Source organism: Ovis aries, chromosome 24 (assembly GCF_016772045.2).
Source record: "Ovis aries strain OAR_USU_Benz2616 breed Rambouillet chromosome 24, ARS-UI_Ramb_v3.0, whole genome shotgun sequence".
Lineage (NCBI taxonomy): Eukaryota > Metazoa > Chordata > Mammalia > Artiodactyla > Bovidae > Ovis > Ovis aries.
In genome coordinates this window covers 20,650,105-20,701,439 of record NC_056077.1, presented here as the reverse complement: position 1 = coordinate 20,701,439, position 51,335 = coordinate 20,650,105, and the positions used below count along the sequence as shown (strand labels likewise).

The 51,335-nt window shown below is 40.6% G+C and overlaps 2 protein-coding genes across 7 annotated transcripts; one reads left to right on the top strand and one right to left on the bottom strand.

The window, feature by feature from the left end:
* Positions 1-350: 350 nt before the first annotated feature.
* On the bottom strand, positions 351-51,062 carry METTL9 (methyltransferase 9, His-X-His N1(pi)-histidine). Of its 6 annotated transcripts, none has more exons than XM_015104122.3 (5): positions 50,966-51,062; positions 36,444-36,634; positions 32,218-32,427; positions 24,450-24,634; positions 351-1,052 (listed from the first exon to the last, which is right to left on the bottom strand). In XM_015104122.3, exons 1-5 carry the CDS (start codon positions 51,008-51,010, stop codon positions 847-849), a joined length of 837 nt encoding a protein of 278 aa, XP_014959608.1. In that variant the 5' UTR covers positions 51,011-51,062; the 3' UTR covers positions 351-846. The 6 variants fall into 6 exon arrangements, with proteins under 6 accessions (XP_014959608.1, XP_042096337.1, XP_014959610.2 ...); XM_042240403.1 differs by having other exon boundaries at positions 351-1,049; XM_015104124.3 differs by lacking the exon at positions 50,966-51,062 and adding an exon at positions 48,695-48,992.
* IGSF6 (immunoglobulin superfamily member 6) lies at positions 3,546-15,121 on the top strand. The gene is made up of 6 exons (XM_004020836.6): positions 3,546-3,622; positions 7,319-7,675; positions 10,179-10,285; positions 11,110-11,157; positions 11,507-11,587; positions 12,733-15,121. The coding sequence occupies exons 1-6, from the start codon at positions 3,556-3,558 to the stop codon at positions 12,787-12,789; spliced, it is 717 nt and encodes a 238-aa protein (XP_004020885.1). The 5' UTR covers positions 3,546-3,555; the 3' UTR covers positions 12,790-15,121.
* Positions 51,063-51,335: the final 273 nt, after the last annotated feature.

Genomic DNA, 51,335 nt, shown 5'->3' with positions numbered 1-51,335 from the left:
CAAGTTACCACAAAGTCAGAACCCACTGCTCTGCGTTTCGAAAAAAAAATATATATATATATATATATGTATACATATACATATATATATATATATATATGAGTTGGGGAGTGAGGGTAGTCCCGGAAGTACATCTGAACGAGGTTGTTCTTTTGAGAGTTAGTCTGGGTTGCTTGCGTTCACCACAATTTGCAATAATCACCCCCACCCCAAGTCTAAAGCCTTCCTTTACCATATATTCTAGTCTACTTCATCTTTCTTTCATATATGCTACTACTTCAGGCACACCTGAAGCAAAGCAATTAAAGATACTCGGGAAGCCTTATAGTAACTCCAACATGATGCCAAAGTCACCTCCAAAAACAGTTTATTAGCATGATTAAAAACATTTTCCGGAATAATGACAGAATTTCTAAACATGAAAGAGGATCAGTGGCTATACTTTATAACCAATATTTGCAACTGGAAAGACAGCTTTATTACCCAGTCTTTATTTTATTACAAACAACCCACATTTACTGGTTCCCTGTGAAGTCATGACTATTGCTTTGGGAATGAATTCCTACTGCAATTAAGTATAAAAAATATCTTCCATAACTGGAGTGTGACCTGCATTATTGAGTAAAGAGTTGATAAAAATCGTCAAAGAGTTGGTTTTTTGTTTTTTAAAAAACATTCCTTTTACACACTACAAAGCAATAATTAGTAATTTGGCTTTTAAAATTCCTACATGATATTTAGAATGGCAGTCCCCAAAGGTCCTCCCTTCACATAACTGAACTTGCAGATCCTCTTCTGGAGTGTACATTCTTGGGGTGGACTCTGAAGACCTCAACCTCCATGTGTTTATACGGGTTTGAGAACAAAGACAGCGTCATCCAGAACGTAGTAGTCATTATACATGTCACCTTCACACAGGTATGGCAGTCTGGTGAAAGCTTCGATAACAAAACCAGCTTTTCTGAAAACTTCAGGCAGACTATTCACTTGTTCTTCCCAATTCTGTCCCTTGATTTCCAAAATTTCCGATGGTTTATCCCACTTGCCACCTACTAAAACAAAAACATGAAGTTAAATTCTTGAACAAATTATTCAAAAGAGGGAAGAGGGGAAGAACAATATCGGCTAAGGACTTGGTGTGTGCCAAGCACTGGGTGCTTTGATGAATGATCTCCCGGGTGACCCAGCGGTAGGACAAAGAGGAAGCAGAGACTTAGGAAGACTGAAGAACGTGGCCCAGCTTGCAAGGTTAATGAACACTGGAGCAGAAATGTAATCCCTCATTAAACCAGACCCAAAGCCCACACTACTACTTGCTCTGACAGCTTCTTGATATCACCCTCCCTTAGACTGACAGGTGTGTAATGGTTAATAGGTTTGGAAAACTGCTTATTAAACACTGGGACATTGAGGCAGAGTAGAACAAAGTTTGAAAGTGCTTTGGATAAACGTAAGAAAACGCCACTACTGTAGTAAAATTATGCCACATATTAACTAGAGAGGTTTATCAGGCTGAAAGTAAAAATAGGTTAACGGAGACTTTTAATTTCTAAAAACAGACCATTTGGTGTGCTTTTCAAGAGAGGTCAATCCATTCTCTAACTTTTCAGAAGAATTTCATACAAGTTAACCTCCAGAACCAGAGAAAGGATATAACACACTAGAATGGATGAATCAACCTAGCATTTCTTGGAACAGTGACTCAAGTCTGTGTTACGTTAGTCATTTCCAAACCCATGAGCGTCAGATGCCCAGGTACTAGGGGGCTAGAAAAAGTCTTCAGTTCACATACATACCAAGCACTGACTACAGACGCACACGCACGCACGCACGCACACACACACACACACACACACACACACACACACACACAGTGGTATATATAAAATCTGGGGGGTGCTTTCTGACACAGCAATGATGTAAAAAAAAATACACAGTAATGTTAAAAGTATTACTAAATACAGATTGAGAATAACTTTCTGTAAATGACAAAATATATAATCAACAAGTGCCAAGCATACAAACAGTACAGTGGAGAGGGCTTCATTCTTTCTGGCAGTGAGCACCCCTCTTCCCCGTGGAAGGCAAAGCCTGGGGAAGCAGCTTCTCCCCCCTCTTTCTTGCAGCTCAGGCACTGGCTCATGACCTAAGCTCAGAAACACTCGCCGCGACCTGAAATGAGGAGCAAGTGGCCCAGAGGTGGGGACGTGAGGCTCCTTCTCTGGGAAGGCAGAGTAGTGGTGTGAGTCCAAGCAGCCCGGGCAACACGGAGTGGGGTACTACTGACAGGCTGTGGCCCACGCCAAGGCAGCAATGCTTGCCGGGGGCAGTGTGCTCTTCACATCAGCTTTATAGCAGATTTCGGGGCATGTGTCTTGCATGTAGACCCCAACACATGATTCTCCAGTCCTCCCAGGGACTCACTGTGCTACCCTCAAATCCTTTCAATAAACTCCCTTTTGCTTATTAAGTCAGCCCAAGTCACTTTCTGCTTTTTACAAAGAACCTGACTGATGAAGCCCCCGAGGGACTAGGATGGGGTTCTGGATGACAAAGATTCCAGACATTTATTTCACAATAAATGCAGTCACACGAAACTGGGGCACAAGGGCTCCCCAGGTGACTTAGTGGTAAAGAATCTCCTGCCGATGCAGGAGATGTAGATTCGAACCCTGGGTTGGGAAGATCCGCTAGAGAAAGAAATGGTAACCCACTCCTGTATTCTTGCCTGGGAAATTCCAGGGACAGAGGAGCCTGGCAGGTTATAGTCCATGGGGTCGCAAAGAGTTGGACATGACTTAGTGACTAAACAAAACTGGGATACAATTAGTTAATGGCACCCAACTTATTTATTCATCGTTCACTGATTTTTCTCTTGTCTCTACATGAAGATGGACTTTCCAGGTGGTGCTAGTGGTAAAGAGCCCATCTGCCAATGCAGAAGATGGAAGAGATGTGAGTTCGATCCCTGGGTTGGGAAGAGCCCCTGGAGGAGGGCATGACGACCCACTCCAGTAGTCTTGCCTGGAGAATCCCATGGACAGAGGACCCTGGTGGGCTACAGTGCATAGGGTCGCAGAGAGTTGGACACAACTGAAGCGACTTAGCACACTACACGAAGGTATCTCCTTCTGCTTCTCCTCGATTTCCAGCAGTTATCAGCCCAGCACCAAGAACAAATTAGATGCCCAAGAGCACAGACTGAACTGCTCTAGAAAATTTAAGTATGAGTTATCTGTCAAACAATACTTTCTAGGAATATGCACCAAGGTAAATCAAAATCTCACCCAAAACATCTAACATCTTTGAGGCTTTGTAAAACCCAAGAAAAACGTGACCATATGAACATTTAGAAGTGTGCTCTAAGCTAAAATCTCAACTTTAAATGGTGAAACTGCATTACAAACAATCTTTACACAATTTCAAAAAGTTCCCAATTATGGTTCCTCAATAGGAGTTCCTCTCTTTGGTTCTTCCTTTCTTAGAGAAAAAAAAAAAAAAAAGCCAAAACTCTCCTCAAATACACACTCCCACACCTCACACATACACACAGAAATGGAGACTGTGAACAGAGGAAAGATCATTCTCGGTCTGGAACTCAATCTGATTCTGTTTTATGTCGGTAAGGTTCTTTTTTTTCCCTCCATTTTATTTAAATCAATTGCTACTTTTCATCTAAAAATTCATTTATATTTTAACCCCCTACAGATTTTTAAATGTATAACATTATGGAAACTGTCTAAGGTGACAAATTTCCTTTTTTCTCAGAGAAATAGGTAATAAAAAAACAGCTGAGAAAAAAAATTAATATTAACATTGAAAATTTCCTTTGCTATCATGCTGCTTTAGAGAAGAGTACCTCTCCAAACAAAGGCTTGAAAATATTCATAAAATCACATTAATCATTAACAATTCAGTTCCCATACAGCAAACTGACTCTGCACTAAATAATTGAATATTTTTTAAAGAACAGTGTTTCAGAAAAAGCTGAATTTCTATAAATTGAAGTACCTGTCATTTAAAAAAACTGCTATGGCTCCTTCCTTGAAAAACAACCATATCACAAATATATGGATACTTTTGCCTGTTTTTTCCTCTAGGAAAGAGTTTCCTATATCACAGTTCTAATAATTTCATCATCGTTCTAAAAAATCTCATAATCTCAGATTTGCTCACAAAGTTTGGGTCATAGGCCAGGAAAGGGAACAAAAGCTCTTATTTTTTTCTCATCTGTAAAGAAATATTTTTAAATGTTAACCGTGATTTCGTAGGGGCAGAGTGGTAAAAGGACTATGGGTGACTTTTTTGTTTCTACTTTCAGTAATAAGTCTATTAACTCCCTAATAAGTATATATATTACTTTTATAGAGCAGTCTAATTAGCATTATTTTTTTAAAGAATTATCTTTCAAAGATATATACTGAAAGATGTGCAGACAAATTATCTGGAATTTGCCCTAAAATAACGAGAGAGTAAAGGCACAAGTAGGGAGAAGAGCTGAAACAAGACTGGGCTGAAGTCAGGTGATGGTGGAGAAGTTACTGTGCTGGTCAACTACTTCTGCGTATGTTCGAAATTTTCCATAAAGGCGTTTTTTAGAAAGTTCAGAAATTACTTCTCTATGTATCTTCTAGCTTGGTCTTCAAAAACAGTGATCTTTTTTCATTCCCTTCACTAAGAAGATAAACTTTCAACCTTTTTCAGAGGGTACTGTGTTTAAAAAGAAACCCTATAGAATGCGAGTCCTTCAAGCGCAGCTCTTGAGAGGAGTGGGCTGCAGGCTGACACATTATCCACACTTCCCTTTCGCACTAAGCTGCCGCGGGCGGGGGCGGGCGGGGGCGGGCGGGGGCGGCTGGGGGAGCAGCCGTCTCCTCACAGCCTGGGCTCTCACAGGAAACCACCACACCGGGCTTTCTCCCTTCCAAGGCGGTCATGAGCAGAGATATGAAACTCCAAAGTTGCAAGTATTTATTTTACCCTGGAACACTAGTTCTCCAGGAAAAATGTTAAAAGATAGCTTCCCTTTGAAAAACTACCTCATGGAGGAGTTGACACTGGGACCTTGCTGCTTAACTTCATGACTCTGGCAGGCCCATTTCCACTTCAAGTTCCCACACTTTAACGATTACTATACCTCATAAGGCCGCTTCTCTACTTCTAAGGTAAGTCTGGGTAGGAGACCTGCGGCCGCAGTTACCAGACTTAGGAGTGAGGCTAAACCCCTCGGCTGAAGACGCAGGAAGCCTGGTCTTCTCCAGTGATTTGACTTTACCCACTCCTCTGGTTTACCTTTACCAGGTTGCTAAAAAGCTCCCAGCTCATCTCCAATTGTACAAGTAACAAAAATTACAACATGGTGAGAAGAGATTTGGGTCACAAATACCATGATTCTAGTTTTAATTCTTCTGCTCTGGATCAGGACCTATAAGAAAAATGTTAAGTGACAAAAAGCCCATATGAAACTTGTATCAGACATCTTGGATTATTTTTTAATTTTGTGTACAGTAGCAAAGGGAAAAGTCAGACAAATAAGACCATGTGGAAACACAGAACCACACAAAGTCAGAGTGAAAACATGCACAAACTCCAGTTTGCCTCAACCAATAATAGCATTTCACATAGAGCCTCCCTTGCCCTCAAAATGGCTGAGGGCAGGTCTTCCCAGTGATAAATAACTGAGCAGCTTTCCAGTTTCACGAACCTGGGATTAGATAGGCAGCCACATAGGGACCCAACCCCATGACACGGAAGCAGCATGATGTGGCGGCGGTGAGAGCACTAGATGGGGTGTCTAGTCTCGACCCTGCTGACATGATGGTGTGAAGTGAAGTGAAAGTCGCTCAGTTGTGTCCGACTTTTTGTGACCCCATGGACTATACAGGCCATGGAATTCTCCAGGCCAGAATACTGGAGTGGGTAGTCTTTCCCTTCTCCAGGGGGTCTTCCCAACCCAGAGATCAAACCCAGGTCTCCCACATGGCAGGTGGATTCTTAACCAGCTAAGCCACAAGGGAAGCTCAAGAATTCTGGAGTGGGTAGCCTATCCCTTCTTCAGCAGATTTTCCCAACCCAGGAATTGAACCAGGGTCTCTTGCATTGCAGGCGGATTCTTTACCAGCTAGCTATCTCTCTTTACAGCTCTATTTAGAGCTCTCTCTAAAATGGGCATATGATACTGTGGGGACAGGAGTGGCCATCGCAGCAGAAATAGCTCCTTTCATTAAATACTTACTTAGACCCAGGTAAGTAAATACTCCTTGTGCACTGATGGCCTCAAGGAAACTTCCTGCTAACCTCACGATACTCACAACACTATCTCCCTTTTGCTAATGAGGAAACAGACCAGAGAGCTAGGAACTAGCAAGAGCTAGGATCTGAATTCAAATCTCTGCTCCTAATCACAATACCGCTCAAGTAAATTAAAGCTACAAGAGGCTACAAAGCAATGCACAAGAGCCAGGGAAGAAACTAACCTGCTGGGCAGTGGCATGGCCAGCTCATCAGGCCTCTGCTCACCAATGAAAGGCTGACTAAGCCAGGGCTACAATTTCCCAGATGTACATCTTGCCTTTTATAATGTTTCCCTTTGGAACAACTAGACTCCCTGAAGAACAACTGTAAACTGTCATGAATTTCTAGCAATCACAACCTTAAACGGCAGAAAAAAAAAATCCCTGCTGCTCATGTGCTCAGTCATTTGCATAAGGGGCTTTGATACCTATTGCTACACTGAATGCAATATTCATGTGAGGCCAGCAGTGCAGATAAGGGAACAGGCTCCTAGAGAGCAATTGATTTGCACAGGGAGATAAACGGACAGCTCGTAAGCACACCACGAGTGTACACGTGGAGCCTGAACTTCTGACTCCGGATCTGCTGTCACCTCCAGCAAAGGAGATCCCCACCCCACCCCCAGGGCTGCCCCTCAAGTACCAGACATCACTGTGCTCCAGCAAGCCTGAGGTCAGGAAACTCAGAGGGTCAAGAAAAGTGAGGAACACCAGTGTCTGCCTTTAAGTTTCAATTTTTTGGACTGATAGTAAAGTTAATGTACAAGTTTAAAAAAAAGTTATGGGTGTGTTGTAACTTTATAATAGTGATTCACAATTTTAAAGGTTATACTCCATTTATAGTTATCATAAAATATTGGCACCAGTGTCTACTTTTATAGTCTTGACCGTGCTGAGAGTGAGGTAAGAACAAGAAAGCCATGGTTTTCAGTGGATTCTTCACCCCAAAATATCAATAAAACAGGAGCACAGGACAAAGGGAGGTGAGAAGCCCAGTGAACAAGCTCATCTGCTTCCTCCTACAGGGGTTGCAGACAACTGCATCGTCTCAGTGTCTCAACTACCTGAACTTGAAGTGGACTACACGCAAAAGGCCGTAACCTTGTCCTGCTCCTTTTCCACAGTGGGGTGCCCTGCAGAGCAACCCACAAGCCTGTGGTTTCGCTATGGGACTCACAAGTCTGAGAACCTGTGCTCTAATGGATGCAAAAGTGAGACAGACAAATACACACTTAAGAATCTGGCACACAACCGGGTTTCCCTCACTGTGAACAGGCTGACTTTCAATGACAGTGCAATCTACGTCTGTGGAATAGCCTTTCCCAACTCAAAGCAACCAAGAGCTAAGCAAACGGGAAGAGGGACTGTGCTTGTGGTGAGAGGTCAGTCAAAGCTTTATTCCCATACAGTGGGTTCTGCTTGGCCCCTTAAATGCATCACTTACTTCTATGCAGAGATTAGGAGATACATCTGATAACTTAATAGCTGAGCCAGTGAAAAGTATGACATTCACACTAGCCAACATGCAGTTTGGACTGAAGAACTACTCCAATTCCATCTCTCAGCCTCTGCACACACAGTCAGGGCTATGTCAGGTCGTATATTCTCTATGTCCAGACTTTACTGGCAAAGGCTGACCAACTATGCCCTTCTTTCTCCATGTTACACGGACTGAAATATGATGTTTAACTGACAGCCTTGTTAGGATATGGTCTGGTATTGCACCATCTAGAACAAAACACTGGAGAAGCATAAGCAATCAATAAATTGAACCTATAAAAACATATGCATTATGGAGAATAAACACAAAATTTAGGTAAAGCCACTGGGGGACCCCTGACCTTACCCCCTTGTGCATAGATAATGAACAGAAAGAAAAAGGGTCGGTGTGGTTTCCTTAGATTTACTAAAATCCATGACAATTTCCTCATGCAAGTGAGGACACTGAGCCTAGCTAAGACCTATAAATTATGAAATTGTGAGGAAAAGCTTCACATGATTCTGGGGAAAGGAAGAGATTAACAGTAACTCCATGCTTTTCTCAGACCTCTCCCCTTTAAAGAAACTCTAGTATGATGAGCTCTGAGATCATTAAAACATAAACTCAAATTGATCAGGCTTTTGGTTTTAAAACAGACTTCGAGGAGCCCAGATTGTCCTATATTACAAGCCTTACTTTGGTGTTCTAATGAATTTTTGCTATTTCACTATTATTTAATGTTAGTTTATGCTCACCTGTAGGGGTAAATTATAAATGAGTTAATGCACATAAAGCACTTTTAATGGTGCCTGTGAAGTGAAGTGAAGTTGCTCAGTCATGTCCGACTCTTTGTGACCCCGTGGACTATAGCCTACCGGGCTTCCCAGTCCATGGGATTTTCCAGGCAACAGTACTGGAGTGGGTTGCCATTCCCTTCTCCAGGGGATCTTCCGGACCCAGGGAATGAACCCGGGTTTCTTGCATTGCAGACAGATGCTTTACCCTCTGAGCCACCAGGGAAGCCCTTAATGGTGCCTGGTTTATATCAAATAATTAATGTCAGCTAAGAAAATCAACTCTGAATATTCACTGGAAGGACTGATGCAGAAGCTCCAATACTTTGGCCACCTGATGTGAAGAGCCGACTCACTGGAAATGACCCTGATGCGGAGAAAAGACTGAAGGCAGGAGGAGAAGGGGGCGAAAGAGAATGAGATGGCTGGATGGCATCCCGGACTCAATGGACTTGAGTTTGGGCAAACTCCGGGAGATAGTGAAGGACAGGGAAGCCAGGTGCACTGCAGTCTATGGGATCTGAAAGGGTCAGACATGACTCAACAACAGATATTAAAACAAACACACAACAGCTGTAGAAATTTGTATCTCTCACTGCATGCATTTGTCTTCTATAGAAAATAACAGCCAGAAGAAAAATGGTTTGTAAAGAGAAGGAGGTCTCAAACCTGCAAGTTTATGTGATGAAACACCCTTCTGTAGGAGTAGGAATGAAAATACCATTAAGACAGAAACAGCAATTTCCTACCTTTTAACACAGCCGCTAATTTCACACTTGAAACTTTTAAGTTTTACAAATATGGTTGATTTATTAAGTTTCACAAGAAAAATGTATGTTGTATAAACTGAGTTCACAGGATAAGCATCTACGGGCTTATTTAGTTGAAAAGTACAAGTTATTCAGATAACAATTACAAATTTAACTGGATTCTGTACTTCAAATAATTGCATACTTCAAATAATTGTGGTGTGTTATTTCATCACTACCTAGAGAACAGGACACTTCCTACAGGGAGGGAGAAATTCAGAATGTACAAATGGATTCAATAATTCTACTTCCAGCTTTATTAGAAAGAAGAGACACAACAACACTGCATATACAGGCGTGCGGTGAGCACCATCATCTCAACGCATGGCCTTCTCAGGGTCTTCAAAGACTGCACTGTTTACCTATGTATTCAGTTCAAGGTCATAAACATATGTGGGAAAGAATTTTAACTCCACAGACTCTTGGTACTAAAAGAAACTTAAAACACCCTTGAACAACCTGTCTTGAAATGTTTATCTCACTTTAGGCAACAATTTACATAAAAAGTGATTCTTAGCATCATGACAAATAATTAATTGAATTTATTAAAATTTTAAGTTTTAAAAATGAGTAACATTTTGGGCATAATACACTTAAAGAACTAATGAACTGGCTTTAACTATATTATATACTTGAGTGCCTTCTAAATTAAGAGCCCCTGAATAAATTTTTATATGAATAGCCAAATAGCATAAGCTCATGTGTCCCCCTTAACATTTAGTTTCAATTACACTTTATACATATATTTGCAATAATGTTTCAATAGTGACTGGCTCTCTTTCTCTGTCTATAATTAACAAAGAGATGAAGGTTCTCAGCAAGGAACTGCAGTCCACCCTGATAGCCCTCTTAGTCCTGTTCTCTATCTACATCACCAGTGTGCTCGTGATCTTCATCGTCTTCATCAAAGTAAGTCAAACGTCATGCATCAGATGTCCCTATGGACTTGAAAATTGTCTTAAGGAAATAACCTCCATCTCTCCACAGGTTGGGAGCCTCAGAAATAGCTCACCTAATTAACATCTCCCTTTGCATCTGCAGGAAATACCTACTGCAGAAGAGGTCTGCAGAAAAAAGCAAAAATTTTCATCACTGAAAATCACTAACCAGAGTACATAATTTATATGGTTTTCTTTCCATAAATGGGAATAAGAGATCCTTCTTTATAACCATCAGACACACGCTACTTTTCCACTGGTGGGGGAGGTATGAAAGGCCTAAGAACGATCTTTAAGAGTGAAAAAGGTTAACGAAAGAGACTGAAGGGACTTCCCCAGTGGTACAGTGGCTAGGACTCCATGTTCCCAATGCAGGGTGCTCGGATTCAATCTCTGATCAGGGAACTAGATCCCACACGATACTTCTAAAAGTCCTGCATGATGCAATTAAGACCCGGAACAGCTAAATAAATATTTTAAAAAGAGAGAGAGAGATTAGACACTGCCTTAAAATATCTTTAAGAGGCCTAAAGTTTTTGAGAAAGACTATACTTCTCATTGTTCACATGCTATAAGAGGGGATATGTATGCGTTATATTAAGATTACCATAAATCCTATTATCAGTATCAGCTTGAGCTATTAATAAAAACACCTCAGAAGTGACACGAAAATTACTCTTACTGCATATTACTTAAATATCAAGCTCGTTTAACTTTATTATGGTATGAGATATCTGCCATGATTGTTCTGAGTACATAACATGTCTTGTAAGACTTTCCTTTTCTTCCTGACAGTCAAAATCTAACACTCGAAGAAAGAAAGAAACAGAAGAGTCACAAAAGGTACACACCAATGCTGGTAAAACATCTTCAGAATTGTGGTTATTAACTATTTTACAATGAAAATAATTTAAGAAACACAGAACATCACCACAGAACAACTTTCATACTGTTTCCTATTGTTGAGAAAAATGATATTCAAGTGACAGAATATGTGGCAAATTGATAGTTCTCAATCATAAATTCTACTTAATATACTCAAAATACAAGAGTTAGCTGTGGGTACAGATGTGTTGGGTGGGGTAGTTTCTAAGACTGGTGGCCAATAAAGAAAGAAAAGGCTCAGATAACGTGCAATAATCACTGCTTTTAATTATAAGACAACATTTTTTTTTCTTATTTGTATTTATAGAAAAAGAGTGCTCGGCGTATTTTTCAGGAAATTGCTCAAGAGCTATATAATAAGAGACATGTGGAAACACACCAACAAACTGTAAGTGTAAAATATCAAAAAGATGTAAAGTTAAAAAGCATGTTTAACTAAAAAAACTTAGCTGCCAACAAGCTATCAATAATCAAGTTTTTCTTTAAAAAGAGTCTGAAAGAGGACTTTCATAAAATGCATTTGTTTTGATAAATACATAACAAAGGACATCTGATACAATATCAAATAGACACCAACCAGGCTGGCATCTTAGTGACATGAAATCTTTCTGAAACACACTGGATACAGGTAATGTTTTCAATACAGACAAGGATGCTTTTGTGGGTTGAAAGCTTCTTTGGACTGTATCTTGCATCAGTAGTAACCATTAAGCAAATGTTGCAAACATCTGTGGATCAAATATATAGAAAATTTACTTGTTCACATTAGAAAAGACAGATAATAAGAATAAAAAGTGAGTTATTTCTTCAGCCTTTGATGTTTAGTGATAGGAAGAATGTATGTTGACTACAATACATTCTGATAGTCCTTCTACAGTCTTAAAGTCCTATAAAAACAGGTGTTTTCAAACAAGACATTGTTTTAGAGATAACAGAGCAGACAGTTTCCACGATACCTGATCAAACTGCCCAGATTTAAATTAAAATGTATACAAAATAAAGAACTTATACACTAACAGAGATATTTTCCTCTTAAACAGCAGCCATGAGGGCAAATGAAACAGAATTCTGATATGAGATGTGGTTTTTCTAAATCTAATTTCTAAAAAGGATTTTCATCCAGGAAATAGTATCATCTAAGTAGTCACTTCATCCTTCAGTGTATATAGAAGTACATAAAGAAGTGGTTTAATTATAAATACCTAAGATGCCACTCTAAATAATTACAAATGTGTGTCCACACTCTTCTTTTATTGACACAGGCACCTTTTCAGCAAAGAGGCAAAATTAAATGACTAGAAGACAAGCCTGGAAGTAGAAATTTTAAAGCCCTCAGTCAGGGCTTTGACAATGGCATGTAAACAATAAAGTTATTCTTCAGTTCCCACATCCTACTCCACACAAAGGGAAAGTGGAAACTGGACCTTTATGGTTACTGGAGAATGCAAGACAGCACTGTAATTAATATGTCGCTCTTAGTGTGGTGTTATTGGTTACAAAACTTAAAATGTGGCCTGTTCTTTACTATTGCAGGAAAAAGACAACACTTATGAAAATAGAGCAGCGCTTTCTAACTATGAAAGACCATAGAAGTCTTCTGACTTTCAATGAAGTCACTGAAAATTCAACTCCAGATGCTATGAAAGTATTAGTGGATATACACCCATCAGGTTTTTTTTAGAAAACAATTTAAGGTAAATGAAAAAGTCAACTAGCTATAAGAAGGACGCCAGAGAATATAAGGAAACTATTACTAATGGAAATTACCAAAATACTAAAACCTAACAAAATGCAGCTGAAAAATACTTTCCTAATTTGCTAGGTAGGAGAATTCTAAGCAGTCAAGCATCTTCAAAAACTTCCAATTAAAGCATATGTCCTGTACTTGCTCCATTCAACATAACCACACGATGACTGATACCCTAAAGATGATCTGAAGTCACACCAAGTGCCTCGGTCTTGCCTAGAAGAACCGTCTTTACGGTTTCTAGACATGGTGGGCCAACTAGACCAAGCTGGCAGGGAAAGAGGAACTGAGGGAGGAAGGAATATGTCAAAATCTGAATTAGAGAAAAATCATTTTGAACAGCATTTCGCAAATATCATTCTCTCTAGTGTTGCAATGGGCCAGTGGTATAGTACACATTTTCCTGCCAGGGTATGCAAAATAACTTACATCATGCTACCAACAAAAAGTGAGAGCGCAATAAATACAGTAACATTTTAGTTATTTTAACAAAAAAATCCAAAGCAGAAGGTTCAGTCAGAGAAAACCTCAGAATAAATAAGCTACGATGGACTCTAGGTGTCAGTCTTGTGCCAAATAACAGCAACAGGGAAGGCTTTTGGCAAAGCACTGGAACTGATCGAGCCTTTGCAATATTTTTTTTTCTTTTAGTAAGTCACTGTATTACACACACACAAACATTTATACAAACCTACACTTTATACATAGTTGGGGCCATACAGAGTATACAGTTTTGTATTATGCATTGCAGTGTGATTTTTAACCAACTAAGGAGGGAAATGGTAGACAAGGGGCAGTGTGTAGCAAGGAGGCTTATGGCACTTACTACCATCTCACTAAGAAAACATGTTACAGAATTGCTCTCTGAAAGTTACTTCTGTGTAACAAAAAGTCTACTTAAAGTACCTGCAAGTATGTATCTGCTATTAAACCTGAATTACAACCTATTATTAAACCTGAATTACAACCTATTATGTTTATTTAAAGTGTTTCTCTTAAACTGGTATAAAATGAGATGGATTCTTATTTTTATACCCCAGATTAAATTTTCAAATATTTTTTTTCAAATCTAAATATTTTATTATATAGTTACACCCAATTGTGTTTTTTGCTATATACTTTTAACTTGAGGATGTCTGTAAAACCAGTACATTAGATAAATCCTGAAATTCCACTAGCTATAAGCTATTTAAATATTGCTTATACAAAATATTTGGGGGCGGGGGGGAGGTGGACAAAAGCTTATTTACAAAACAGAAATCAGATGCAGAAATCTTATGATTACCAGGGGATATGGGGGAGAAGGATACATTGGGAGACTGACACTGGCATGTATACACTACTATACATAAAACAGATGACAGTAGGAAATGGCAACCCACTCCAGTATTCTTGCCTGGAGAATCCCATGGACAGAGGAGACTGGCGGGCTACAGTCCATGGATTTGCAGAGAACTGGACACAACTGAAGCAACTTAGCATACATAAAACATGTAACTAAAAAACTGCTGTTATAGCACAGGGAACTGTACTCAATACTCTGTAATGGTCTATATGACAAAAGAATGAGTGGATATATAACTCATTCACTTTGCTATATACCTGAAACTAACACAACACTGTAAATCAACTACATTCCAATAAAATTATAAAAAAGTATTAAAGGAAAAGCAGCACCATATGAACAGCATACACTTAAATAAAAGATGAATGTTTAACATACAGAGTAATTTTTTTATTCACTGATAGCCTAAAGGTCCATTTTAAGATGTTTCTTTTGTATGCTTAATTGGTTTTGTTAGCAAGCAAAGCCCTATGAAGGATGGCGTCATCTAGTCCTCAGACTCAGATTCATCTTCATCTTGACTAATCTGGAAGTAACGAAGCTCGTAAGTCTCCTTGTCAGATGCAACCACACAAAGCCAATCACGAAGATTGTTCTTTTTAAGGTATTTCTTGGTAAGGTACTTCAAATACCTTTTAGAGAACTGTTTCTCAGAAACGACTATGATTTTATTCTTGAAGCGTTCAATGTGAACGACATTCCCAAGATTTCCAGTTTTTCCATTCACTTTAACCTTTTCCCGCAGAAATTGTTCAAAATTTCCAGAATCAAAAATTCCATCTTCTACTGGATGAGTAAGATCCAAATTAAACTTCCAGGTTGACTTCTTAGGCTTCTTGTCTTTCTTCGGCGCCATCTTGAAAGCTTGCCGTGCGATCTCAAATATTTTAAGATCCCTTTAAAAGCATTTTGTACTGATGGCTTAAGTCAGGGACCTCTAACCTCTCCATCTGGGTTGGGGGGGCACATAACCTCATTTTGCATGTAAATGTATGTGAAAACACATGTGAGTGCACATGTGCTTTCTGTAGTTTATGCATATACATGTACGCATATATATGTGTATACACAAAAACAGAAATTAAACAATGGGCGTGAAAAGCAATATAAACAAAAATGTTAACATTTCCCTCCTGTACCCCAACATAAAAAGTCTTGCATACTCCCCCAACTTTGAGACCACTGGCCTGACTGAAATAAATGAACTTCTAAACCAGATGGCAGAAAAGGTTAAGTACTACCACCATCTAGGTGAATAGAAGGGATCTGATCATTTCCTTTTGATTTCTGAAAGTCATTACCTTTTGGTCCTTTGAGGAATGAAAACATACCATTCTTCATGTAACTAACGAGGAAACAAAATCCCTAAGACAAACCTGTATTTGATTCAGAATAAACTTTTCAATACAAGCAAGGACTGTGTTTAAGAGACTAATTTTTAAGCTAAATTTTGGAACATATTTTCCCAAGTAGTTATTTTCCTTGAGGTCATATATGAATGCCTGATATATATAATTCATTCTTTCATTCATCCAACTAGCCAACAATACTGATTGACCGCTATACTGTTATACAACCAAGGGCTTCGTCTGCATGCTATCCTTGGGTCTCACTGAACTGGGAACCCCACCTCGTTCCCATCTTATTGCTGTTGCATGTGCATATGGTAAAACACTCCACAGACGCAAACACACGCCAAATGTTGCCCGCATGAAAACTTCCCTAACTCCTCCAGCAGTTAACGGAACTTTCCTTCTCTAAACTCATGGGACTTCATGTTTCTTTTCAGACTATCCTACCACCATCTGTTTACGTCTTCTGAACTATTCTCTAAGTATCTTAAAACTAGAAGCACACGCCTCATTTCTTTTTACTTCTACTGCTTAGCACTGCCTGGTACATAAAAGTCTTTTAAATACCCTTACATGAATGCAACTAAACAATATTTCTACAGAAAAATATTTTTTCGGCCCTTCAACGGAGTTATGAAGCACACTTCACTCCTTAGCCATTGACCCTCATGCCTTGTCATAAGGACCATTCACTGAATCCCTAACATTAATTTTCCTGCTATGTGAGCATCCAGAATTTCCACTGGAAAGGACTAAGCAAGCTATAGCTTTCTGTTTAAATTTACACTTCCCAGATAATCAGAAGAGAATAAAATGAAAACAACTTGGACACGAAGAAGAACAGACATGGTTCTAGTGTCTACACACTCTCCCCTCTAGTCTAGAGCAGTGACACCACATACCAACAGGTGTTAATGAAATTTTCAGAGTAAGTCATATCTTTCTCTCTACTATATTAGTGCTAAGAGAGTTTGAAACCCTCGGCTAACAGGCATACAGTTCAGTGTCTGTGGAGTCGAGTCACATCAGTTCAGTTCAGTTCAGTCGCTCAGTCTTGTCGGACTCTGCGACCCCATGAATTGCAGCACGCCAGGACTCCCTGTCCATCACCAACTCCCGGAGTTCACTCAGACTCACATCCATCGAGTCAGTGATGCCATCCAGCCATCTCATCCTCGGTCGTCCCCTTCTCCTCCTGCCCTCAATCCCGCCCAGAATCAGAGTCTTTTCCAATGAGTCAACTCTTTCCGTGAGGTGGCCAAAGTACTGGAGTTTCAGCTTTACCATCATTCCTTCCAAAGAAATCCCAGGGCTGATCTCCTTCAGAATGGACTGGTTGGATCTCCTTGCAGTCCAAGGGATTCTCAAGAGGCTTCTCCAACACCACAGTTCAAAAGCATCAATTCTTTGGCGCTCAGCCTTCTTCACAGTCCAACTCTCACCTCCATACATGACCACAGGAAAAACCATAGCTTTGACCAGACGGACCTTAGTCGGCAAAGTAATGTCTCTGCTTTTGAATATGCTATCTAGGTTGGTCATAACTTTTCTTCCAAGGAGTAAGCGTCTTTAAATTTCATGGCTGCAATCACCATCTGCAGTGATTTTGGAGCCCAAAAAAATAAAGTCTGACACTGTTTCCACTGTTTCCCCATCTATTTCCCATGAAGTGATGGGACCGGATGCCACAATCTTTGTTTTCTGAATGTTGAGCTTGAAGCCAACTTTTTCACTCTCCTCTTTCACTTTCATCAAGAGGCTTCTGAGTTCCTCTTCACTTTCTGCCATAAGGGTGGTGTCATCTGCATATCTGAGGTTATTGATATTTCTCCCGGCAATCTTGATTGCAGCTTGTGTTTCTTCCAGCTCAGCGTTTCTCATGATGTACTCTGCATAGAAGTTAAATAAGCAGGGTGACAATATACAGCCTTGATGTAGTCCTTTTTCTGTTTGGAACCAGTCTGTTGTTCCATGTCCAGTTCTAACTGTTGCTTCCTGACCTGCATACAGATTTCTCAAGAGGCAGGTCAGGTGGTCTGTATTCCCATCTCTTGAAGAATTTTCCACAGTTTATTGTGATCCACACAGTCAAAGGCTTTGGCATAGTCAATGAAGCAGAAATAGATGTTTTTCTGGAACTCTCTTGATTTTTCGATGATCCAGCGGATGTTGGCAATTTGATCTCTGGTTCCTCTGCCTTTTCTAAAACCAGCCTGAACATCAGGAAGTTCACAGTTCACAGTTCACATATTGTTGAAGCCTGGCTTGGAGAATTTTGAGCATTACTTTACTAGCATGTGAGATGAGTGCAATTGTGTGGTAGTTTGATCATTCTTTGGCATTGCCTTTCTTTGGGATTGGAATGAAAACTGATCTTTCCAGTCTTGTGGCCACTGCTGAGTTTTCCAAATTTGCTGGCATATTGAGTGCAGCACTTTCACAGCATCATCTTTCAGAATTTGAAATAGCTCCACTGGAATTCCATCACCTCCACTAGCTTTGTTCGTAGTGATGCTTTCAAAGGCCCACTTGACTTCACATTCCAGGATGTCTGGCTCTAGATGAGTGATCACACCATTGTGATTATCTGGGTTGTGAAGATCTTTTTGTATAGTTCTTCTGTGTATTCTTGCCACCTTTTCTTAGTATCTTCTGCTTCTGTTAGGTCCATACCATTTCTGCCCTTTATCGAGCCTATCTTTGCATGAAATGTTCCCTTGGTATCTCTAATTTTCTTGAAGAGATCTCTAGTCTTTCCCATTCTGTTGTTTCCCTCTATTTCTTTGCACTGATTGCTGAGGAAGGCTTTCTTATCTCTTCTTGCTATTCTTTGGAACTCTGCATTCACATGCTTATATCTTTCCTTTTCTCCTTTGCTTTTTGCTTCTCTTCTTTTCACAGCTATTTGTAAGGCCTCCCCTCGAATCACATAAACTGATGCTTAAGGCACAGAATTTGAGACCAAGCTAAAATGCAAAAATATCGATAAACACTTCAAAGTGAAGGACTGTGAACAAATCTGATCTAAGAAGCCACAAATAAAAATAAAGGAACAGAACAGGATGGAATGAAACAGATCTAACATGTATCAAACACCAATACTGAGACAGACATGGTTGGACACTATCCTATACACTATATTATTCCATCTTCACAACAAACCTCAAGGTAAATGTCAGCCCCATTTTTACAGATGAAACACTAAGCTTCAGGAGAGGCTCAGGCAATAAGGGCTGACCCATATTTCAAAACAGGTTAGCCCTCAAAAGCCCATACCCTTTCCACAAAGCAGTCCTGACAGAGTCTTGCTTATTTCTATTAAGACTGATGGGAGCTTTAAGACTGAACATGTCTAGTTTAACCCAAACAATTACCCTGGAAGAAAGTGAGAAAGTTGCCAAGGGCTACCCCTCAATATGTACAGGTTTATTTAGGTGGTTTCAGAGAATTCTAACAAATCTTCAAAAACAATAATCACAATGCTATTTAAACTGTTCCAGAGCATTAGAAGGAATTCAGAAATTATTTTTTACAAAATCAGCAGAACATGAGAAAGACAACATCTTCCAAATGAAAGATTAGATCAGACCGTCATTTATCAATAATATTAATGCTAATAGCTTTAATTAGAGTTTTTACAAATACAATCTAGTGATACAGAGAAGAAGACTATCCTACATAAGCGCAGAGATGTATGAGTGGATATGTATTAGAAGATTTAATAAGACAACAGAGGAAAAAACCCTGTCACCGCAGAGGCTGAAAACAAAGGTGACAGAATCCAACACTGACCCCTGACTGTGTTACGCTCTTAATAAAACAGGATTTTTGAAAAATATTCTATCTCTAGCCAAACGGCCATCTCAGGCCGAAAGACAGAATCATATTTTTCATTAAAGTAAAAACCAAAGGTTTCCACCATTTTTTAAAACATTTTCTGGAAGTAACTACAAATGAACTTGGACCAAAAAAAAAAAAAAAAAAGGCTAAAAATAAGAAGTAGCAAAACCATTTGCAGATGTTATAACTGTCTTTTTTAAGAACCCCAAGAGAATCAGTGGAGGAAACTACTGGAAACACTAAAATAATCCAATAAGGTAAACAGTTACAAAACTGGTACAAACACAAACACACACAAAAAACTGCTCTTCTTGTGTTATGCATAATATCTGGAGGGCCATTTGAGACAACATGGATAAAACCACAGGACATTATGCTAGGTGAAGTAAACTAGATACAGAAAAAGAAATACTACATGATCTCATTTATACTTGAAACTGAAACAAGTCAAACTTGTAGAACCAGAGAACAAACTGTCAGGAGCTGGTGGGTGGGGGAGCTCAGATGTTGGTCAAAGGATACAAGTTTTTAGGTGTAAGAGGAACAAATTCTGAGGACCTAGTGTATTACCTGGTGGCTACAGTTAACAACGCTAAACTGTATACTTCAAATTAGCTAAAAGAATACATCTTAAGCATTCTGCAGACACATACACAAAAGGTAACTATGTGAGGTAATGCATGTGCTAACTGACTGCAGTCATCATTTCACAATGCATATGTATACCAAATCATCATGTTGAACATCTTAAGTACAAAAAAAACTTGTCAATTATATAAAGCCAGGAAGTTTTTATAGTTTAAACAACAAAGAAAAATCCTATTTAAAATATCACACACACGATTAGAATAAACCTAACAAAGCTTGTGTAGGATCTTTATGAAGAAAATTTTGTCATGAAAGAACATAACTGAACAAATTAAAAGACATACTATTATCAGCTAGTAGACTCGTTACTCCCTAAACTAACCCATAAATATAATACAGGGGAACTAGGCAAGCTAGTGCTAAAATTTATCTGCTAAATAAATAAGCCAAGAAAAATCTAAGAGGAACTGATTAGGAAAGACTAGTACTATGCTATTAACACGCATGATGTAGTTACAGCAATTAAAATAGATTGGTATTGGCACACATACAGAAGTATAAATTTTAAGAGAACAGAGACAAACATATCATAGGCCTTCACGATAAAAGGGCTTCCCAGGTGGCACTGTGGTAAAGCACCTACCTGCCAACAGAGCAGACATAAGAGGCCTGCAAATGCAGCAGATGGAAGAGATGTGGGTTCAGCCCCCAGGTCAGGAAGACCCCCTGGAGGAGGGCACAGCAACCCACTCCAGTATTCCTGCCTGGAGAATCCCACGGACAGAGGAGCATGGTGCGCTACAGTCCATAGGTCGCAAAGAGTCAGACACAACTGAAGTGACTTAACACACATGATACATGATAAGGGTGGCATGTCAAAGCATTAGGGAAAGATTATTCAATAAATGGTACTAGGGTCACAGAGTAGCTATTTGGAAAACTAACTCTTTAACAAGGAGTTCCACTCCTAGAAATGTATCATCCAGACAATCTTAAACATTACTTCCTTCAGCCTTTTCCCTACATCACCGTCTCAATGAGGTCTTTCCGTGAGCATCCTCTTTAAAATTACAGCACCTAAACCCAACTCCCAATCCCAAGAAGCCCCTTTTTTACCTTTATTGTTTATTTTTATTCGTAACACTTATCACCAACAACATGCCATTTGTTTACCATCTGTCTTCCTCACTAGAACCAAGCTCCATGAAGACAAAAGTTCTTTGAGACCCCATGGACTACACGGTCTGCCAGGCTCCTCTGTCCGTGGAATTTTCCAAGAAAGAATATTGGAGTGGGTTGCCATTTCCTACTCCAAGGGTTCTTCCTGGCCCAGGGATTGATGGGACCTAAAGTGTGATGTACCAGGGAGATTTCTGGAAAAGGTTTCCCTCACTTTAAAAAAAAAAAAGTATGGGAGAAAATGCTTCTTTCTTTCCCAGGCTCTGTCATGCCTACACATGATGCCTGGCGCCGCATCAGCCATTTTGTAACTTCGGGGGATGTCAACACACGGAAGATGAAGAAATGAAAGCAAGTTCTGAACTTCAGTGGGTGCTTTCATCACTGAATTAACCAACCCTGGAATCACTCTTCTAAGATAAACTCTTATTTTTCAGTTGCTTCTTCTGTTTCTTGAAACAGATAACATCCCGATACCTACTTACACATGTGTGGAAGACTTGCCTAAGAATATTCATTTCACTTGTCTTTACAAAGCAAACTGCCAGTATCCATAAGTACGTCAACAGAGGCCTCATCAAGTAAAAGTTACCAATGCCCAGCGGTGTACTGGTAAATGTTTACCAATGAGCTAGAAGAAGGGAGAGTCTATTTGTAGAGTTTGCCCGTTTCCATGGTGTAAGTACTCCCCTCGAGGTCAACTTCAATAATGGCCAAGTTTAACAACCAGCTCACTAAATTCCTGCCAATACAACAATCAGCTCTCCTGAGCCTATAAAACCAGCTCCAGCACACCAATGCTTACACGCAGACAAGGACATAGACACTTACGAATAATTTCCTAGATATACTTAAGCGAAAAAGGGCAACAAAAGTATTTATAATGGGCTTGGATTATAGAATCAATTTTTTTCATGTCCAAGCATAGTTGCATAGACTATCTTTAGAAAAATAGTCAAGAAACGTGAACAAGATTGTGGAACTGGAGTGGATAAGAAAATTCATTATATACTCTCTAGGAAGCTGCTTAACACTTTTTTTTTTTAACCATGAATTACCTTTTTACAAAAATCACAATTTAAAAAAATTAAACTTTACTAAATTTTCAATATAAATTTTTGCAATATAAGTCTCCTTTTCTTGATTACATACTTTCCCCCTTTTTGATGCTTGAAACAATTCTAGTGAGATTTAACCCCTAACCAGAACTGGGTCAGTACACCAAACAAACTGAAATTAAAAAGATATATCTTGCATTTTTCCCCTAAATTGATCTAAGCAATAAAATTGCTGTTGTTCAACTTTAAGACCAATCAAAAAAACTATACCAGTAATTACTTCATCTACAATTGCTTTTGTTAAAATAAATTGATTCAGAATGCAAAGTACACTCAGATATTCTTAAACCAGTCCTGTATTCATGAACTCACACAGCAAGATCACTTTGTACCTCATAAGTCTTCACATGGGGTCACATGGAAATCATCAGGATCTAACTCAGAGAAAGGAAGCAATAACGGAGTACCACAAGCAGTCTACAAAACTTATAGGTCACTAAAGGTCACCCACAGCAACAAGGCTCTGCATCTCAGGTTTGCTCTATGTCACACACCAGACCACTTGAATTGAACAGGCAATTCGGCACATCCACAAGCAAGGAGTCTGTTTTCAGACCTTTACTAGAGTCTGCCCTCTTGTCCAGTTTAATGTCCTCTCAATTTTTAGTGTCAGAAACACAAGGAAATAGATTTCATGTTTAGACTGACGTTTCTTCCCCTGCTCATGTCCACCTCCTGCTATGCCAGGAAATAGCATTAAAGTTCCATCATGTGGTTGCCCAACAGGACACAAGAAACCCAGACCTGCCAGCTGATGACTAGTGATGGCAATGCAGTGAGAGGGAGCCGTGGTATAACTACCGAGGGAACAGCACTGAAACAGGTCAGGCCACTGAACTATCAAGGGTGACATTTCCCTACCCCACAAACTTATGCGTGGTGTGGTACTCACATGTTCAAGCAGTTTTTTCTTTACCATGACAAAATGGCTCAACAAAGGAATGTAAAAATGGAGATGCTAGATGTAGGGGCGGGAGGGGACGACATCTATTCTATCTATCCTCTTTCTACCTTCCTATGTCTAAAGAATTCTCCATTTTCCCCACCATCAACAACAAATCCACAAACATTTGGTAAACGTTAAAGACAAGCACTGAATTAGAAGGAACTAAGACCTGATGGGGGAAAAAAATAAGAACAAGAAGAAACAAAGGGGCAAGTGAGTGGCAACACAAATCCATGGTTATAAGCAAACTTGAGCATTATTCCTTAGGATGAAGATTTTTACAGGTATTTGATAACTATGATGCTAGCAAAATATTACTGGACTTCTCAAGAATGCCAACAAGTTCTTAAAGATTTATTTGAACCCAAAGTTGAACAAGGCAGTAAAAGAGGAAAAGATTTTCAAATATTAACATGTGTTACTTATATAATAAATAAATTTTACATTATTGTACAATAACTTACAAAAATGCAAATGAGGCTTAAAGTCAAAACTTTCAACATGATCTAAAATGCAAATCAAATAAGTTAAAGCCAAGTGTGAATTAATGTGACTATGGCCAAAAGTCATAATAAATATGAGGCAGTATAAAATCCAACCATTTCTTCTGAGATATTCTTCATTCAGTATTGTTAAAGAGTAAGACCATGTGACTGAAAAACCAAACGTCAAAGAAATGATACGCGTTGGGACACAAATGGTCTTCTAAAGGGAAAATGGATAACAATAGCATTTATCATTTTAGGGACAAGAGATGTAAAATACAAGATAGCTATGACATTTAACAAGTATATTCAGATAGATTAAAAGGCATCATTTACTGCTTGACTCAGCTCAAAAAGCTAATAAGTTAGTGGCGAAAGCTCCATTTAACAGCATTTCAGGCTTTTAATCTTGAGCAGGCAAATCCAGCTCAGTATTAATTATTATCACTGCAAAGAGAGTACAAAGAGAGCACTATAAAATCCACATTAAGACAAAAGTTAACTGAGGCGATATTTTACATGGGTTAACTGTACTTTGTTAAATATCAGGGTATTCTAAGAAATACCAGATCATGTCTAATTGTGCACAGCACAGAATCACAAACACCAGTGCTGGATAATAGGCCTACTAAGTGGGTGTCCACACTTACCGTTCTCCACATAGGGATGAAAGGGTAAGACCAGAGCAAGGATGACCCTGCCTCTGGTTGGCTCCAAGACACTTCTGATATCTTTTAACAAAGTCAGAGGCTGATCACAGCGGTCCAGCAAATTTAAGCAGCTGATGACATCATACTGGAACCCTGTCTTCTGCCATTCATTTATACCAAGCACTCTGGAAAAATTAGAAAGATACAAAAACCCTTAAAGACATCTTTAAAAACATTTAGATGCCAATAAAGACTTTGTCTTCCAAATCAAAGTAAGTTCAAAATCTTCATTTACAATTTATATTTGCAGTAATAATATGGCCATGCAAAAATAAACAACCATATTTCTTTAAATTCAACATTTTACCTATTTCCAAAACATACAAAGTTTCCTTTGTAAGAATTAGTATGTTGAATAAGTACAAAGATATAGATGATAAAAATGGTTATGAAACTAGAGCATCAAATTCTTGAACATCAATTAACGAACAAAGAATTCTACTTTTACTTTCACTGGGATGTAATTGTAGATTCCTAGGGTGCCTCCTATTTTAAGAATGGCAGAAGGCAATGGCAGCCCACTCCAGTACTCTTGCCTGGGAAATCCCATGGATTGAGGAGCCTGATAGGATGGGCTGCAGTCCATGGGGTCGCTAAGAGTTGGACACGATTGAGCGATTTCACTTCACTTTCACTTTTCACTGTCATGCATTGGAGAAGGAAATGGCAACCCACTCCAGTGTTCTTGCCTGGAGAATCCCAGGGATTGGGGAGCCTGGTGGGCTGCCGTCTATGGGGTCGCACAGAGTCAGACACGACTGACGCAACTTAGCAGCAGCAGCAGCAGGGTGATATAAGATATTTTCCATTTACAACCTATGATCTTTTGCGCACATCTATGTTCTAGGAGAGAGATACTATTTCATACTCTAGAATCTTCATATCTAAATAACTATAGAAAAAATAAAGCACAGGACATCCTACTACAACAGTAAGCGAGACCACGGTTAACACACCTCTCTCAGTGCTCAGTACCTCATCACACATAGTCACTCTCTCTCCTGCTCCTTCCCTCTCTCCCCTCCCTGCCTCTGCACCCTAAGAACACTTTCTAGTCCTTTACAGTGTTTTACTCACAGAGGGTAGGAATCCTTATATCAAGAGTCTGTTTGTCACAGTGTTAAGGCAATTCTATTAATTACTCACTCCTGCTTGGTTATATCAATCAGAATGTAGTAGGTGAGGCTTGGTTATATCAATCAGAATGTGGTAGGTGAGGCATGTTAAGACAGAGACAGGAGCAAAAGGAAACAAGAAAAAAGACCTTTTAAACAAGTCTTTGATCACACTGAGCAGATATCTTACGACATTTCAGAACATTTTTGCACAGCAGAATAAAAAGAAATACAAACTACTCAGATACATCTTCTTTTCAATCTATATTTTTAAAAAAACTAAAAGCCTCCTCCAAAACAACACTCTGACAAACTTCAAGGAGCTAGTCAGATTTCTGTCACTTGAAATAAGTGGGGCATTACAGCTCCAAAATCACTTTTAAAGGCTATTTGTATATTAATACCTTAGCCAAACAGCCAGTTAAATTCATAAACTTGCAGAAGACAAACTATGTATCTGATTCAAAAAAACAAACAAATAAACTTAGACCTGATTACAACAAAGCAGAAGCCAAACATCACTGGCATGTTTTAATCCAGAATAATCTCACCAAATCCATCTCAGAATCACTTGAAGATAGGTAGGTAGTTTCCATGTTGGTTAATTTGAAAGATAGACACACATGCTTATAATAGAAAATCAAAATCCTGATAGCCTTAAAACCAGGACAGTTAAAACTATACTTATAGAAGTCCAACTTCATCTTTACTTCTGTTTTGTGATTTCTACTTGTTATCTCAGTTCCACCGATAAAGACTAATTTACCAGCCCCACTCAAATTGCATATTAGCCCAGGAGTCCTAACAAGATGTTTGAATTTTCCTCTCTTATAAGAGGAAATTAGAAAAATGAAAGAAGTGGCTTGTCCAAGCTCTTGTAAATCACAAGCAGAGTAGAAATTACAACTTGGAAACTCTCCTAATAGATTATTCAAGACAATGAACCTGCTCTCTCCATATAGGTGAGAAAGAACCTAACAATCAATCTTTATATAAATGCTTCCAGGGTGGTGGGTTGAGAATGAATGGCTATCTATTCAGTTTCCAGTATCTTTCTGTTTAAAAAAAGAAGAGTCTGAACATAAGGAATAGAATTAACTACAATATTTTCCTTTCTTTTTAAGAAAGATCCTTAACCTATAGATAATGCATTAAAGTCAAGCATCTTTTAAAATTTACATTAAAGATCTTTGTTCTCTGGTGTCAAAAACATACATACAACTCCTGTCGAACTACCCGTGCAGATGTAATTCCAAGCCCATTGCCACTACCACTCTGCACCCTGCCATACGCTGGTATCCTCCACCATCTACGAAACACCATTCAGATCACATAAACTAACATTCACATTAACTTTCAGTAAAAGCAGTCTGAGGAACTAACCATGCTGCCAAAATTATTTTCCTGCCGAAGAACAGGTTTAATTTACTGTCATCTGAATTGTGGAATTCTTTGTTAGTGTACATAATCAAAACATTATTAGGTTGGTTCAAAAGTAACTGCAGGTGTTCACTGTTTAACTCTGCGATTTGATACTGGAATACACTCTTAAATAAATGTGGTTATGTTATACATCATTTTAATGTGGCCTTCTTGCTTTTTTTCTTTTTGCTAATGACTTATTACTTGCTGTTTATATATATTTTAGATTGTAGAAATGGTGTTAGACAGAAAGCAAATTCGAGTGATTTTTTTTATTCATCATAAAGCAGCAGAGACAATTTGCAACATCGACAATGCATCTGGCCCAGCAACTGCTAATGAACATACAGTGCAGTGCTGGTTAAAGAAGTTTTGCAAAGGAAACGAGAGCCTTGAAGATGAGGAGTGCAGTGGCCGCAAATGGAAGTTGACAACAACCAATTGAGAGGATCACTGAAGCTGATCCTCTTACATCTACACAAGAAGTTGCCAAAGAACTCGACATCGACTATGCTAGTCATTCACCATTTGAAGCAAATTGGAAAAGTGAAAAAGCTCGATAACTGGATACCTCATGAGCTGAACGAAAACTAAAAAATCGTCGTCTTTGAAGTGTCTTCTCTTATTGTACACAAGAACAATGAACCATTTCTTGATCAGACTGTGATGTTCGACAAAAAGTGGATTTTACATGACAACCAGCTATGACCAGATCAGTGGCTGGACTAAGAAGCTCCAAAGCACTTCCCAAAGCCAAACTTGCACCAAAACACAGGTCAGGGTCACTGGTGGTCTGCTGCCAGTCTGATCCACTATAGTTTTCTGAATCCCAGCAAAACCATTACATCTGAGAAGTATGCTCACCAAATCAATGAGATGCACAATCAATCAATGCCTGCAGCTGGCACTGGTCAACAGAATGGGCCTAATTCTTCTCCACACCAGTGCCCAACGGTATGTCACACAACCAACACGTGAAAAGTTGAAAGAATTGGGCTACAAAGTTGCGCCTCATCTGCCATATTCACCTGACCTCTTGCCAACCAACAACCACTTCTTTCAGCATCTCCACAACTTTTTGCAGGGAAAACCCTTCCACAACCAGCACGAGGCAGAAAATGCTTTTCAAGAGTTCATCAAATCCTAAAACACAGATATCTATGCTATAGGAATCAACTTATTTTTTCATTGGCAAAAATGTGTTGATTGCAACAGTCCCTTTTTGATTACTAAAGATGTGTTTGAGCTCAGTTATAATGATTTAAAATCCACGGTCCAAAACCGCAATTACTTTTATACCAAACTGATAACTGTAGAGGACCTCCCTGGTGATGCAGTGTATAAGAATCCACCTGTCAATGCAGGGACACAGGTTCTATCTCTGCTCCCGGAAGATTCCACATACTGTAGGGCAACTAAGCCCGAGCACAACTCCTGGAGCCCATGGGGTGCGCACTCTAGGGCCCACAAGCCGCCACTACTGAGTCTGTGTACCCTAACTACCGAAGCCTGCTCAGCTAGAGCCTGTGCTCCAGAACAAAAGCCGCCACCACAATGAGGAGCCCATGCACCGCAACAAAGAGGAGCCCCTGCTCGCTGCGACCAAAGAAAGTCCGCGCGAAGCAATAAAGACCCAGCAAAGACAAAAATAAATTTTAAAAACTTAAACTTAAAAAAAAGTAATTGTATAATCCATTCCTAAACATCTATGGCTCTTACAAAACAGCATTTCTAACCCAAGAAGAAAGGTATCTGTTCACAGGGTTATTATTTTCAAGAAAGTGAGTAAGTTTGCCTTCCAGGAGGATTTAAAGTACACCTTCCTTGGAGAAGTAACAAAGCAATCAGTATTGTGATAAATCCTAAACAAAAAACCAAAACACCAACAATGTAAAGAAAAGTTTTATTTTTGTTTTAAAAATCAAAACCACATCCTTAAACTTTACAATCAGGTTTTCTGGCATAAACAATAGTCAATGAAGAGGGGAAATCTGGCCATTTTCTGTTTTATTGATTTATTTCAAAAATGAAATCCAGAACCTCTATTAAAAAGCCAGGGTTTTGTGCACCCATATACTGAAGAGGAACAAAAAATAGCTACCTCCCAAAAAGACAGAAAGAAAGAAAAAAAACATGGAAGTAAGCTAAAAGTCTGCCTGGTCATCATGGATTAGGCAAACCCTACCACTTGTCCATTAAAACCTCAAACTGCACCAAAAGTTGCCACTTTTGTGAATATGCTTTTATTTCATAGTAACAACATCATGGAGGGAGTGTCAACCAGTATGAATACCCTATCTAGGTCAAATTGCAAAAAGATTTTGTTATGTGTATTAGGGGGGCAAGGTCAGCTTTTGTTGTTGTTTTATTTTGTTTCTGGCTCTCCATGCAGCTTGTGGTATCTTAGATCCCTGACCAGGGGTTGAACCTGGATCACAGCAGTGAAAAAACATGTTGAGTCCTAACCACTGGACCACCAGGGAATTCTCCCAAATTAAGTATTTTTTACATGGTGTACAAGTTTATCAGGTAACATAACATGTAAACTCTATGTGTACTGAATCACTAATGTGAACATCTGAAGTCTCATTTAAAATTCCATTTGGCCACTTAGTCTCTAGAAGGGTTTAAATGGCAGGCAAGCAAGCAAAGACATGGCTTAGGGTAGGTGGGAGAAAAATCACTTGAAGACATATTTCTAACATCTTCCTCCCCATATTCACTTCAAAACATGGAAGAGAGTCAAATTAGGAATTGGGCATGATTTAAGTCACTGTTATAACAAAGGTCAAAGCCTTGACATGGTAAATTAATTTCTAATTGAAGGAATATATTTCAAGTACCACCACACAGACCCACAAGGATCTAATCTGAGCAGACTACTGGATCTTACAAATCAACCTCACACAGGTAAGTCTGCTACAATGTCCCTAAGAGCCACTTAAACACTGACACTGACAAAGACTTGAATGCTCAAGCTCTTAGGAAGGTCAACTTCCTTTACCTTTCACTCAACTGAGTATCTCAGGCTTCGTTGTGCTTGATTACACCAGAGACTACACCCTCTTCCTCCTTCCATTTGGTAAGGAACCCGCCTGCCAGTGCAGGAGACATGATATAATCCCTGGGCCAAGAAGATTCCCTCAAGGAGGAAATGGCAAACGACGCCAACATTTTTGCCAGGAGCATTCCCATGGACAGAGGAGCCTGACATCCATACGGTTGCAAAGAGCTGGACACCACTGAAGTGACTTAGCATGCAAAACCCCACTTACAGTAACCCTTCCCCCTCCTTCCTACTTGGTATTCTCTTCCTCAGGCTAAAAAAAATCTGTTTTTTCCAAAGTTTAAAACTAATCCTGCTCCAAGAACTATGCTAATATGTTCTGTCTCTAAGGTTAGTCTGTTCCTAAATTAATCTCTTACTTACAAGCTTAGATGGGTAGGAAAGTGAGGGAGTATGTAACTGAACTTTCTAAGTCTAAGGCCGGCTTCCAAAATATCAAAGGAGGCAGGTTATATACCTCTACCTCTCACATTCTATACTCAGCACCTTCTTCTTCCACTCAACAGAATCCATATTGAATAAAGAATAACCTTCTTCCTAAGTCTCTCAAGCAGCAGATGATCTGAAAAACAAGATTTCTCACTTCATGTCCGTTTGGAAGAATATTATAAAAAAAAAAAAAAAAAAGATCAGAAAACAACAAGTATGGCAAAGATGTAGAGAAACTGGAACCCCTGTACACTGCAAGTGGGATATAAAATGGTGCAGTTGCTGTGGAAAGGTATGGCAATTCATCAAAAAATTAAACACCAACTTACCATATGATCAAGCAACTCCACTTCTGCATAGGTACCCCAAAGAAGGAAAAGCAGTGACTAAAATAGCTATCTGTATACAGCCATGTTCATAGCAGCATTATTCATAATAGCTAAAGGTAGAAGCAACCCAAGTGTCTATTGACAAATAGCTGAAAGGTAGAAGTAACCCAAGTGTCTATTGACAAATGAATGGATAAACAAAATCTGGTATATACATACAATGGAATATTATTCGGGCTTAAAAACAAAGTAGATTTTGACACATGCTACCACATGGATGAACTTTAAAACATTATGGTCATTGAAATAAGCCAGTCACAAAAGGACAAATATTGTACAATTCTTCAAGGTTTCTAGAGTAGTCACATTCATAGAAACAGAAAGTAGAACGGTGTCTTCCAGGGGCCAGGGGGACAAAAGATTGGGGAATCTGTTTAACAAGTATAAAATTTTAGTTGAGAAAGATAAAAAGGTTCTACAGATGAATGGTGATAGTGGTTATACTGCAATGTAAATATACTTAATACTATTGTACACTTGAAAATTGCTAAAGTGGTAAATTTCTTGTTACATATTTTTACCACAAATTTTTTGAAGTTTTTTTAATTAAAAAAATAAATAAAAAACAAGATTTGAGAATGTCAGGTTCAAATTAGGGAACAAGTCCCTACATTTGATCTCTCTTTTCCAAATTGTCTCTCACCTGCCTTTTTCCTCCCTGTGTGTTATGTGTTAGTCACTTAGCCATGTCCAGCTCTTTGCAACCCCATGGACGGCAGCCCGCCAGGCCCTGCTGTCCATGGAACTCTCTAGGCAAGAATACTGGAGGGAGTAGCTGTTCCCTTCTCCAGGAGATCTTCCCAACCCAGGCACTGAACCTGGGTCTCCTGCATTGCAGGCAGAGTCTTTACCATCTGAGCCACCAGGGAAGCCCTTTACTTCCCTACAGTGCCAAAATCTGAAGTTCAGAAAAACACTGCCACAGAAAGATGATTTTTCTCTCAGTTTCCACTTAACTGTAAGTTGACCCTTGAACAATGTGGTTTTGAACTGCCTGGATCCACTTACACATGACCCATATTTTTCAAAGGTAAATACCACAATACTACATGGTCTGGTGCTGGCTGAATCCATGGACGTGCAGGAACTACAGATACAGAGGGCTGACTATAATATGTGAATTAACTCCTACACTGTTCAAGGGTCAGCTGTAACATGGAAAGATTTTTTAAAAATTCCTCCTCATGGAAAATTATTTCTGATTTGTATCATTTAAATAAAATAATATTAAGAAGAAACACATCTAAAACCAAGAAGTACACTCTAAACCATGTCTAAAACTATACCTGTATTTTTTCTTCTGCAGCTGCCATATCATAGTTTCAGACAGCTCAGTGGCATAAATTTCTTCAAAATGAGGGCTCATGATTTTTGTGACTTCTCCATCTCCAGCACCTAAATCAAGAAGTCTATGGGTTTTCCAGTCTGGATTAATTTTAAGCAGTCTCTGAAACTGATCTGGTGAAAACACAAACATTGAGCCTCTTCCTAGCAACCTGGAAAAGAGAAAAAGGACAAAAATGGATGACTGTGTACGAAATAAGCCCTCCCACCCAACATCCACACAAAACAGTGACATGGCACCAACAGCCTTCTGAATTTACAAAATGCTCATTTTATAAGATTATATGGTTAAAATAGACATCGTCTATATGATTCGTGGTTAAAAAGCAAAGTTAACAAAATAAGAAAACACCTCCAAATATCATCGTCTGTCTCTGAGGCTGCAAACAGTACACCCAAAAGAGTGGGGACAGGGAGAGGAATAAAAGGTGCGAAGGCAAGAAGAAAAATGTAAGAAAATAGAATATAAGGAAATAAAAGATGACTGTGAAAAACTGAAGTCAAAATAGGAAGGAGTATACATGTATATCAGTTTAAAAAAATGTCAGGCCAACAGAACCAGACTACAACACTAGCCAATAACACTGAGCAGAAAAAGCAAATGGCAGGAGGGGAAAGCCATTTACAATATGAAACTGAACAATGAGTAGAAAAAATAGGTCTAGATAATAGATTTTTAAGAGACACTAGAGAAAAGAGGAAGAGTGGTCCTTGTGATACCAGTTAATTTGTATTTAAAAGTAGATTCATACTTGGGTCAGTTTGTATGTCAACTGGCTAGGTCTTGTTATTTCTAAAAATCCTAAAAAACCTCTAAAACTTAGTAATGTATTTGAAAATAGAGGAGTTAAAATAGAGATCAAAGAGTGCTCTAAGAAAAGCAGGTACAGATCACACCAAGTCTCAAGGAAGCATTGTCTCAGGAAATAAAATGTGTCCCTACTTAGAACTTGTTTTCTAGCTCTGAAATCCTAGTCTGTCTAGAGCAGGGATTCCAAACTCCCCGTCAGCAGCAGGAGCATTTCTTTAAATGAAGCAGATGTTACTCAGACAACGTAAAATTTAACAGGAGAGCGGAGGGTGCCAGCACTGCCAGCCCGTTTCTACCCTTTCTCTGCAGCCTGAAGCAGCTCCTACGGCGCCTCCTCTTCAGACCCAGGACAAGTCTGAAAACCACTGGTCTAGGAAATGGCAGGGAAATCTGTACTGTTCTGCTGCTTTCTGGAAACAATTAGAAGGTACAATAAGCTTGTTATGCAGTGACTGGAAGGACACGTGCAACTGGGTGTTCCTGGTAAGACTGGTTTCAGAAAAAAATTAAAATTATGGAGCGAGTTCTTCCTCTCCTTTCCCTTAGGAGAGGTCAACCAAACCGAACAATGTGTTTGCGGTAAATCTTCTGTCCCACAGAAATGTTAAAAAAAATGGGAGAGGGAAACCCTCAGAGATATTCACCAATACAACCACTTCCCAGAGAAAACTTCATCTCCTAAACTTTGTCTTTAGCTCTCAATTGTTCCTATCTTTTAATGAGAAAACAGGATGAAAAAGAAATCTGAGAAAAGGAACTGAACTTTATGAAATAGCTACATAAAACTTCACAGAGGAACCACAATCAGAACAACCAACAAGAGGTAAGAGAGGTTATAAGCTTGGAGGAGCTTGGGGGATGCATGTTGCAAATGTTGGTGCCCACCTGCCATAGAACCAAAAGTAAATTGCAAAATCATTACATGGCTTAAGCTTTCCTAATTTTAAAATAACACGCTTCCCTAGCCATATCTTTTGGAATCTAAAGACCCATGATATGATAATCATAAAATTCTAGAGCTAGAGGCCACCTGAGGTCACAGTTCATGTCAAAAGGGCACCAGAGAAAGCAGCATTGTGCTATATCCAGAGATCATGAGCAACAAAGGCTACACCAAAAGATTTAAACAAAATCTCACAACGAATTTGAAATTCATCGAGCCCAAATGACCTTTGCCCTCTAGGGAGCACTAGGTGGGAAGAGTTTTGGGTGGTCACAATGACTTGAGGGTGCTACTGTCATTTAGTGGGCAAGGTCAGAAAAGTCAGACTTCCTGAAATGTGCGGGGCAGTTCCAGACACTGAAGAATTATCCCACTTAAAATACCAAGACAATAACTTTGCTCAATACAAGGTTTCCAGCAAACACATACCACGGAAAGGTATGGCTCTCTAATTTGTCCTTAAGTCCCAAAGTTAGTGATGTCCACGTATGCACGTGTGTGTGTGCATGTGTGTATGTGATAACCATTCTAGGTTCTCTAGCCTAAGTTCTCTCTAGATTTGGCATCTACAGAGGAAGTATGCCTCCCTCCTGACTCCCACCCCACCCCAGTCCACGTGCTCAGTTATGTCTGACTCTTGTGATCCCATGGATTGTAGCCAACCAGGCTCCTTTGTCCATGGGTTTCCCAGGTAGGAATACTGGAGTGGGTTGCCATTTCCTACCTCAGGGGATCTTCCTGACCCAGGCATCAAACACCATGTCTCCTGCACTGCAGGTGGATTCTTTACCACCAAGCCATCAGGGAAGCCCACAGAGGAGGTATATCTCCTTGCAAATATCTCTATAAAAGAACACAGCTATCTCCTTTCTTGGTTTTCCCCTTTCCCACATAAAGGAAGTCCAATGCGTATCTTACTTTTTAATTCAAGAAGATTACCACACTAATTATTTCTGTAAGAGACAGCCACTCATTGTAATAAGCTACCACCACCATGGAGAGAAAGCACCAATGGGCTCAAAATTAAGCTTTCAGCTGAGAACAGGGTGCGGGGCAAGAGATGTTTCTGTTTTATTGTGGGAGGGGGCACTGAGGGTGGATGGAAGGGGTGAGGATGGGGGTTATTTAAAAAAGAAAAGCAGAAGTGCTATAGATAAGGGGAGCCAAAGGGGACTTAGTATTAGCCCTCTGACCAAAATGTGAACTCCCAGAGCAGAGAATTTTAACCAGGGGCCAAAAGGGCAGAGGTAGGAGGAAGGGTTAGAGCTTGAAATCTCCCCAAATTATAAGCAAAATGTTGAATGTAAGGACTATTTGAACAGAGAATTTCTACCTTACATCACTTTCAAAGAGGTACAGAACCCTCAAAAGGCTAAAAATCACTGCTGTGGTGGCCAGTCCTCTCCCCCAACAAAAAAGGCACAGAACAGAAATTCAATGTAGTGAATTTCAGAAACAAAATGGCAGACAAGTTGTATAAACTCAACTACCAACACAAAATAACAACTGATCGCTGAAGCCAATTTAAGGCAACTTCATATAAACAAGGAAGAAAGTCAAGTAAGAAATCCTGAGAAATGGCTCGTGGTGCCTGAAAACATATTTAAGGACAGAGGACAGACTGGGATCCAGACAAAGACATTCAGTAGAAGCTGGCTCCAAACCTGAAGAGAAGAAAGAGTGGACCCAGCCAGTGGCTGTAAGTGGTCCAACAGGCTTCTCACGCACTGAGCCCTGCCACTTCTCTCTTTGGAGTTCTGGATTCTTAGGCTTGGGGGTTTGAAAAGTTGGCTGAGAAAGGATAAAAATACTCCTACAGTGTTTTCCATAGATTTAGGTGAGAGAACCACTCGAGGGACAGAGAATTTCCTAAGTTTACAAAATCCTGCTGAGTCCAGACATCACATAAGAACAGAGGAGAATCCGTCACTAGAACAAGCCACCATTTACTGCTGGGCTGAAGTAAACTAGATCCTTCCCCAGAACACCTGCTTCTGGGAAGCGTGCTTATGGCAAAGATCTTACTCTTCAGCCTATAGCTTGGTTCCAAGTATCCTGTTCCTCTCTAATAGATCAGCAGCAGGATAGGCGTTACCTGGGAATGGGTGGAAAATTGGGACCACACAGTGTAGTCCCAGGCCAGAGCTACTGACTCGGACTCTGTACTTTAACCAGATGCCCAGATGATTTCTGTGCACATCAAAATTAGGAAGCACTGTAACTCCCATCACAGAATACAGAACAATGAGGCTGTTTATCAAGTTATAGGGAATTTTAAAAGCAACCTGCCAAGGCTGGGCCAAGGATTTTGACTACAAGTGTTGTAGTTGTGGAGATTGTCAATACCTCAACGAGGTAACTTTTCTTTCTCCTAGACCTAAGGATAAAGAAAAAATTATCCAAGATTCACTTACCCATTGATAGATGTTCTAGACATAAACAGGCTAAAAACAGATGACACGAAAGAGTGATATAATTGGATAAATAGCCAGCCCGATTTCTCAATGCTGTTGTTTAAGAAGATCTGTGTTCCTTGATCAAGGTAACTCTGAACAAAGACAGCCTGGAGTGACTCGCATAATTTCTCTCTGTTGCACACATACCACTAAAAAGAAAGAAGAATAAGAAAAATGAAAACACAGAACTGAAGCATCACCTAAAAAATCCAAAAACGAAAAACAGAAGACTAAATTGAATCTAAGATTTCCAAATACCATAAATCTCATGGCACTTTGAGAATAATAATCTCTTACACGACCTATAAGGTATAAAATACTTCCTCCTACCTAGTTTCTGGTTTAACTCTCATTACCTTCAGGGGCAGGTAAGAGACTGGAGGAAGGGTGAAGAGGCTTGAGAGTCACGCAGCTTGGTAGGTGACAGGGCCAGGCAAGCACCCTGACTCCTGGCCCTGACTTCTAGCACTATGGCCCACTGTACCCCGAGATTAAGGAAGCTCTGCTGGCCTCTCCTTCACAGAGATTCAATGCAAGAAGGCAGTAACTACCAACATTAACCTTGTTTTCTATCTAAAAACACTCGATGCAGTGATTTAACTCAAAGCCACCAAACCAATCAATAAGTAGCAGGATTTAACATTCCAGTGACCAGGGACTTCCTTGTAGTCCAGTGGCTAAGACTCCATGTTCCCAATGCAGGGGGTCCTGGTTCGATCCCTGATCAGGCAACTAGATCCCACATGCTGCATCTGAGAATTCTCATGATGCTATGAAGATCCAAGATGCCGAGTGCTGCAACTATGACCTGGTGCAGCCAAATAAATTAATTAAGTAATTTTTTAAAAAATTCCACTGACCTGATTTAGCCACCCTTTTTGTTGCGGGCTATAAAGAAACCTGTAGAAATACTGGTGTGCTTTACCAAGTAAGTCATTTAACACTCTTTAACAGACAGGAGCCAAATGTTCTTTCTTAACCTTAAGAAAGATTAAGATCTTAAGGTCATATGCAAACAATAAGAAGATAAAGTAATAACATGCTAAGAAGCAGATTACCAGGAACAGGCTCTACCCAGAACATACATTTTAGAACAAAATTCAAGGACCTCAATTGTGGCTAAAGTGTGATCTTGTGTAATAAATGTTTCCCATTTTCACTTAGAGTTAGCACACCAAGGGAGGGAGCAGCCTGTGGGGCACAGAAGCTTCAGAGTGAGCCCACCATCAAGTCCCAGCTCAGCCATTCCTGTGTGTGAGCTCATACAATCACTTAAATCTCTGAGACTCTGTAAATTCATCACTGGTTTCTGTCTATCCTGATAGGTTACTCTGAGGATTAAACAAGTTAATGCAGGCTTATCCTCAATACAAGGCCAGACACATGAGACTCCTATAATAATAGCAATGAGAGAAGGGTCCTCTAACACGGCCTGATAAATAAAAGTCAGTCCATTAAGTATATGATGAAACTGCTGAATAGATCAGTTACTATTAATCTCTTATCAACTAAGAAACAATTTCCCCCAATGAAGAGACAAAAGTAACCTGCTTACCCTGACAAGTATGACCATTCATCAGCAGTAGGTGTCCCGTAACTGCTTGAATAACTGATGGACCAATTTTATAGTCATCCTAAGCTTGCTAAACATTGAAAGAAATCTTGGGTAACACTGCCAACACTAACACTGATATAACCAAACAAGCACATTAAAGTTTCAAAGATTAACTAATATTTTTTACAAACTCTGCGCCCTGACTTGATAAACCAAATCTTTTAAACTGCTAATGGTTTTGTGTTAATTTACCATTAAACACTTTTACCAAAACTGCTTGAACTTGATACCTTTGTTTTTCCCCACTATATGACAAGCTATGAAACTTCTTACATTCACTGCCTACACTTTTTATCTTGGTCTGAAAATGTTCGGGCTTAACCATTAACTAATTCTTAATACTCACTGTGCCTGAAGTTATGCCCCAGTGCAGGTCATAAACCATTTTTTATTATACTCCTGACCTCCTGGTTCACATTCTAAACTCTGTAATACTGAAGCCATTCTAACTTTTATCTTCTCTTAATTCTCTGAAATGACTAATCAAGATGAAAGCCATCACCTGGGTAATAGGCAATCAGGTACATTCTATTACTGCGGACAAGAAGTTATTCACGTGGAACAAAGGAGCTAAGAATTCCTTAGCACCCACTTTTAAATGGACAACTAGAACAATAACGGACTCTGACTTCCAGAACTAAGCAAGAACTGGCACCATTAACTGCAAATAATGCTTACAAATGATGCCCCCCACCCCAAAAAAAAGCCTCAAGTTTTTAACAGCATTTGTCTCATCAATATTAACACATGTGGTTGAACCTTTACTGCCAGACAATCTTTCAGAAAAGAAAATGCTTATTGATCAGAATATGCTACAGAATAAAAAGGAGTAATGCCCTTCTCTTTAAAGATAAAGGTTGAAATACATGTTCCTCCTGACAATTTGTATGAAACAAATGTCAGCATCACGGCAGCATCATTCATAATTACCAAAAAGTGGAACAATCCCAATGTCCATCAGCTGATGAATGGATAACAAGGTGTAATTGATCCATACAACAGAATATCAATCAAACATAGAAAGGAATGAGGCACTGATTTCTGAGATTTGAACTATGAATACTACGCTAAGTGAAATAAGCCAGTCACAAAAGGCCACAGATTACATGATTTCATTTACACAAATTGTCCAGAATGGGCAGACTCAGAGACAGAAAGTAGATCGTGGTTGCCACGGGGTTTGGGGGAAGGAGACCATGGGGAGTGTCTTCATGCTAATGTATATGGGATTTCTTTATCAACTGATGAAAATGTTCTAAAATTAAGAGAGTGGTGATGGCTGTACAACTTTGTGAAGTCTACTATAACCACTGTACACTTCAAAAGATGAGTTTTACAGTCATGAATTATATCTTGGTAAAACTTAAAAAAAAATACAAACATTAAAGTGTAGGTGCCATTTTGAGCTTCCAGAAATTAAAAATGGTTTGAAAATTTAAAGAACTAAGCATTTCTCTGAAACTGCAAAATTTTAAATGCAAATCTTATCATGTCACAACCCTGCTCCATAGAAGTTATCTTAAAATAATATTCAAAATACATAATATGGCTTACAAGGCCCTACAAGATTTGTCCATTCTGTATACACAGCCTCACCTCATGACACTCCCTATCAACCCATAACACCCAGCCATGCACTATGTCACAACACTGCACCCTTCTTTCTTTTTCTGGAAGGCTCATCTCCCAAAGCTGTTTCTCCTGGTATTTTGCTGTCTCCTACATTTCCCACTACCCTCAACTGACCTAAGCCTAAACATTTCCCTTGAACTTCCAAACTAGGATGGATCCCCTGTTCTAATACTTTCTCACGTTTCATTTCTCCTCAGTAACATTTAAAACCACTGACCTGAATCAGTTCAGTTCAGTTCAGTCACTCAGTCATGTGTGACTCTTTGCAACCCAGACTGCAGCACACCAGAACTCCCTGTCCATCACCAACTTTCAGAGTTTACTCAAACTCATGTCCATTGAGTCGGTGATGCCATCCAACCATCTCATCCTCTGTCGTCCCCTTCTCCTCCCGCCTTCAATCTTTCCCAGCATCAGGGTCTTTTCAAATGAGTCAGTTCTTTGCATCAGGTGGCCAAAATATTGGGGTTTCAGCTTCAACATGTCTTTCCCATGAATATTCAGGGCTGATCTCCTTTAGGATGGACTGGTTGGATCTCCTTGCAGTCCAAGGGACTCTCAAGAGGCTTCTCCAACACCACAGTTCAAAAACATCAATTCTTTGGCAATCAGCTTTCTTCACAGTCCAACTCTCACATCCATACATGACTACTGGAAAAACCATATCCTTGACTAGACGGACCTTTGTTGGCAAAGTAATGTCCCCGCTTTTCAATATGCTGTCTAAGTTGGTCATAACTTTTCTTCCAAGGAGTAAGCATCTTTTAATTTCATGGCTGCAGTCACCATCTGCAGTGATTTTGGAGCCCCCCAAAATAAAGTCTGTCACTGTTTCCACTGTTTCCCCATCTATTTGCCTTGAAGTGATGCAACCAGATGCTGTCTTAGTTTTCTGTATGTTGAGTTTTAAGCCAACTTTTTCACTCTCCTCTTTCACTTTCATCAAGAGGCTCTTTAGTTCCTCTTTGCTTTCTACCATAAGGGTGGTGTCATCTGCATATGTGAAGTTATTGATATTTCTCCCAGCAATCTTGATTCCAGCTTGTGCTTCTTCCAGTCCAGCGTTTCTCATGATGTACTCTGCATATAAGTTAAATAAGCAGGGTGACAATATATAGCCTTGGCATACTACTTTCCCGATTTGGAGCCAGTCTGTTGTTCCATGTCCAGTTCTAACTGTTGCTTCTAGACCTGCATACAGGTTTCTCAAGAGTCAGGTCAGGTGGTCTGGTACTCCCATCTCTTTCAGAATTTTCCAGTTTATTGTGATCCACATAGTCAAAGGCTTTGGCATAGTCAATAAAGCAGAAGTAGATGTTTTTCTGGAACTCTCTTGCTTTTTTGATGATCTAGCAGATGTTGGCAATTTGATCTCTGGTTCCTCTGCCTTTTCAAAATCCAGCTTGAACATCTGGAAGTTCACAGTTCACATACTGTTAAAGCCTGGCTTGGAGAATTTTGAGCATTACTTTACCAGCATGCGAGATGAGTGCAATTGTGCGTTAGTTTGAGCATTCTTTGGCATTGCCTTTCTTTGGGATTGGAATGAAAACTGATCTTTTCCAGTCCTGCGGCCACTGCTGAGTTTTCCAAATTTGCTGGCATATTGAGCGCAGCACTTTCACAGCATCATCTTTCAGAATTTGAAATGGCTCAACTGGAAAACCTGTATATAAATTACATGTTCAGGGTAGGTCTTCCCAGGTAGACACAAAGCTCCATAAAAGGTCAGGGACAATGACTGACTTCTGTGCCTGGTACAGTTACAGATGAACAACAAAATGTTCATCTGTTTAACAACTGTTAAAAAAAAAATCACAGGCAGTCTAACAGAATTTAGTGTTTCTAGTAAAATCCTAAAGAGAACACAAGGATAACCATGGAGACAGCTGTCCCTGTGTTCTGTCAGTTTCTAAAACTTTAAGGTTTTGGTAAGGCCTTGCTTAAACCCAATTCTGCAAATAGTGGTTAAGCTACCCACCCACCACAGAACTACGTTAGTACAGCAAGCAGTGAAGGAAAACACAGAATGTCTACCTTATCCCAGGCACCTGGCAAAGCGCTGCATGTTTCATTTCCCACCTCACAGAGCCAGTAAGGGGCTGCTGAGCACTCCCAACTGAATCAAACTCCTGCTCTAGGTGCATGTGGTTTTTTAGAAGAAGTGTTTTTTCAAAGAAGCTTCTCTTTGCTCCATTCTTTCCAGTGTGCCTGTCTGTGAGATTCAATTCTAGAAAAGAAAGCAGGACTGTTCTGCCCAATTAAGACTGGATAAATGGGGCTAAAGATAATCTGATCTAGATAGTAACAGAATTACACTAAGCCATCGTCTTTCAACCTCAGCAGCATGGACATTTGGAGCCAGATAATCCTTGATCTGGGCTGTGGGATGTTTAGCAGCATCCCAAGCCAGCCATCAGATGCCAGCAACACTTCCCCACCCCTAGTCATGACAAACTAAAATGTCCCAGACATTGTCAAGTTCTCTGCAAAATAACCACTGCTTAAGAACCCCTACATGGGCTTACTCAATTCCTTTAAAGTAGAAATGCAATGTTCCTATAAAATTGTATTTGCTTATCAGACTGAGGGATGGAGTTAAAAGTTTTTCTGAAATTACTCTGAGTTCCTCAACTAGTCAGACACATGGCATATAATAATCTATTCTTCCAAAATACAAACGACTTGAGCCCATTAGGAAAATCAGAATTAGAAAATTATTTTAGAAAATGAACTTTCTGATTTTAGGTAATGTCAGCTGAGCACAGAAGAATTGATGCTTTTGAACTGTGGTGTTGGAGAAGACTCTTGAGAGTCCTTCGGACTTCAAGGAGATCCAACCAGTCCATCCTAAAGGAGATTAGTCCTGGGTGTTCATTGGAGGGACTGATTTTGAAGCTGAAACTCCAATACTTTAGCCACCTGATATGAAGAGCTGACTCATTTGAAAAGACCCTGATGCTGAGAAAGATTCAGGGCAGGAGAAGGGGACAACAGGGGATGAGATGGCTGGATGGCATCACTGGCTCAATGGACACAGGTTTGGGTGGACTTTGGGAGTTGGTGATGGACAGGGAGGCCTGGTGTGCTGAGGTTCATGGGGTTGCAAAGAGTTGGACTGTTCAGTCGCTCAGTCGTGTCCGACTCTTTGTGAGTATTAGGTAATGTGGTTTAATAATAAATATTTGGTCTTTATCCCCAGTTCCCAGCACAGAGCTCCTAAAACCTTGGGGAAACTCAGAGTGAGTGTATGGTCATGTGATAACCAGGAGGCAAGATGGAACTTTCAGTCCCACCTCTAATATCCAGGGAGGAGAGAGAAGCTAGAGATTGAGTTTAACCAATACTGGTCAAAGATTTCATCAATCACACCTTGGTAACGAAACTTCCATAAACCTCTAAAAGACAGGGTTCTGGGTGCTTCCAGGTAGCTGAACACATGGACATGCTGGGAGGATGGCTTACCTGGACAGGGCTTGGGAGCTCTGTGGCACCCTCTACTTTCCCCCACCAGTCCCTTGCCCTGTGCCTCTGTTCCATTTGGCTGCTCCCAAGTTGCATCCTCTATAATAAACTGTAAACAGAAACCAAGTGTTTTCCTGAGCTCTGTGAATCGTTATCTAACTTGGTGGGGGGGTTGTGGAAACCCCAGAATTTGTAACCAAGTCGGACAGAAGCATGGGTAGGCTGTGAACCCTCAACCTGTAGCTGGCCTGTGAGACACACGTGAGGACAGTCTTGCAGGAGGGAGCCGTTAAATCTCTGGGCTGTTAATTCTGGGTAGTGTCAAATAGAAGTGAATCACAGAACACCTAGCTGGCGTCAGAGAATTGGTTGGTGTCACAAGAAAGAAACCACAGTTAAGGCTTTTTTCCCCCAGTGTTAAATGTGTCCAAAGCATGCACAAACAGGATAAAGGCCAGAACTTCAAGCACTTGCTTTCATCTTTATCTACTCACAAACTGCAAAAACAACTTGTATTGTTACATAATTTCAATGTCTACACAGAGCTCCACTAGAGTGGGTACAGCTTGCTATTAAGAAGGCAACCTACTTTCACAGCCCCTCAGCCAACAAGGCTTCCTAAGAGGGACACCACGAAACAGTGGGGAAAGCCTGGGCCTTGAAACCAGACAGAGCAGGATTCAAAATTCCAACTCTGCTATCTATTAACTGTGCTCTTAGGCAAGTTTCATTGCTCTTAGCCTCTGTAAAATAGGGATGTACCACCTACCACCAAGAGTTGTCATAAGGATTAGAGAGGATAATATATATACACAGTGCCTGACACTTAATAGAAGCCAAATAACTCAATTTTCTTTCCCTTCCTGTTCAAGGTTCACAAAAGCCAGTTGAGCACTGAGGTTCAAGGGAATGCCTCAAACCACACTGTAGGTCTGGGCACTCTGCCATTCTCAAAAGAAGTGAGTAACCGAAGACCTGAGATATTCAATACCACTAAAGACAACCAGAAAGGCTCTACTAACGGAGTACAGGAGAATCTTAGCTACTACCGTAGGTGGTAAGACCAACCTGAGGACACTGATCTTGACAGCTAAGGATTCAAAAATCACATTCTAAGTTCTACAATGCAATCATATCAGTCCAGACATTTAATCACTGATGCCTTGTGTATCGGATACACTGATACCTTGTACAAGGGCTTCCCTAGTAGCTCAGAGGGTAAAGCAACCGCCTGTAATACAGCAGACCCGGATTTGATCCCTAGGTCGGGAAGATCCCTAGGAGAAGGGAATGGCAACCCATTCCAGTAGTCTTCCCTGAAGAATTCCATGGACAGAGGAGCCTGGCAGGCTACAATCCATGGGGTGGCAAAGAGTCAAGCACAACTGAGCAACTAACACACACACACCTTGTATATATGCACAGCACAGGTGTAAATATTCAAATCATTCATTCTTTTCCTACAAATGATACAAACCTAAACCAACAACCTCTTTACAGGAGACTTTAAAGTGCAGAGTAACAAGACACCCTCACTTACATGCAGGGAAAGATTAGATTAAATCACTTCAATTTTGATTTAATAAACAAATTACTGGCAATCTTCATTTCAAATACTGTTAGTAGTTTATAATCCCAAGACTTTAACAAAGCTTCAGAGAATCTGAAATAGACTTTTACAGGAAGTATCAGGGTCCCAAGGGTACCTTCACAGGGGAACATATAGGCCTCTGGTATACCTGAAGAAGGGACCTTCCTTGTGCTCTGTAAAACTGAAGCTAACACTTGTTTAGGGTTTCAACACAGGTTATAAGGAAGGAAAGAAACTCTTTTCAAAATCTCTTTGGTATTCCGCTGCAAAGGCCTCCGGACTTTCAAAGGCAGTTCAGAGGACACAAACCTATCTATCAACATCTGTCTGGCTAGCTGGCTGACCCCTCTGGGCACTGTTAACTCATGCCTAACTTTGGTCCACCTCCACAAGGCAACTGGGGAGTGAGGAGCAGATGGAACCTGTATTTAGCACAACCTTTGACCTCTGGCTGTGATGTCCAAGTACTGATATTTTTTCATCTGAAAGAAAATCCAAATTGTTTCAATTCTGTCTTAAATCCATCATTGCTTATGGCAGAGCACATTTCTGAGTTTACATAAGAAGGTGAAAAAAAAAACTCAGATATATACATATTTGCAATTTTAAGTTACCTTATATATTTATTAAATTACTTTTTATTGAAGGATAATTGCTTTACACAATTTTGCTGTTTTCTGTCAAACCTCAACAAGAATCAGCCATAGGTATACATATATCCTCTCCCTTTTGAAACTCCCTCCCATCTCCCTCCCCAAGTTACCTTATTAATTCCACAGATAATGTTATCTGTGCTCTTAAAAAACCTGGCAGTGTATCAACTGGAGAAACAGTCCTGGCCTGGTTCCAGGGAGTTCTATAACAATTCTTTTGTCACTCCATCAACTGAGAAGCTGCTGAATGACTCTTATTATCAAGAACCTAGTTAGTGCGGCCTAAGAGTTCTTTCAAGTTTCAATAGCTCTTTAACAGTTGCGTTAACTAGCAGGTGCAATGCCTGAAAAAGACTAGATTCAAAGTTATTGTCGTTATTACTTTCTTTTTAAGTTCTGGTTCGCCAATGTTGAAAAGTCATATGTCTAGTTTCTCACTACCTGCCTCAATTTCTTTCCAATAAATCAAACTACCCAGCTTTCAATCTGTGATTAAGAATGTGCTGCTGATTAAGAAAACTGGAAATTTTCTCTGAAGCAAACTTCTTTAGAAAAAATTTTTTTTTCCTCACTTTACAGTCTGTACAAAAAAGTCAGTGGTGCCTACTTGACCAGCAAGCCATATCCATCTGTGCTGAGAAACCCCTTCCCTTCCTTCTCACTTTTCCAAAATGAAACACAAATCCCAGTTGTGAAACTAGCACACCAAGCACAGCAAACCAAGGTATTAAAGTGGTGCTGTGACTATGGTGTAGAGCTGCTTTAGCCCAAAGGAGCCTTGCCTCTCTAGGATTCAGTAACTAAATAGCTATTTTTAATGAACAAACATTGCCTAAGATCTCTCTTTTAAAGAATCCACCACCATAATTTCTTAATCAAACATAAGGAAAACTTGTAAGTATAGTTCAATCAAATCCATAACCCTACTTCCATGCAACTGCAAAAGAACCAGATGGCGGGCTATGGAAGCCACACACCCAAATGAACACCAGAAGACCCAGTATGAACTATTAACTTGAAGGGAGGGAAAACATTTAGAGTTAAGTTACTTCACAAGCAACAAAGTTTATAAGGATCCTGCAACACAAAGCAGATAACAAATCATCAACTCAGCCAGGGCAGAGAGAACAGTCTCCTATTTCATTTATTCCACTGTGGTTTCCATAAACATCTCTTTTGTTCACTTTAATCTTTTATTCATGGACAATATTTTCATAATGTGAATGCATCAACTCAAAATAATGTGAGTGACTGTTCTAAGGAAAAGAGCCAATCTTCCCCCTTCTACTCAGTATTCAAAAAGCACCAGATCAGCCTTCATTTGGAGAAACTAGCTGCCCAAATTGTTATGTGCAACTGGTTAAAATACACACTTATTACACATACTCGAGTATCTTAGAAACATAATGAAGCGAAGGAGGTACTGGAAACCAGTATTAATTTTCCTTAGAACTTGACGGATCCAACTTTTAAAAAGTACACAATTAGAAGACATTCTGAGATGTCTTGTTAGGCCATCGTCTGAGGCTGTGTCTGCAGCTATAATTCTACCTAGGCCCCATAAAAATCAAGTGACTTAAACAGTTTTTCAGTTTTTATAATATGTCCATTTCTTTTATGAGCACTGAAAACACCAAGTATACTTAAGTAGCAGTAATCTCAAGTGTTATAATAAATATCTATAGTCAAGAGACTCTACTATACACGTCAATGGAAATAAGCCTCCTTTTTATCCTACCCAGAACTTTATTTCCACCAGCTGTTAAAGATGACATTTCTACTCACTGTTTTACATCATTATCCATGATACTTCGACATATATATCTTAGTAACTGAACATTATCACTACAGTACAACTCTAAAAATGACTAATCCATTGCAGAGAAAGTGGTTTTACAGGTTAAGGTCACCTACTAAGTTTATGTACACCCCTAACTATATCATAGGAGTGATTAACAAAGTATTAGTACAATAGCTGTGGGATTACAAAAAAATTCTATGGACATTTATAATTTCCTTTAGAAATAGAAAAAGCCCACTACAAATATTTTCTAAATAAAAACTAAACACTATTTCTCTGAATGGATTGTTTTATCTCCTTGGATAATTCTTTAGTTTCATTAGAGCACATGAAATCAACTTCAGGGTAAACACCTGGCATCGTAAGAAAAGTAATATATGAAAATGAGAAATCTATGGAAATGATGACATACAAGATGGGGAGTAATTAGCTACCGCTCTCTGGGAAAGCAAAATGTACTATAACTGCTAGCTATTATAAACCAATACTCTGGCAGAGTTCAAAAGCCAAGAGGCTTTCTGCTCAATGTCATGTTAACCGCAAACTACATCATAATCAAACATGAAAGACCTCACTCTTAATTCTGCAAATGCATACTTAAGTGGCACAAAACTAAGATAATGAAAAGACTATCCAGCCAGCCACATCGCCATCGTCCACGGTGCACAACTACAACTCTTCTAAAGAATTCGCTCCTGCCCAGTTCTGATAACCCTTTCAGTGAAAGCCTGCATCACCTTTCTTGTTACCACATCTCTCCGGTCAGATACCAAAATCAAAGTTAGAAGGAGAAAATCTCTCTCTTAGGTAGGACGGGAAGAAGGTTCGACAGCAGAGGAGTGACGAGTTATCAAACACCTTTTTAAGTGCTCAGGGAAAATGTCACCCGACCGAGCCCAGAGAGTTAAATGGCTCACGCTGCACGGCTAAATTTCTTTATGGAACCTTTGTACGTTCAGAGATTCAACCAGACAAACAGAGGGACCGGCTTTTCGGCGTGATACTCGGGGCTGATGGAAGCTGTCGGGGGTCACGGGTTTGGTCGCGTCATTCAGTACTCAGGCCTCGGTGCCAGATGGGTCGCCACGCGCCGGCCCGAAAGTTCCTCCGGCCGGCCGCCGGGAGCGGACGCCGAAGTGGCCGAGCGTCTGCAATCACCCGCCGCGACCCGGGAACAATGCGGGGCTCCGGGGCGCTCGCGCCGGGGCCCGGGAGAGAAACCGAAGGTCGTCCTCCTCGCGAGCCTCCGAACAAAAGGAGCCGCGGGGCGCGGACCGGGCGCCCGGCCCAGAAGACGGTGGGGGGGAAACTTTGCGAGGGGCCGGGGCGGCGGGGCGAGGCCCGGGGGGGTGCCTCACGCCGCAACGCCCCGCACAATAGCCGGGCCGAGCGCGGGAAGGCTGGCCGCCCCGCCCCCGCCCCGCCGGGCCCGGTTCGGGTTCGGCCCCGTACCTGGTGGTTCTCCTTCCTGCCGCCCGCGGCCGCCGCCGGCCCGCCCGGGCCGCTCGTCATGTTCACGTACAGGGAGCGGGTGAGCGGGCTCCGCAGGGTCCACATCCTCCGCGCCAGCCACACGGACGCCAGGCTCAGGCACAGCCAGCCCGCGAGCAGTCTCATCGGGGGCCTGCGGCCGCTCGCTCCGATCACCGCCGGGGCGAGGAGGAGGACGCGCCGCCGCCTCCAGCCGCTGCCGCCGCCGCCGCCCAAGCTCGAGCCATCGCGCCCGACTCGCCGCCCATCCAGCCCCTTCAGGGCCGAGGCAGGGGGTGGGGAGGAGCGGGCGGCGCCCAACCTTCCCGCCTACCCGGTCTTCTCCGCCCCCGGAACGCCGCCGCCGCGGAAGGCAGTTTCCACCCGGAGCACAAACGCAACGCCTGCGGCGCGTTCTCTCCGAAGCGCGTTCCCTCGGCCTAAAGAGCCAGCCGGCCGGGAGGCGGGACAAAGGGAGCGCGCATCCGCCTGGCGCGCGTCCCCGCCTCCCGTCTTGTTGCGGCTCCCTACAATGGCGGAAATGATTTTAATATTAATACTTCTAAGCCAGAGGTGATCGTTCCGAAGGCGGTAACTGAAGCCTCCCCGGCCCTCCAAGGTAGTGTCCGCAGTTCTTCTGGTCTCTCGTCGCCTTAGTCTTGGCCTCTGGGCCCCTCATGCACCCCTGGGCGGGACTTTTCTCCAGGTTGTGCCGATTGACCCCGGGGTGACCCTCATCCCCTTCGTCCATTCATACAGACGAAGTCCTTGCCAGAGACAGAGATTGCCAGTTTTCACATAATTGCCAAGCTACATGGCTTCCTATTCACATCGTCCACCCCAAGGACCTACACCCTGCTTCGCAGGAGCTGCAAAGTAGACGTCAATCTAAGTGCAAAATGTTACTGCCAATCCCTCCCCACCTACCCGCCCAGTTCCTCAAGCCTGGCAGGTTGCTGGCTACCTGTTTCTAAGAGGCATCGGCGAAAACTCTGCCTCTTTTGGAAGCTTCTGCAGTTGGGGCACCTGCAAGTTATGTTCTGGTGTATTGATGACCCTGTCCAAGAATGAAGACCCCAAATTCGAGTCCCTGCATGTTCGTTTCCTTGAATTAACAAACGGAAGTGGGATCCAGTACTCTTCAAGCCAACCAAGATTTGCAAGCAATATTTACCCAGATGTGTCTTTGATCATTTGTAGCACAGGAAGACCTAGCAACGTTTCAAAACTGAAAGGTTACACTGTGTTCCTGTGTCTGAAGCTCTTCCTGCTGCCACCAAAGCTACCAGTAAGGAGTCAAACATTTCATGGGTCCTATCCCTTTAACACCTTGCTCGGTTTGTTTAGAAAATGCTTCTAATTTAACTGCACTAGACATCATGTAATACATTTTATTTTAATTCAAAACAAAAGAAACCTTTCTGTTAACTCCATTCGTGCACTTCCGAGATGGTTATTTAAAAGTGTCATGGTGATCACTGATGAAGAACAAAACCCTTCCTTATTCACAAACATTTTTATTAGCTTCTAAGAACCTCAGCTTGGCACCTTTCACTAACAGGGACATCTTGTTGCCTAATGTAACACAGGCTATAACAAACAAACCAAAAAGGCAGAGAGGAGGAGGGTACTTTGTGTTCTCTTTCCAGCATACTCCCTAACTGCTTCCTGCCAAAATCCCAAAGAGCCTGCACCTTTAAATCTAGTTCAAACCTCTAGTGGTCCTGACCCAGATCATCAAAAAGGAACTATAGTAGCAAGCTCAGATAATTCAGTTTGCCATGTCATCTGTCTCCACTGCCTCTTAGGATCAGTGTCACAAGTAAAGCAACTCTGTGCCAAAGAAAGCCTTCATCTTTTTAGAGGGGGTGAGGGAGGGTTGGGCAGGAGGCTGTAAAAGCAACATGAAGTATAGAATGACGTATTTCATTTCTGCAAACAAAGGAGACCACAAGATAAGCCCCTCAACTATAGAGTAAGCCTGATGGGCTGAGAAGCAGCAACTAGATGGCTGCTGTCTGAAGGGTTTAGGGTCAGCTGCCACGAAGCCCAGCATCTCAGAGAAGCAGATTTTCACTTCAGACCTGAGCAGGTGGCCTAGAAAAATAAATCAGTCTCACATTTAAATACTCTATAATAATCACAGAATATTCAACTACATGTTGTTTACACTTAGCAAGCACAGGACGAAACCAAAGCACAGCATGATCAAATGATTTGCCTAAAGGTAGCAGAACAAATTCAATAGCAGACCTTTTCATAGAACCTGGTATCCCAGCTCACAGTCCTTCGATCCATCTAAGAAGCCTTGCTGTCTCTCCCTTCTCAAAGAGCCTCCTGAATTACAAATGAGGAGGAAGGAAAACAGCAAGAGTAAATATACTAAGCAGAAGTTCAGATTGCCCTCAGGGACTGCCCCTTTCCTACATCGACTAGAATGTCACTGGCTGTATATTAAAACCTCACTTATCCCTCACGGAGAGGGGAAGAGGCACAGATAACACAAAAAGCCAGCTAAGAGCCAGTATTCTTTCTGGCCTTGAAATGCAGTGATATTCAAAGGACACATAAATGACACCCTCTGTGCTGGGCTCTGCTCAGTGTTCCCCTGACCAGGGCTCAG

Excerpts from the sequence above, each read along its gene's own strand:
- IGSF6 (XM_004020836.6), top strand. The coding sequence starts at position 3,556 with ATGGAGACTGTGAACAGAGGAAAGATCATTCTCGGTCTGGAACTCAAT. Across the intron at positions 7,676-10,178 it reads GACTGTGCTTGTGGTGAGAG|AGATGAAGGTTCTCAGCAAG; the intron begins GTCAGTCAAAGC and ends TAATTAACAAAG. Across the intron at positions 10,286-11,109 it reads TCTTCATCGTCTTCATCAAA|TCAAAATCTAACACTCGAAG; the intron begins GTAAGTCAAACG and ends TCTTCCTGACAG.
- METTL9 (XM_015104124.3), bottom strand. The coding sequence starts at position 48,859 with ATGAGACTGCTCGCGGGCTGGCTGTGCCTGAGCCTGGCGTCCGTGTGG. Across the intron at positions 36,635-48,694 it reads GCAGGAAGGAGAACCACCAG|TGGTATGTGTGCAACAGAGA; the intron begins GTACGGGGCCGA and ends CTTTCTTTTTAG. Across the intron at positions 24,635-32,217 it reads CTGCAGAAGAAAAAATACAG|AGTGCTTGGTATAAATGAAT; the intron begins GTATAGTTTTAG and ends TAATTTTTCCAG.